Source organism: Ursus arctos, unplaced genomic scaffold (genome assembly GCF_023065955.2).
Source record: "Ursus arctos isolate Adak ecotype North America unplaced genomic scaffold, UrsArc2.0 scaffold_20, whole genome shotgun sequence".
Taxonomy (NCBI): Eukaryota; Metazoa; Chordata; class Mammalia; order Carnivora; family Ursidae; genus Ursus; species Ursus arctos.
Window position 1 is genome coordinate 11,830,336 of NW_026622875.1, and position 72,089 is coordinate 11,902,424.

The following is a 72,089-nucleotide window of genomic DNA, read 5'->3' on the forward strand; positions in this document are numbered from 1 at the left end:
CCTACCCTCATAACCTTAATTTTTACCCTAATTACCTCTCAAGGTCCCCATATCCAAATAGCATTACATTGGGGGTTAGAACTTCAACATGAATTTGCAGGTTACACAATTCAGTCTATAGCAGTAGGACACAGTAAATCATTGTTTACTGTCCCTTATTTTCCACTTGGCATTTTTCTTGCAGTAAAACCAACTTTCATTTCCTTTACCTTTCTAAATAAATTTTATTCTGCATGAGTTTTTATCCTTTCCCTTGTTGATACGGTGTATGGTGTTGATTGATGTGCGAATATTGAATCATCCTTACATCACAGGAATAAATCCCATTTGACTGTGGTGAATGATTCTATTAACGTACTGTTGGATTAGATTTGCTGATATTTTGTTGAGTATTTTTACATCTATTTTTATCAGAGATGTTGGCCTTTAGTGCTCTGATGTAGTGCTCTTTGTAGTGTCTTTATATGGTTTTGATATCAGGGTAACGCTTCATAGAATGAATTTGGAAGCTCTCCTTCCTCTTCTATTTTTTGGAGTAATTTGAGAAGACTAGGTTTTAACTCTTTAAATGTTTGGTAGAATTCTGAATTCTACCATTTGTTTGTTAGGAGTTTTTTGATTACTGATTCAATTTCACTGCTAATTGCTCTGTTCAAAATTTCTATTTCTTCTGATTCAGTTTTGGGAGGTTATATGTTTCTAGGCATTTGTCCATTTCTTCTAGGTTGTCCAATTTGTAGGCATATAATTTTTCTTAATATTCTTTTATAATCCTTCGTATTTCTTTGCATTTCTGATTTTACTTGAGTTCTCTCTCTTTCTCTCTCTCTGGTGCGGTTCATCAATTTTGTTGTTCTTTTCAAAGAACCAGCTCTTGTTTTCATTGATCTGTTCTATTGTGGGGTTGTTTTGGTCCCTATTTCATTTATTAAGCTCTAATCTTTACATCATTTTATTTTGTGAATCCTTTGACTGATTTTTTATAGAAATATTTAGTTTTACTTCTTTTGTGTTTCCTCCTTTTCTTACTTCTCCTTATGGTCTTTCCTTTCCACTTAAAGAGTTCCCTGTAACATTTCTTGGTTTAGTGGTGATGAATACCTTTCAGTCTTGTTTGTCTGGGAAGCTCTTTATCTTTCCTTCTATCTGAATGATAGCCTTGCTAGATAGAGTATTCTTGGTTGCAGGTCTTTTCTTTTAGAAGTTTGAATATATCATGCCACTCTCCTCTGGCCTGCAAGTTTTCTTTTCTTTTCTTTTCTTTTTTTAAAGATTTTTATTTATTTATTTGTCAGAGAGAGAGTGAGCAAGCACAAGCAGGGGAGCAGCAAGCAGAGCAGGCAGGGGGAGAAGCAGGCTCCCTGCTGAGCAAGGTACCTGATATAGGACTTGATCCCAGGACCTTGGGATCATGACCTGAGCTGGAGGCAGATGCTTAAACTACTGAGCTACCCCGGTGTCCCAGGCCTGCAAGGTTTCTGCTGAAAAATTAGCTGATAGCCTTACAGGGTTTCCCTTGTATATAACTGTTTCCTTTTGCTGTTTTTAAAATTCTTTTTGCCATTTTAATTACTATGTGTCTTGGTGTGGAACTCCTCACACTGATTTTGTTGGGGGGTTCCTTTTGCCTCCTGGATCCGGATTTCTCTTTCCTTCCCCATATTTGGGGTTTTAGCTATTCTTTCTTTAAATAAATTTTCTACCCCTTTTTCTCTTCTCCAGAGATCCCTATAATATAAATGTTATTATGCTTGACAGTGTCACTGAGTTCCCTAAATCTCTTTTCATTTTTTATTATATTTTTCTTTCTCATGGTCATCTTAATTGCTTTCCATTACTTTGTCCTCCAGGTCACTGATTTGTACATCTGCTTTCTCTAGGCTACTGTTCATTCATTCAGATATGTTTTTAATTTCAGTTACGGAATTTTTCCATCTCTCATTGGTTCTTTTTTATGTTTCCTATCTGTTTGTTAAGGGTCTCACTGAGGTCTTCCACTCTTTTCTCAAGTCCGGTGAGTATCTTTATGATCATTACTTTAAATTCTCTATTAGACATATTACTTACCTCTATTTTGTTTAGATCTCTTGCTGTGATTTTGTCCTGTTCTTTCATTTGGGACATATTCCTCTGTCTCCTCATTATGTCTAACTCCCTGTTCTCTTTCTATGTGTTAGGAAAATCAACTACATCATCTGTCCTTGAAAGTAGTGGCTTTATGAAAAAGAGGTACTGTCATGCCCTGTAGTGCAATGTCCCCTCTTGAACAGAACTTTATACTTCAGAGGTATCTTCTCTGTGTGTTGTGTGCACCCTACAGCTGTGGCTGAGCTGCATTTGCCTTCAGTCTACTCAACTGCCATGGCTCTCTTTTCCTGTTGTGGACAGGGTTTGGTCCCTGTGTTGTCTGGGGCCACCTTGGGCTTGAGTTAGGTCAGACTAGGCATTTGCCAGAGCTGTGCTCACACTGAATTGAAGGGCACTCTCCCTGTGTTGTCCCCTGAGAAGCTTTAGTTGGTGGCTGGGGCCTGCAGTCAGACATGATGTCTGCCAACCCACTGCTAGGGTTATCTTCCCCTGTGTGTGTAGTTATCTTCCCCTCTCCCTGGGGCAGGCATCATTTTAGTGTGGTGCTGGTTCCTATCAGGGCTACTTGCACACTGCCACACTGTGGTGACACTTTGGATGGACTCCTGCCAAGGGCATGTTGGATGGGGAGGTTCTGCAGGAGGCCTTGGGGGTGGGGTGCAAGGTGTTCATGGGTTTGCAGTGGTCTACTGTGGGAGGGTACCCATAGAGCTTTGAAGAACTCCTGTCAAGGGTGACTTGGAGGGGGTAGTCTGCAGAAGAGTGGGGGTGAGGCTTGTTGTTAGCAAGCTGAGTGTCAAGAGCGTTCATGCCATGCTGGTTCCCATAAGTGTTCGCATATCTCAGCTTGGGGGCATGTGAGGGAAATGGCACCTTCCAGCTCTTTTGTTCTTGGTGAAGTCTCCTAAAGATCCCTACCCCTCAAGCACATGTTCTGTAATTTGTAAATAAATCTGCTTCCCAGGTACCCCAGGTGTTTTTCAACCTGCTGCTCGTATGCTGCGTCTCAGCCAGGCTCTTCATTGTGCTGTCTCTTTAAAAGTAGGTACTTAGTTTCCTATTAACCTCCAGCTCTTCCAGAGCTAACTGCACTTCAGTCTTGGCCACAGCTGCTTCTTGCTAGACACGTCTCCAAAAGCAAGAGAAACAAAAGCAGAAATGAACTATTGGGACTTCATCAAGAGAAAAAGCTTCTGCACGGCAAAGGAAATTGTCAACAAAACTAAAAGGCAACCTACAGAATGAGATAAGATATTTGCAAATGGCATATCAGATAAAGGGCTAGTATCCAAGATCTATAAAGAACTTATCAAACCCAATACTCAAAAAACAAATAATCCAGTCAAGAAATGGGCAAAAAAGACATGAACGACATTTCTCCAAAGAAGATATACAAATGGCCAACAGACACATGAAAAAATGCTCCCCATCACTTGGCATCAGAGAAATACAAATCAAAACCACAATGAGATACTACCTCATACCAGTCAGACTGGAAATAATAAAATTATATAAATATATATATATGTATTTATATAATATGTAAAAATAATAAAATTAACAAGTCAGGAAATAACAAATATTGGCAAGGATGCAGAGAAAGGGGAACCCTCTTACACTGTTGGTAGAAATGCAAGCTGGTACAGCCACTCTGAAAACAGTATGGAGGTTCCTCAAGACATTCAAAATAGAGCTACCCTATGACCCAGCAATTGCACCACTAGGTATTTACCCCAAAGATCCAAATGTATTGGTCCAAAGGGGCACCTGCACCCCAACGTTTATAGCAGCAATGTCCACAATAGCCAAACTGGAAAGAGCCCAGATTCCATCGACAGATGAATGGATAAAGAAGATGTGGTATAAAAATACAATGGAATATTAATCAGCCATCAAAAGGATGAATACTTACCATTTACATGAATATGGGTGAAACTGGAGGATATTATGCTAAGTGAAATAAGTCAATCAGAGAAAGACAATTATCATATGATCTCACTCATGTGGAATATAAGAAATAGCACAGAGGATCATAGGGAAAGGGAGGGAAAACGGAATGGGAAGTCATCAGGGAGGGAGAAAAACCATGAGAGACTCTTACCTCTAGGAAACAAACTGAGGTTGCTGGAAGGGCGGTGGGTGGGGGAATGGGGTAATTGGGTGATAGGCATTAAGGAGGGCGTGTGATGTCATGAGCACTGGGTATTACACACAACTGATGAATTAATGAACTCTACATCTGAAACTAATGATGTACTATATTTTGGCTAATTGAATGAAAAAAAGAAAAGGAAAAGCAAAGCCCCACATTTGTAAGAACTCATAAAGCTAACCCTTTGGTTTTCAAAGCCAAGTGTTATGGGAACTTGTCTTCCCATTGTGGGTCCCCATGCCTAGTGTGGGATTTGCTCCTCTCCCACCTCTGTGCCTCTAGTGTCACTCGTTCCTGTGTGCCAGGAACGGCCAGCAATCCCTGTACCGAGGGATGAAAGATTACTCCAAACTCTGCTATGAAAGAGAGGAGAAGGCAAGGGGCTCAACGCTCAGAGAGGAAGACCCTTTGCTCTTCTTTGCTCCCACTTTTATTGGTCCTTAAGGATAATCACAAATCCTTATCACTGTTTCCCAAGCAGGTGATGTGTGACAAGGGGTCTTACTGAAACTGGGAGGATCTGTTTACCGGAAAGATACTATATGCTAATCTGCATGTTCTACAAGTTCAGCTAAACATAGCCCAAGGGACAATGCATACATCTCTTAAATCAAAGGGTGGCTATTTGGTCTAAGACAGCTTTGGTGAAGGCAACTCCCCAAGGCATTCCAACTGCAGAGTGGTCATGCAGGCCTCGGCATTCCAAAAGCCTACTCTCCAAACCTTCCCTGGCCTCAGTGGCCTCTGTGTTATATTTTAGCAAGCCAGGTATTATGGCTGATTTCATGCTCTACATTAACCCCAACAACTGTGGACAGTCTCACAGGTCAGTTTGGTCTGGGCCCGGTCTCCATTCTCCCTACAGTTTTCAGTGTGGCCTCTCCTCTATATTACCTGCAGAGAGTCAATTCTGCCAGGCTTTGGGTTGTTTTCTGGGTTATTTACACTGATGTGTTATCTATGTGTACCCATAGGATGAAATGATCATCCTGTACTGTCTTACTATCTTCCTCTGAAGTCTCCACGCTGTATCTTTTTTTTTTTTTTGGAGTGTTTAATTTTGTCATTATTTTCAATACATTGAACTTTCATAATAGTACAAAGAATCCCTGTGTATCCTTCACTCAGATTCCCCAAATGTTAACATTCCACTCTATGTCTTCTGATTGAAGCAGTCAGTCCATTTACATTCAAAATAATTATTGATAGGTATATACTTATTATCACTTTTTTTTTTTACTTGTTTTATGGTTTTTGTAGTTCTTCTCTGTTCCTTTCTACTCTTATTCTTCCCTTGTTTGGTGGCTTTTAGTGATAAGCTTGGATCAAAATACTAAGTGCAGTAGCTATGTAATAGTTACATTTAAATGAAAAAGCTGGACAGCCAAGTGCTCATAAAGTAATTGAGCTGGAAATCATTTACAAGCAAAGCAGATTGAAAATTAAACACAACTCCTTCATTTTTCCCTGCCATGAGTATTTGGTAGATTAAAAGTGTATTTTCCTAGTGAGAAGTGTCTATATTATTTTCCTCAGTCTTTTCACTAATGAAATTATATATGTGTTTATAACTATATGTTATATAGATACAATTTTACAGTTGCTTCTGTATTTACATCTTTCTCCATAAACCCCAGTGAAAATGAAACAACTTCATCTATTTTACTACTGGTTGCTCAGCATCCAGGAAAATACATAGTTGGTACTTATATTGACTGAAGAAAGAAACCGTATTCATTCTATATAATAAAACATTTAATAACTAATACAGCATGTATGGAAAGTAATCACTATAAAATTGTAATTCTAAGTCCTGAACTTTTAAAAGTTACAGATAGACGTGTTAAGTATTTACATGATAAACAGGATAAATCAAGTGACACTCATTTTTATTTTTAGAAATATGATTGTTAAAAATACTGAACTATGGTATTATGATTGCAAAATTTAGACAAGAAGTTTAGAATTTTAAATTATCAATGTGGTTGGAACCCCTTTAAAACACACACATGGGGCACCTGTGTGGCTTAGTCATTAAGCGTCTGCCTTCAGCTCAGGTCATGATCCCAGGGTCGCGGGTTTGTGCCCCACATCGGGCTCCTTGCTCAGCGGGAAGCCTGCTTCTTCTCCTACTCCTCCTGCTTGTGTTCCCTCTCTTGCTGTCTCTTTTTCTCTGTCAAATAAATAAATAGATAATCTTAAAAATAAACATGCACACATAGGTACTCATGAATGCACATGCATGCAGAGGCTGTGTATATAACCACAGAAAATTGAACATAACTAAAACAGTATTTTGATATAAAGCATCATTGACTAAACAAAATGACACCCTTAACAGCAAGAATCCAAGGTTATACATTTGAGTTGTGAAGAACTGAATCAAACTAGTCCTCTAGTTTTTTAACATGGTTTGTTTGAATAATTAGATTACGTATTGTTGAGTTATGGTAGTTGCTAGTGTCCTTTTGCTAATGCCTCTACATTGAAAGCAATTTGAAAATTAAATATTTAAATGAATCATTTGAAATAAAAGCTTAGCAACTGTTCAGTAATTGGATGAAATTGGTTGTTGGAATTCAACTGATTTTTTTTTTTAAACAACCAATTTCTTATCTGAATTAAGTTTTCAAGATAGTTTGGAAATTTTCGTGGGAAGTTAATGGACACAAGTAAACCAAAAACTACTGACTCCATTTACTGTGTGTGTGTGTATGTATGTATGTATGTGTGTATGTATATATATATATATATATATATATATATATTTTTTTTTTTTTTTTTTTTTCAGGAAGTTTGGCTCCTAGGACATCTGAATTTTTGTCCTGGATGAGAAAGATCTGAGGCAGTAGACTTGGCCTTGCCTCCTGTAGGCCTGCTTTCAGCTATTTTTAGGCACTGGAATCAAGAGTAAGATGACAAACAAGGTGGATGTCCAGCAGAATATGGGGCAACCTGCCTCACTGAAGCATAGGTCACAAGGGCCTAGGCACAAGGCAGAGCCCAGGGATGAGCGTGTGGGAAGACTGACAAGAGTAAGAGGTCTCAGTGTGGAGGAGAGGAGAGTGCCCCTGGTGTCATAGCTACAGGCCCTTACTAGACAACTGGGTCTTGACTGTGAATGATTGTGAGTTGGGAAGAGCTTTAAACAGGTTCAGCTATTCTTAAGAAGTTGTTTTCAAGTGAAACAGTAGCAATCATCTAAGATGTAATTAAATGCTACTTTCTGGAATGGAGCAAGAGGACTGTTCCTATCTGGAATGATTAATGAAACCCGAGGCCATTTTTGAATAACAAGGGGAAAATTCTTAAAGGCATCCAGAAAGAAAATGCAAGTCACTTGTGAAAGAAAAGAAACTAGCCTGGCTTTAGTTTTCTTTTTTAAAAGTTAATGCCAGCAGGGAATGGAGCAACATCCACATTGTCATGGAGGAAAAGGTTGAATTTAGCAGTGCTCTTGTACATGCAGAGTGCTAGAAGAGATTTTCAAATATGCAAAGATTCCCAAAATGTTTCACTTGCACTGTTGAAAAAAACAAAATTACTGTGTAGACAATTGAAAGATGACTAAAATTCAAAACTTTAAGAATGGGAAAGCTAGGGTATAAAATATTGGTGATAAGCATCATTATCTGTCAAATGTAAAAGTTGGTCAACATATACAGTAGGCCACATAGGAAAGGAGAATTTATATAGGTTACATTCCATTTCTATAGTGCAAAACAAAACAAATAAACATGCAGAAAGAGCCTCCCTGCAATGTGTCAAATGCCTGATAAGAAATTATATCCTGCTATCCAAAATCCTTTTCCTGATCTAGTCTAAAAAACAATCTTATCATAGTGAAAATTGAGCCAAAACTTCAACAGTGGTAGAATGGGTATCCAATTACACATGCATTTGAATTAATTGTAGAAAAAGTGTAAGGCAGAGTATGGTGTGAGATATGTAAGCATCCGGTCACAAAGAATACTGACAGCGTAGTATTTCTGGGCGTGCAAAACTGCTGAGCCAGCCTATATTGATCAGCTTCCCTGGGCAGGTCCATTCCTCTTTCACATTCTTAAAATCTCTACTATAGGAAGGAATATGCAACAATCATTCCTATCATTCTTAACAGTTAATTTAAACATTGCTTGTAAAATTCTCCCTAACAATGAATTTAAATTGGTCCCAGTATTCATTAGTCTTCACCCAATTCTGTCCACCTAGAAGGAAATCCAAAGAGATTGTTACTGAATTCTCAGATCACAAAATCTTCACAGAGGGGAGAGTTGCAGAAATCAGGGAGTGAATAGTGTTGGCACCCAGTTGGTGTCCAATAAGTATTTATTGAAAATTACTTGAGTATATCTGAAGAGAATTTTGTATCAGTAAAGTTTGAGTAGTTCCAGAACTAGTGTGATAAGTTATTGTTCAGCAAATATTCCCTCACAGCCCAATGCTGCTGCCTCTTTGGAAGGAATAACTTCCCTGTCTTATTGATGATGGATTTGGCTATGTGACTTGTTTTGGCCAACAGAATGTTGGCAAAATGAAACTAGCAGATGTTTGAAATGTGTTTGTGAGATTGGATGTAGTCTTGGCTTTTGCTATGAAAATAACATGCTTAGGTAGCCAGCCCTAGAGGAAAAGAGACCCATAGTGTGGATCTGGACCTCATCTAGAGTTTGGTACTAAGTCTGGCCAACCCAGTCCAGACCAACCCAACTCCATCATCTTGCAGGTGTGTGAACCCAAAATAAATACTCATTACTCTAAGGCCACTAAGTTTTGGGATGGTTTCTTATGCAGCACATAGTGGTAGTAGCTAACAGATACAGTGTTGCCTATAAACTTGGAGACAATGCAATAAATTTTAAAAAATGTTGTGAAAAATATTAACATTGTCAGAGTTGAATGTAAGAAATGTAAGAATGAAATGTAGCTCAAGAAAAAAAAAAAACAATTCAAGAGTAATAGCCAAGTGTATTCAGAGGGTAAACTCTTGGGAGGAGAAAAGTAGAAGAAATTAAACAAGAAATTATTCAAAATCTAGACCCATCAGCAGTTGAGGGGCTAAAAACTTGTAAACAGAACCCTCCAAAAGTGGGAAAGAATTAGGAGGTAATACAGCTAAGATCCATTTTTGACTAGGCTGCTTTATTTGTATGGGATCTCTGTTTTATCTTCTGTGAAAGGAGGGGACAGCAGTAGATACCCTCTTGCAGCATTAAAGCTCGATAAGTCTTTGAGATAATTTTAAATCTATTTAGGAAAATAAGCTTAGAAAAGTACGTAGAGATAGATGCATCAGAAAATCAAATTAAATAAATAGCTAAGGTTCTAGCTTAACGTGAAAATCGATTTGAACAGATTAAGAGTTTTTTGAGGTAGATATATTTGGTGAAATTTCCATCCATTTCCTTTTAAGTCACTTCCCTGCTAAATGTCAATGCAATATTTTAAGATATCCTTTATATATTTCTAGTTTCCCATGTCAAATAAAAATGTATTTTTCAACAATCCTTAAGTGAAAATATACCCTTTAAAACATTTTCCATTAAAATAATCATAAAAGCAGATTAGAAATAGAATTGATCACTCTGTGACGAATTTTTGTTAATTCGTGCTATTAGTTGTGTAATAGCCATACACAATATGGGTAATAGGGATTCTAACAGATTCTGGAAGGTCACCTAGTTAATAATATTGAAACCATCCAATCTGTTGAATAGTACTATAAATATAAGCTTGAGAAATACATGACATGACATAAATCCTATGTATTATAGCAAATATGACAAAAATACATTGCATTTTAATGGCTATTTTCAAGAGGCCACCAGATGGATTGTAGGGTTTTCTTTATGTGCAGTCATCTTCTGTGAAGAATATGAAAAGTGCAAAGTTTCAGACAGGTCCATGAATCACTATTTGGATTTTACAAAAGCACCCCTGATTTACATCAAAGCTCATTGTGTTCTACTGGGTTTAAACCTTACTTAGAAATGGTAGATAATTTTAAGAATTTGCCCAAACCTCAAGCTAAAATTCTTATTTGGTGTTTAAGTGTATTTTTCATATGCTTCTAATTTAACAGAAAGTATTATGAGGAAAATGGGACTCATCCAGTCATGCTCTATCCATAACTGCCGTTATGTTCAGAGCCTTTCAATATGTCTCTTTTGCTGACTTTAAGTATAAGAAACATGACTTTCATATTTTATTTTTATGAGCATAACTTTCACTTCTTAAAAATTTTAGTTAATCTCATTTCCCCTTTATATTTAAAGAGATTTTATCAGGTAGAAACTACTGGGTGGTGGTTGTATTTCACAATTTATTTGCTATTCTGAGATGGAAAATCAGGAATAACTTTTAATCATAAATTAGAACAAAACCTTTAACAGAGTTTCTTGATTCAGAATCACTTAGTATTTTAAAGAGTAAAGTGGTGGCTTCAATATGGGCAATAAAAGAGATCTATGCAGTCAAATAATAGAAATTATGGTTGAAAAAATGAGATTTATAAAGAAAAAAACTCATGACTAGGCAAAGAACTCCATCAAAAATCTTACACTTACTTGCTGTGTACACTAAACAGTTGTTAGCTATTCTATAGAAAAACTAAGTAAAAAGCATATGAAATATGCTCTATTCTCAATTCTTAGCAACATGAAGTTGTAACTATAATGTGTATGCATTGCAGTCTATAGAAATTTAAAATGATATACCATGTGTTAGCAATGCTCAGGATGTTATTTTTAATTTTGTTTTTTGAAAGATTTATTTTATAGAGGCAGGTAGAGGGGCAGAGGGAGAGAGAGAATCCCAAGCAGACCCTCCCACCTGCAGCTTGGAGCCCGATGCAAGCCTTGATCCCATAACCCTGGAATCATGACCTGAACCGAAATCAAGAGTCAGAGGCTTAACCGAGCCACCCAGGCACCCCAGAACATTATTTTTTAAAAAGGCTAAATTTTTGTTTAATTTATTGTCAGCCCTCTAGAAGATATTCTACTTCATAGAGAAACATTCCAAAGCAAGCATGAGAGCGAAGTAATAAGACAGCCGCTATCCTCAAATGCATATTGATTACTTGGTGTTTAAGGAATAGATGCAGGATGGAGAAAATATGCACACAAGTAACTATAACACAAGACTGAGTAAAATGCATCAGAGCATAAAAAAATTCTACCTATGTTAAAAAGGAGAGAGGAGCGCCTGGGGTGGCTCAGTCAGTTGAGTGTCAGACTCTTGATTTGGGGTTAGGTCATGATATCAGGGTCATGAGATTGATCTCTGGGTTGGGCTCCATGCTCAGGGGCAAGTCTGCTAGAGATTCTCCCCCTCTCCCTGCCCCCCCAAAATAAATAAATATTTTTTTTAAAAAGGGGAGAGAGAGATAAATAAGTGTTTATTGATAGTTTCCTATGTAGCAGATGTACAAGGCTCTTAGCAGACCATAAAGATAAGGAAACATAATTTCTGCATGTTGGGGCTCGAAATCCGCAAAGAAAGATAAGATAAGAAACCTTTCCAGAGCAGCCTCTGAGTTCAAGAATGGCAGAACTGTATCTTATTTGTCTTGGCCTCAAGTGATGAGGGGATGCTCACTAGATGCTGTATTCATAATTCTAAGGAGTCAGTCTGTGGTTTACCCACAGATACTTATAATGAAACTAAGCTAAGTACTCCACTCTTTTCTTCTTACTTAATCCTCATAACAACTTTCCAAGGTTGCAACTATCAAATAAAGAAACCGAGGGTTGGAGAAGCTAGGTAAATTGCCCAAAGTGACACAGGCAGTGTATCGTACCGTGCATCCAGAATCCAGACTTTTAATCACTTTTTATTCATATTCTCTTACTACATGATAAAAGCTGTGAAAAGATGTAGCTCAGTTGTTGTAAGGGTTAAAGAAGGAATTATTCCAATCAGGGAAATCAGTAGAGAAATTAAAGTACAGAGAGTTGACGTAGACATGTAGGATGGACAGAATTCAGAGGGATGGGAGCAGGATCTAGACCTTTACTCTCCAGTAACCATTAGCACCATTAGTAACCATTAGTGGAAATTTAAGTTTAAATTCACTAACATCAAATAAAATTAAGAATTTAGTTCCTCAGTGGCACTAGCTGCATGCCACAGTTTCGCTAACCACTGGCTGCCATGTTGGTCAGCACAGAGTCACAGAACATTTCCATTCTCACAGAACATTCTGTTGTAGAGTACTGTCTGAACGGAAGAGATTATGATCATTGTCAGTGGGAAAACAGCAAAGATGGCTAGGAAGTGAAGCTCAGGTCTGTTTAGAGAAGATGGGGGCGTTGAGCTTGGTGGGAATAGAAGGTCCACATCAGTGTGCAGGACAAGATAAGTAAGTGCCAGATATATTTTGGATGGTCTTGAATGCCAGAGGAGAATTTACATGAATTTGGTATGCAGTGAGAAACATTGAGGATTTCTCATCAAGGAAGTGATATTATCAGATCAGTTCTTTAGAATAATTATTTGGGAGGTGGTTCATAAAACTGACTGAAATAGAGTTGTGTTTGCGAAACTGGTTATGAGGCTATTGAGCTTGGAATGGAAAAGCTGTAAAGGATGTGAGAAATTTGAAGTACAACCTAATGACTTGACACTATGAGGAGAACGGGGAAGAGAAGTCTGAGCAATTGGGAGAAGGGTGGTGGCAAGGTCAGAAATATAGAAGTCAGCAAGAGGATGGAGTTTGCTTAGAAGGAAAGCAAGTTCAGTTTTGAACATCTTGAATTTAAGGTTCCTATGAGACATTTATCTGGAAATGCCCAGGAAGCACTAGGAAAATTTTCTAAATCTTTTGCTTATTTTCACAGGAAAGTCAATGACTGGCCTGTGAAGATAAGTGAGATTGAGATCAAGATCAAGGAAGTCATCATAGGCAGGGGAAATAATTTCCAAAATGGCAGGAATGGAATCCAAAATGATATTTAAGTCAAGAATTACAGAGGCAGGTGTAAAAGTTGAAGTAAAAAGCTAAGAGTTGGGGCCAAGACTGAAGCAGTCTAATTCATTTTTCACAGCTTTGGAATATTGTATAATTTTTAAAATAGCCTTTGTAGTTGGTTTAACATCATTTCCCCAATAGGCTAACTACTAGAAAAGTCCCTAGCAGTATCCATTTCAGATTGTTTGCTAACATTTTAAATGTTTATTGCAATAGGGCAATACCTTTGGTAGTATGACGTTATTAGAAATTCATGTAGATTCTCTTAAGTTCTATGGACTTTCATACATGATACAAACTATTGGTATATTTTATTGAAGCCGAAAGACTGTAGGTAAGGGTTATAAACTAATATCACAGAGAATCATGAGGTCTCTCTTTACCTCTATATTAATAGATTCCAAGATCCCTGGAGTGATTCTCACAGGAATTTTTCTGTTCACCTTTTAGATTCTTTCAGTGTAATCGGTAGTGGAGGGAGAGAACTAGCAATGTAATTTAAAGAAGAAAACGGAACCCAGATGATAAGATAAAGTTTTATGTATTTGTCCAACTTTGTGACTAGATACAGGAAGAGGTAAAGATCTTTCTATCTTTCAGGAGGTATTTCAGTCTTTGTCACAAATGAAGACAAGGTACTTTTGACAACCCGAATTTCAAGGAACAAAATAACGTTAGATAAAAAGACTGGTACTAACTCAGAATTTTGAGATTTTACCCGGCAGATTCCCAAACCTAAGGCAGTTTTTCTCCCAGAACTCAACCTGTAATATTGAACTTATAAATGTTAATTTGTTCAGTGATTTTGTTTTAAAAGGTTAAATGCTTGTATTTTATATACTTCCCAAGACTGTAATTACTAAAAAACCCTCGGAACTCCTCCAGCTATTGAATTTTTAATGAGTCCATTCATGATCCTCCTGTGAGATACCTTGAATTCAAAGGGAAGGAAGCAGGTGCAAAAAACACAAGAGAGACCAGTTGAACAGTCTATAGCAAAATCAGAACTGAAATTCATGCCTCCCAAATCTCAGTGGCTGTTTACATTACTCAGAAAAAGCAAAGTTGACTTGACAGCAAATGGAAGAGAATTAACACAAAGAAGATACCTTGATGAGAAGTTAGTCATTAGCTATAGCAATTAACTGCAACTGCCAATATTCACGAAGGGTGAGATCTTTTACACAAGCAGCTATTACTCAATAAAAGATGATTCTCTCTAGTGATTATGGTAGTGTGACAGGCAAGCCATAGATCAGTTGTGAGTAATTGTCTGAGCAGTTGTATTTCAAAACATGTACCTTGTACCACAAGACAAATGTTGACAGCATCCACCCGACCCCAAATACCCAAAGGAAAAGTGAACACTTTTACTCTCATCCCAGTATGCTGTCTACACAGTGTCAAACACACAGGTGCCTGAAAGGATTATTTTTCATTTAAGTGATGGAGAAACTAGAATTCTTCTGTCTTTAATATTCTGATCTGAAGATGATTTATTTTTACTCCTTAATTCTAGCAACACAGTTAAGTGGAGACTGGAAACTACAACTTAGAGAATTGCTGTAAGTGATCTGTATTTTTTCCATTGGCATGTATGTAATTGAAAGGTTCTTTTCTTGACTATAAACTCAACATTACATTAATCACAGATAATAGTGAATATATCTTAAATAAGCAAAGGTAAATAATTACAATAACAAGGAGGATTTAGTTCAGGGTTGAGAGTTCATGTGTAATAATACTTATGTTGCACATTATAGGGCATATATTCCAAGCATTTTCTAGAAAAATTTCAGAAACAAATTTTGGACTTTTATTACATATTTTACCAGCTTTAAATAAGTACATGAATTATGCATCAACTGATACATCTTGAAATGCTTATGCTTCTGATTACCTTTCAAAGGTAATCAGATAAATCACCTTAAGCTCCTTTGATTTATAATTTCAGCTATGTTTACAAATTAAAATTCATTAGGAATGGGCTAATTTATATATTGTAAAATCAGATTTAACTATTTACATGCCAGCCATTATAATGTCTTGATTTTATGAAAGGCTCTTTTAAGCAATGGTTAAGAGAGCATTATCTGAAAGAAAACTGTCTGGGTTTGAATTTCTGCTCCTCTAATTACTAACAGTAAAATCTCGGTCAAGTTAATTATGCCTCTGTTTTTTCAACTATACAATGAGCATAATAAAAGTACTTAATTCACAGGGATATTGTAGCAAATTCGTTAATATATGTAAAGCCCTTAGCCCTTAGTGTTTATCAGATAATAAGAGCTGTAAGTCTGACTCTATATTATCATAGGCCTATCTTACACATAACTGGAGGCCAATGCATGGGCAACAAATACAGGAGAAAAAATTGCAAAAAGTTAAACTTTGGTAGTAATAAAGTAAAAATCCTACACGATAAATAGACTTTTAAAACATTAAGATTTCAAGAAAGCTTGCCTCTGTCAAAAAGGGACACTGTATCTAATCATTCAAATAACATATTAACATCTCCTTCCCTTACCTACTTATTCACTAAAAAGTTTTTCTTCATGTTTTTAAGATTTCCACACTTAAAATTTATGAAGGTTAAGTGAAGGTGACTTACTCAGGAGCTTCTATGATATGATAAAGCCAGTCAGATGAAGAATATAAAGGAATGCTATAGATAGAGCAGTGGATGATATCTAAACTTTAAATTAGTCGTGATAATGGGGAAAATGTACCCTGGGCAATTCATGTTCACAGAAAACTCTTAAAAGCTTGTTTTAAGTCTCTTCTGTTTCTGAGTTTTTAATTGATTTTTGGGTAGAACTGCAAACTAAAAGATGTAGCTACTTCTCTGTTTTGTACTTTGCTGCTTTATCCTTTATTAGTGAGTGTAGAAATGGCCCAAATCGGGAAGTAAAGCTGCCTCAGACCAGACAGTCCCTCCCACATTGTCATTGTAAGAATTCTTCTTTAAGCCTGAGCTCAAATGTTGAACCCTTTGATAAACCTTCCTCATTTGACTCTCCAATTAGAAGTAATCCCTTCTTCCTCTGTACTCACACTAGGCATTTTTTAAAATAGAAATATCTATAGTTCATTAAAAGGAAACCCAGATCTCTCAAGGTGAGGAAAGGAAGAAAAACTTTGCCTGAAAGGTGTGAATATGGACTTGAAGTTCTGAGGTCTGATCTAAAGTCATTTACTTTATCAGAAAAATCTCGTATGGATTACAGCCAACAGTATGGGGACCTCAAAAGGTATTCTCTTCCATTAATGTTTTTGTCTGAAGATGAATTGTCCTCTTCTTCCCTTAACTCTATCAACATGGTCAAATGAAGACTGGAACTTTAAAACAAGGCATTTAGAAAAAGTCAAGAGAAACAGGAAGGATACAAAGTGCATTGCATGTGATCAGAGAATATGGCTTCCTCCAGCACAAAGGTTTGAGTTAATAAAGCTCATCTTCCAAATAGCATTTATTTTGATTTTTTTATGCTGACTATATTCTTCACCAAATACAGTATAAACTCCTTAATCTCTAAACCGCCCATGTTGACTAGCACTGTGTCATGTACGTAATACATAATTCAATTTATGGGCATAACTCATGAATACATGACATGAGAACTTTGATTTCAAAGTTTAGCTTTAGAAGTTTGTGACAGGTAGCAAACTACAAATATGCCACTATTATATGTGAACTTTTGTGACTTAGTTTGACCTTAAATGTCATATAATAAATTATTATTTTTGCTTATGTCTATTTTTCTTCCTCTAAAAAAAATAGATAAAAGTCCAGCATCCAAAATACACAAAAAATCATTAATGGGGGCTATCTTAATTTTAGCCTTTCTCTATCCTTCAGAAACAGAGCTGTGATTTTCCCATTCTAAATTCTAAATTTCAGAATGACATTAGGATTATGGAAGAAGTATTTGTCCTTCGAAACTTATTTCAAAATATCTGAAAGCTTAAAGGGTGTTTTTTTTTTAAAGTGCAGAGCCCTGAACTTCTGGGACAAAAGAGGAAGGGGAGTTGTGGCAAGGACTGCAACTAAACCTAAACCTGGAAGAGAAACTGGTCAGACGCGGATGGATGTGCTTGTTTTAGCCCTGCTCAGACTTGCTACTCATTGCATCATCCTTCCCCTTCTGTCCACCAGACATACCCATTTCCGTCTCGCAGCAATCAGTGAATCGCGTCAAATCCTAAGTAGGACCTTGTGATCTTTACCTTTTTAAGGTCTACCTACTGCTTTTGCCTCCGATCACCTTTTTCTTGCTCTCTGCCTGTTCGCTATCAGCATTGTTTACCAGCACCTGGTGAAGGAAATAGGCTCAGAAGGACATTTTGAATGAAAAAGTGTTTTGGAAATAATTGGACTAGAATTTGTAAAATTATTGATTTGAAATTAACAGGATTCGTGATTTTTTTTACCAGTCTCGTACTTTATGGTTCCATAGAGGTTGCTTTTAAAAAATAGACTTTAAGGAGGGCACGTATTGCATGGTGCACTGGGTGTTATATGCAACTAATGAATCATCGAACCTTGCATCAGAAACCAGGGATGTACTGTATGGTGACTAACATAATGTAATAAAAAAACATTAAAATAAATAAATAAATAAATAAAATTTAAAAAAATAAAAAATAGACTTTGTTGATAATAAACAATTTACTAATAAGCACAGAAGTAGACATGACAGTGCAATAATGTGAAAATACAATGCCGAAAGAGTAACAGAATCAAATTGATAGGGGAAGATAGGAAACTAGGAAAGCAGATAGAGACCTAGGTACAATGGTACCTGCTTTCCAGATTTGTCATGTAAAATTCATTTTGCACAACGGAAATGGTTTTATGTGGCATAATGTGCTGATAATTTACGGTGTTGCTTAGTTATGGACATTGGTTACTAATACGCAGTGATAATGTCTGCTTCAGTGTTTTCCTTTAGTCTGTATCTTTTGTTTCACTTTTTATTTATAAATTTTTTTCTTTATAATTGAGAAATTTTAAACATTCAATGAAGAAAAAACAACCTTACCATCCAGAATCATTTTTGGCACTTTTGAAATTCTGGTGTTTTTTATTTTACTTGCACATGATGTCCATAAAAATTTGGGTTCTTCCAAAAGATGCTAAAACAATTTGAATGCAAATCTTTTATTTGAGGTGAGTCCAGGATATCAACAGGGCAGTGGGACAATGAGGGAAGCGAAAGCAGTCAGAAAAGAGCACACTGTTTAGTCTGCTTCTATGGTGGGTAACTGGAGTTGATGTCTTAGAGAAATCCTGGGAAATGGTACAAAGTATAGGTCTCAGTGATCCCACCTGAAGTCCAAGGGGGCTGGATTTAGGGCTGCTGGGGGTGGAGGTCAATCTCTCAGCACTTCTGGGTCACACTCAATGTGAACAGGCACACAGTGGGCATCCCCCGTTGAGGGAGATGACACTTAGGCACAGAAATGTGGATAATGGCAGTAAGGAGACAGCTGGGGCACACGGGAGGGTTGAAGGGAAATGTGTGGGCAATGAAACTGTCCACTTCAATATATCACCTAATTTCATAGACAAATCAATCCCATTCTTTTTGTGATAAGGTGAAACATGTTTATCTTAAATGTTAGAAAAGTGAAAATGACATAAATATTTTAAAATCACTCCAAATTTGGCCATTTAGCAGTACTCCTCTTTACATTTTGGTGGACACTGTTCCCATTGTGTGTACAGATGGAGAGAGATTCAGTGAATTCATTTTAGGAAAAATTCCTTATCTTTGGATACACGTGCATTTCTTTGTTCAGATTGCTTATTTTAATTTACTTATTTCTGTGATTATATTTATAGTTTTCTCTTGTTTTCCTAAATCTACAACCTCCCCCTTTTTTTCTCAATTTTTATTGTTCATCCTCTTATCTTTGAGCTCTTGAATTATTATTCTCTAAGGTGAGATCATTGTGATGAATTTTCCTGTGCCTTGAGGTTTTTTTCTTCTTCTTTTTTTTTTTAAATTTACATTTAGGGTCTTTATCTTTCCTTTGACAGTTACATTCCTTTCTTGCTTTCTTCCTCTTCTCTGCACATTTTGTTTTGTTTTGCTTCAACACATTTGCATATTCGCCGTGGCATTTCATATTGCTCGTAATTAAGCAGTTCTATTTTGCCTTTTTTTCTGCTGTAATGTGAGTATACTCATAATTCTTCCTAGTATAGCTGAACCAAGTTTCTTTTGTCCTTCTAGCTACTGTTTGAGAGAGGTTTGGTTTTCTCTCCATTTTTAGTAGATGGATAGCATGGCAAGGGTTGGGTAGGAACCCAGCCAAAGTGGTATGCACACTTTAAATACCAGAGCTCTCGTCTCTCTTATGAGATTTTGTTAAATATCCTATAGAAGAATTCAAACCATCTAGGTTGATGAGTCACATTCTTACAGAGGCTATACTTGGGTTTTATACCATTTCCTCCAATCCCTGTGTTTGCTTCAGTTTTCCAGGATAATAGTAATTCAGCTTCTTGGCTTCAGAATAGAAGGAAAAAGTTAATTAGTCTGCCACTTTACTGTCTCTTAAATCCAAATGCTTAGCTACTAATATTGTACAAGCTACATCTTCAGATGAATACCCAACAATTGACTGGGATAATTTACTTATAATGAGATTACAGATATATGGGTTACATGCCCTCCATGATAGTGCCAATAATTGGGTGAGCCAGTTTGTTTTTTAACCTTCATGACAGAACTTGTTTTTAGATTTTATTTATTTATTTGAGAGAGAGAGCAGGGGGAGGAACAGAGGGAGAGCGACTAGCAGGTTCCAAGCCCAGCACAGAGCCCATCCTGGGGCTTGATATCATGACCATGAGATCATGACCTGAGCCTTCATCAAGAGTTGGACGCTAAATCAACTGAGTCCCACCTAGGCACCCCTCAGATCAGGTCTTGATCTCAGGGTCTTGAGTTCAAGCCCTGCACTGGGCCCTATGCTGGGCATGGAGCTTAAAAAAAAAAAAAAAAGAATTGACCTTTAGTCAGTCAGTATCCAGACCTATTCTTAAGGAATACTAGCACATTATATAACTATGATTTTTTAAAAAAATCTTTGTAATACACAGAATTTCTGTATTGGAGCAAATGTTAAAATATCTGAGCTTTATTAAAGTTTTCAGTTAATTTATTTGATGATTCTAAATAGACATATTGTGATTTAAAATATGCAACTTAGAAAAAGGACAATTAAAGGTAACCTCCAAGAGCACTATCAAATTAGATAAGTATATAAGCATCCATATCAGTCAGCACCCACGGCAGATGGAAAACAATCATTGAATAATGTTTAATAAAAATGACAGAGCAAGGGATGGTGAAGTCACCTTACTTAGGAACTACGAACAGTGGGATGGTGTTACCACCCCTAAATCAGAAGAGGCAAGGAGAAGGAAGGTTTACAGACCAGGTGTTGTGCATGTGAGGAACCTACCCCTTACATGGAAGACCACAGACACAACTAAAATTTTGGCTGGGGAGGGAGGAAATTGGGGGGGGGGGAGTAGAAGGGGAGGGAGTGAGGGAGTTAGTGAGGAAGGGGGAGGAATACACTCCGATCCTTCTCTCCTACCAACCTCCAATTTCCTATCAGGGCCGCCACTGGCCAAACTCACAGGGAGCAGAGGGCAGGAGACCAGGTGTGAGGAGAGTAGAGGTCAATCCCCTGGGGTATAATAAGACAGGGAAGAGTGGAGAATGGTTCTAGAAGGGCAAATGGAGACCAACCAGCACATCTTACTCTAATATTCCATTTTCAAAAATCACTTAAGAGAATAGGAATGAACTCCTTAGCTATAGAAGTAGGAACATAATTTTCTGCAATTACATAAATTTATAAAGCCAATTATATGTAATTTGCAAAGCAAAATTGTTTCACTCAGGTTTTGTGTATGTAGGCACTCACATGCAGAGTTGGTCCTGCTGTTCCTATAGCTAATGCTTATTGAGTGCTATATGCAAGGGACTTTTCCAAGGGCTTTACATGGATTTACTCATTGCCTCCTTAGTTGTGGGTACTATCATCCCATTTTGCAGGTGAGGAAACTGAAGCTCAGAAAGGTTGCCCTCAGGTTAATAGCAAGAAGTGGGATTCTAACTAAGCTGGGATTCTAATTTGGGCATCTGGTACAGAGCATTTCACCCTAACAACCATCCCCACATTAAGTCTATACTGTTAGCACACAGACCTTGTCATTTGCTTAATCTTAAAGTCTCATGAGTTTTTTGTGGTTTTTTTTTTTTGTCATTTTTATTATACTTGAGTAATAATTACTTAGTTGGCATACTAACTTAGTCTGAAGAAATGACCCACTTCCCAAACTCTGCACATCTGAGAATCAGAATCCAAGATGTTCTGTGTTGGAAGGGAACTTCGCCAGCCCTCTCTTCAGTTGTGACTGGACCAGTCATATCCTCTCTCTAATCTTATTAGCATCTTGCTAATTCACTTACTAGATCAGATGTAGCTCCTGTTTTCTAAGCTTTAAAACCATCCTTCTGAAATACTGCACAGCTCCTTAACTATGGCACTATGAAGGTATTTTGCCTCAGATATGATTCTAATAGCCATTTGTGTCAATTCTTTCAAAGGGAAGTAAATGTAATTAAGTTTCTTATGAAACAGAATAAAGAATATGGAAATTCTGTAAGAGAAGTAATGATCTCAGTAGCTTTTGAGAGTGAAACTAGGAATTAAATACAATTACATAGAATTTATCGTTGTAAGTTGAAGTCAATTTGGGAAATGTCTTACTTAACTTGGGGTGCCATAGTAAAATGCCATAGACTAAGTGTCTTTACAGAAATTTATTTTCTCATGGTTCTGGAGGCTGGAAGTCTGACGTCAGGGGGCGTGGTTGAATTCTGAAGAGAATTCTTTCCCTGTCTTGCAGATGGCCACCTTATCACTGTGTGTTAACATGGCCTTTCCTTTGTGTGTGCCTGTGAAGAGAGAGAGGGAGGGATCTCTTCCTCTTCTTATCAGGTCTACAGTTCTATTGAATTAGAATCCCATCCTTATGAATTCGTTCAATCTTAATTTCTTCCTAAAAGGCTTAGCTCCAAATATAGTCACATTGGGTATTCATCTTCAACATATGAATTTTGTGGGGGATACATTCAGTCTATAAAGTGCTTATTTTTCCTCATTAGATTAGTAAAATGAAATTCTGAACTTTATCAAAAACACTTATCACAGCAAATTTACATTTAAAATAGGAATAATAACCTGAGAAAGTTTATTTTAAAATATAAACCATCGATTACTGATACTTTCTAGATACGTGCCATAACATAGAATTCTATTTCATTCATAGCTTACTTCAAGATAAACTGATATGTAGTTTCTAAATCAGATTGGACTTGAAACTGCAAAAATAATCAATGTTTCTCTTAGTTGTTGCCTTCTCCCCCAGTCGATGTAAATACAGATGACTATGGTAATTAGACTGGGTGGGAGGAGGTGAGGATTAGCCTGGGTCCCTTCCTGTGGGACTTCAGTTGGTTTAGGGCAGTGAATCAGGTAGGCTGTTAATTGGGGAAAATGGTGTAATTAAGTGCATTTGTGTCAAAAAGACTTAAGGTTCAGATGGATACAATCAACCCATTAGTCCTACCACCCCTCAAATGAGTTATTTCAAATCTCCACCTATAAGAGGTTTGGTGTCGACCTTGCATTACTTCTTTCTACTTTGAGTTTCTTTAGCTATAGCTTTTAACTAGATTTCTTAGAAATACGAATATTTGGGAGTACCGGGGTACAGTGGTTTTAGAAGCATAATTGCTTTGGGTCCTGGGCAATTCTAGGGTCAGCCATACCTCAGAAGGCTGGTTAGTAAAGAGATTTATAAGCCTTGATAGTTGGGATACACTTTCACAAGACAACTTATGCCTTTCGCTTAGCAACTTGTATGACTATGTAACCTCTTAGACTTCAGTTTACTTATTATATTAGTCTAATAATACCTAATACATAGTGCTGTGAGCATTACATTATAAATATGTAGATGTCTACATATGTATCTATGTACAGGGAAAGATCCGTTCACTTATGACCACTTAATGCTGTTAGTTCTTATTACTTCTGATTTGGGGTTAAAATTTCTATTTCAAACTCTTTGGGTAGATACTTTTATCACAGGTCCAATTTAGTTAAATTTCTATGTAGTTTTAAAGAAAAAGCAATAATAAGTATAAAGTTATAGAAGAAATTATAAAATTATAAAATTGGATTAGTCAGGTAAATTAGCCAAGGTTGCAAAAGATATGTCTTATCTGGCTCTGATTTCTTTAATGAGTAAAAATGACTTCTTTTGAATCATAAGACCGCATCCATTGTTCTGTTATTTGGGAGGAAAATCAATGCTTTGGACTTCAATACTGAAAATAAACTTACAATACTAAAATAAATCATCCTATTTTCTATTAAAATAGACTTAATCACTAAGACATTTCCCTCCTTTTTTATATGGAAAAAGAATATGTTACATGCCCATCTGAATACTAACAAAACCCCAGTGAGTCTATTGTCATCATTTTTCAGGTCATCAGGTAAAATGCTTTACAATGCCAGATGGATTATCTAATATAATATGATATTTACAGCAACAGTGTATATGATTAATACTAAAGGATTGTTGATCGTAAAAGCAAATTTAAATTACAATTCTTAAAATAATGTCAAACTTACAGTTGAACAATACAGGAAACTTTTTTTTCCTGAGCCATTTAGGACAAGCTGCCAACCTGATTTCCATCATCCCAGAGCACGGTGATGTGTATTTCTTACAAACAAGGATGTTTTCCTACACAACTAAAATGCAGCCATTGGATTCAAGGAATTACCACAAATGTATCACTAACACTCAATCATCAGACCCCATTTAGGCTTTCCCAACTGTCCCAATAATGATTTTGTAGTAAAGGCTCCAGCTTAGAATCACAAGATACATACAGTTGTCAGGTCTTTTTAGTCTCTTTCCCCTGGAACAATCTTCTCAGTCTTTCTTTGACTATCAAGATCTTGACGCTTGAAATTTAAAGGCCAGCTCTTTTGTAGAATGTCCTTAATTTGGGTTTGTCTGATGTTTCCTCATGATTAAATTTAGGTTGCGCATCTTTGGCAGGAATCTCACAGAAGCAGTGCTGTGTTCTTGTACTCTATCAGATGGCATACAATTTTGGTTAGTTCCATTATTAAAGGAGCTCACTTTGATCACTATAATAAGATAGAAACTGCAAAACCTCACATAGAGTTAATTCTCCTTGTAGTAATCAGTGTGTGGTGAGCTGCTACTTTGAAACTGTCTTACTACCCCATTCCTCACCAAACTTTCCATTTATTCTTTTATTTGTACCTGAATGGACTCATGGTTTCCTTTATTATTCAGTGGGTTGTAGTTGGTCCCTACCATTATTGTTTATTTTGATATCTATATTGATCCCGATTGGGCCACGCAGGGAGAGCCTCTCCTATTTATACCCTCCTCACCCTCCCTAGTCTTTTACACCCCACTCCCTGCTGCCTTCCTACAGAGCGAGTGTTCTCAGCTTGCTGAGGCTCTGGTACGCTGATCTGGGGCACTGGCACACATGCCCACCTTACTCCTCTCTACCTAATAGCTTTAGGACTAAGTTGTTGGGGGAGGATAGAAAAGAAAAAAGAGCCCAAATTATAATTTTACAATAAATTGTGTGGCTTTAAATTTCTGCAACTTAAAAAAAAACCCACTATTTTCTCAATTTTATTTAAAAAAAAACATCAAGTTACTCTTAGACAATTCATACCTCTATTTGAACATACTGGTCAGGAATTGTTTTAAAATTTCTTTTAACTAAATCATCTTAGTGCTTGTCTATGGGTACCTCCTGAGTCGGCAGGAAAGAACACTGAGGGAGGATCTAGTCATTCGAAGGAAAGAAGACGATGATGGATTTCTGAAAGGCTTCTTTCAGAAGCCTTGCAAGTATGCAATTTAAAGTGTCTGTTCACTAAAGAAAATAATAGAGCATGGAATAAATGAAAGATCTTTTTTGATTATGGGGTAAAAACATTCCCTTTTAAGGCTATAGAACTGCCATGGTGCAACCAATTTAAGACCTGTACATTTTCTGCTGTTCAAATGTAAACTTCAACCCCGATCTGACCTCAGTTGGGTGTACAGTGTTGAAGAAACCTGTCTGCACACTTTGAGAAAATGTCCAGACGGCCAACCAAGTGAACTCAACTTTCTAAGGCTCCCACCACCCTGAATGACCTGTAGTGCTCTCTGGCATTCAAAACCTATGCTGCCTTGTGATATCTCTTCTGCCGCATCGTATCAGTTCTCCTGCTTGTCAACATTTTATGTTCTTGCTTTGTTTCATCAAGTAGGCTGTAAACAATTTGATTACACAGATGATACGTTTAATAACTATTCTTTTTTCCTGCCTACCATCCAAAGAAACAGTAGGTATGTAATTACAGAATGAATGACTCAATCAGTGGTCTAATTAATCAGTTAGCTCACGTACCTGGTATTAAACATTTTTCCACCTTAAAAGCCCTTGAGCTTGGGTTTTTCAAGAAAGAATGAAAGAAAAAAAAAAGCTCTTTTAATGATATTTTCACTTGTTATAGATTCTGTACCTTAAAAATAATTATCTCACACATTTTTCCAATTTTATGTAAGACAGCCATCATGACATTCTTAGGAAATTCATCCCTCTCTCTGCACGTATGAGTAGAAATTGATAGGGCAAATGAGAGATTTCCCCATATTTGTAAAAAAGTCAAGAAACAATTGTAAAATCTAATATTTCTACCCTGCCTCAAAGGAAATGCTTCAACATCATCAGATATTTGGTACCATTAATGGAAAAAAATTAGTGTCTTAAGGTAAATACACAGCTTCACCCACCATAAAATTTGTCTGTTTTTCCAACTTGCCTTAACTAAACCAGTTATCTTTAATTAGAAGTTCAACAGATCTTGAGTATTATTATTATGTGGGTGACAAACAGAACATCTGTCCAGAACATGAGTTAAAGTACACCATTCAGCATCAGCAAATGCTATCTCGAGTCCATTTTGAGACAATGAGTATTTTATGTAAAAAGATTGAAAGTATAACAAAATCGTACAGTTTTCTTTCTAAATGTACTGTTTTTCAATCAGTGACTTCTAATAGTAATTGTACCAGATGATGAGTTGAGGATTTAATATTATAAAACAGAAATCACACCCCCATCATCTCCCTGCTTAGACCCTCTAATCCTCTTTGTTGTCTAGCATGACATGCTCCCCCCACCATTCTTCCTAGCTCATCTCTTATTACCCACTCCTCTATGTTTCTTTACAGGTTCCAGCCCCTGAGAGAGCCAAGATAGTTTCTGCCTTTGTGCTCTCTCTCTGCTTGGACTGTTGGTAGTCCAAAGTGTGGTTTGATGGGTATAAAGAGGATGCAGTCAGTCACTTGTTATGTGGGGGCGGGCTTGGTATCAGCTCCTACCATCTCAAATTAAGATGCATTGTAAGCAAATAGAGTGTTTTCTATGGAAATGTCTAAAAAAAGTCCCTTTAGATTTTTTCCAACCAGATTGCCGCCCCTGTATAGGAAGTCTGAGTCCTCCCTAAAAGGTCTTTCCCTATTTCTCATCATGCAAGGCTCCGGTCACACCCAACCCTTCAGAGGTACAATGTCTTATTCTTCTTCCCCACTCAAGTCACTCTTTCCCTACTATATTCCTTACCATGTTTTGTTTTCTTCATAGCACTTGTAATGATTTGAGATGAATTTATCTTCATTGCCTTCTACTCATCATTTATACTTCTGCAGTCAATTATAAACACAATGAGAGTGGGAATTGTGTCTGTTCTGTCCCTACTATGCCCCAGCTCTTCCAATGATGCCTGATACACAGTAAACACTCGAAATCTATCTGGTTAAAGCATAAGAGATGATTTCTTTGCTTGACAAGATTGGATACCTGGCCCAATTCTGAACCAGATGACTCTAACAATTGTATTTAGCAATCCTCTGACAATTTCAGTTGCCCTCTAACCAGTATTTCTTCAGAATATTTAAATCTTGCTCTATTCATAACAAGATACTTTTAAATAATAGCAAACGAGTGAGCTGGAAAATACAAAATCATATTTATTAGAACTGTACTTAATTCCAGTTAACCAAAAGGGGAATTTCCCCATCCCTTTTCCCAGCCTGAGATGGCCCCTCCACCCATCCCATTCATTACTCAAGCTAGAAATTTGGATGTTATATGAGGTCTACACTGTTCCCTCTTCCTCATTCCCCCCACATTCAATGAATCCTATTGATCATGACTTCTAAATATCTTTCTGGGCATTCATAATGGTGCCCACTCAAGTTCTGATCTCCTCATGTCTCAGCATACACTCAATATACTTTGTTAAATTGGGGATATTCCCTATTTCTAAAACAATTTTTCTTTTTAAAAAATTTTTGAAATAAAAACCTGTTTAATTGAAGTATGGTTGACATAGATTAGTTTCAGGTGAACACATATTTTTTTTCTTTAAAATATAGTTTAATATCCTCATCTTTTTGCAATGTTTTTCAAAAAAGAATCATGCTGAAAATCAGGGAAAATTACAGATGTCACTGGTAAAAATGTACAGACCATTAAGCAAATAGATGTCAAGTATAATTATTCATTTTTAAGAAAATATATTTCCCCAAAAGGTCAAAGAGTTACCTGAGATACATTAATGTTCAGAGAATTTGATAGATTTTTCTAAATGACATCAAATATAATAGTCAACAAAACTAAAATATAATGTAAGCTCTTCATATTTGCTATAGATTTGGAAACCATAAAGTTGTTTTAGTTTCATATTACAATCTGTACTAAAGAAAATAGTCTGCTGTTGTTGGGTGGTAATGTAGTGTTTTAAGAATAAGGAAAAAAGTTGAAAGCAAAAATTACTTGAAGGTACTTCTCATGACAAAGGCAGACTATATTTTAAGTAATATTGGAAGACATAATTGTAACAATATGGAGCTAAATGCATTGTGGGAATTTCACATTGATCAGGTGGTATAATTAGCTGTTTTGTAGAACTATTACTTGCATATGATTATACTCAACTCCAGTTTTGCGCCCGAATATTTGTTTTTATCAAAGAAAGTAATTTTGAATGTCTAGATATTTGTAGTATTAAATATTATTATTTTATTTACTTGCTCTGCTAGTAGATTGAAAGGAATGTTTGGATTTTTTTTTAATTTATTTATTTGAGAGAGAGAGAGCATGAGCAGGGGGACATGGGACTCCATCTCAGGACCCTGAGATCATGACCTGAGCTGAAGGCAGACACCCGACTGAGCCACCCAGGAGCCCATTTGGATGTTTTTGATGTGAAGTAAATATATAGAAAACAATGGACTAGTTGAAACAATTTATAAATTTACATGCAAATGAATTAAAAAACCCAGTATTGTTTCATTTGAGTTTTTGGTTTTGTTTTGTTTATTTGTTTTTGAAATGTACAAGGAGGGTATACTTCTTTAATTGCTAAATACCTAATAAAGTGATAATTTTCTTATTATGAAAAAAACTCAATATAAGAGCACAAAAAGATTATTACTTTTGGGAGTTGATTTTATTTTTTTGGATTTTAAAATTGTGGTATGGTTTGTTTTGCTTTTTGATTGAACTACGGACCTACAGCACTATATTAGTTTCAGATGTGCAACATAATTATTCAACATCTATATACATTATGAAATGATCACCAGGATAAGTCTAGTTACCATCTATCACCATACATAGTTATTAGAATATTATTGGCTATATTTCCTATGCTGTACTTAACATTTCCATGACTTATTTTCTAAGTGACAGTTTTACATTTAGTCCCTTTGGCCTATTTCGCCTGCCTCCTACCCTTTGCAGCCACCAGTTTGTCCTCTGTATTTGAGTCTGTTTCTGTTTTGTTTGTTCATTGGTTGTTTTTTAGACCTCACATTTACGTGAAATCATACGGTATTTGTTTTTCTTGGTCTCGGCAATTGGTTTTTAAAACTGGATTGATGTGAAAAGAAACACTAGAATCTACAAGTTAAGATTTGTTGTGCCATATAATGGAATTTGACAAGGCTGAAAAGATTTCAGGTCCTAATGAGCACTGTATGAATGCTAACAGGAATACCATGGGGAATGACTGCGCTCGCCAGAATTGCATTTGGAAGCAGCAGGAGTAATACATCCTGGCAACCAGGGTCTGCTTGTTCTTTCAGAGTTGGGATTTGAGCAACAACAACAATATAAACAGAGACACATACTCAACGACCTCACACTTTAAGATCACTGCATTTTGCTACTTGATCTTTCAGAGCAACTGGTTCTTTTGATTTGTTCCTGAGAACACAATATTCCTTCACATTTCCTTCTTGACCCTCTGCCCTCTGCTTCCTTCCCCTCCACCCTAATCCTCTCCTTACTGCTAAACCTACCACCCTTGCCTGCCTCCATGCTCATTCTTTTTCCCCATTTGCCCCTGCTGATCACTACTTCCTTCTGGATTTCTTAGACATCTATGTTCTCTTTTCTTCTTTGCTTCCCTAGTTAGTGTGTCTTGGCCTCCTCCGCTGAGTCCTTTAAGTCGGACTCCAAGCCGCTCAAGCTGCAGCCTCATCCCCTGCAGCTGCTTCTGTTGAGCTCCTCAGATAGCCTCTGTCCAGCTTCTTTCCCAGATCCCCAGCCCTACACTCCAGCATTCTCCATTCATTGAGCACTTACTTAATAAGCACCAGGCAGTTGTACAAAGAGTTTCACACAAATGACCTCATTTATACCCCACAGTAACACAAGGAGATTGGCATTACCAACCCTATTTTTTGGAAAATTTTTGAGAAAAATGAGGCTCAGAAACATTAAGTACCTTGCCCAATTTCCATGCTTAATAATTGTGCTAGGATTTGATTCCATTTGAGTCTCACTCTGAAACACTACAGAATATTGGGCCCCAATTTGTTAAGCATTCATATCACAGCCCTGGCCATATGCTGTGATTTTTCTCATCTTCACCTCATTCATAAGATGAGTTTCCATCTTGTATGGCCCATCTGGTGACTAGATTCCTCTATGTCTGAGCTACATGGTAACTTACTCCTCTAGTTCTCAGCCTGGCCAAGGGAGATTAGGGAAAGTTGGGAAAGAGAAAGGTATGCAAATTCTAGTCTTTTTTTGGTACCTACCAGGCATTTGATGAGCAGAGTCCTGTCTTAGAATGACATCCCTGAAAGTATTTCTCTTTTGCTATAGCCTCCAACTTAAACAACAACAACAACAAAAAACTACAGTATCTACTCGAATTTCTCAATTTTATTCATTCTATCTCTTTCTTTAAATAGAGATTTATTGAATAATATACATATGACAAAATGTACTTTTTTAAAAAAAGATTTTATTTATTTGAGAGAGAGCAAGAGAGAGCATGAGTGGGGGGAGAGGGAGAGGGAGAGGGAGAGGGAGAGGGAGAGGCAGACTTCCCTGCTGAGCAGGGAGCCCAATGTGGGGCTCAATTCCAGGACCCTGGGATCATGACTTGAGCCGAAGGCAGAAGCTTAACTGACTGAGCCACCCAGACACCCCCAAAATGTACTTTTTAAAATAGATTTTATTTATTTATTTTAGAAAGTGCGTGCAAGTGCATGAGCGGGGGGGAGGGGCAGAGGGTACGGGAGAGGGACAAGCAGACTCATCACGGAGTCCCACACAGGACTTGATCTCACAACCCTGAGATCATGACCTGAATCGAAATGAAGAGTCAGCCGCTTAACCCACTGAGCCACCCAGGTGCCCCCCAAAAATGTATTCCTTTTTAAGTGTACGGTTTGGTGAGTACTGACAAACATAGATACGTGCAACACACCCTGCAGTCCTGACATCAAACACATCCCCCTAAGAATCCCCTTCTGCAACTTTGCAGTCATTTCCTCATCTGTACACAGTTCTGGCTCTGGGCAATGACCAATCTGTTCTTTATTACTCTAGGTTAGTTATGCCTGTTCCAGAATTTCATATACATAATCTAGAATGTACTCTTATGTCTGGCTTCTTTTTCTCAGTGTAGTGTTTCTGAGATTAATCCATGTTGTATGTATTAGTAAATTGTTCTTTTTTTGCTGCTAAATAGCATTCCATTGGAAGGACCTATATGTTTGTTTTGTCATTCATCTGCTGATGGATGTTTATTTCTAGGTATGCCTAGTCTCATTCTCTTTTTTAATTTAAATTTTTTATTTTGAGATACAGATTCACATGCAGTTGTTGAGAAATAATACAAAGAGATCCCATATACCTTTTACCCAGTTTCTCCTAATGGTAAATTGTGAAAAACTATAGTAGGGTTTCCCAACTAGTCAAGATGCATAACATTTCCATTACCACAAAATCCGTCGTATTAATACCATTGTATAGTTACAGCTACTTCCCTCCCTCTCCTGCTTCTTCCTTAATCCTTGGCAACCACTGATCTATTCTCTATTTCTCAAGAATTATACAAATGAACTAATACAGCATATATCCTTTTGAGATTTATTTTATACTGAGCCTAATTCTCTGGAAGTTCATCCAGGTTATTGTTCCTTTTTATTGCTGTATAGTATTCCATGAAATAGTTGTACCACATTTTGTTTAACCAATTACTCATTGAATAATATCTGGGTTTGAAGTTTGATGAAATCCAATTTATTCATTTTTCCTTTATGGATTATCATTTTTGGTGTCATCTAGAACACATTTCCTCGTCCTAGATCTTGAAGGTTTTCATCTGTGATTTTTCTAAAGTTTCACAGTTGCATATTTTACATTTAAGCTCATGCTCCAGTTTGAGTTAACTTTTCTCTAAGTTATGAGGTTTAGGGAAATTTCTTTCTTTTCTTTATTTCTTGGCCATGGATGTCCAATTGCTTTAGCACTATTTGTTGGAAATACTCTTTCCTCCATTTAATTGTCTTTGTACCTTTGTCCAAAATCCATTGGTTGTTTTTCTATGGCTCTATTTCAGAATTCTCTAATCAGTTCCATTAATCTGTATGTTTATCCCTCTGCCAACAGCACCCAGTCTTGATTACTATAGCTGTATAAGTCTTGAAATCGCATGGTATAGATTCCTCCTACTTTATTCTTCTTTCTCATAATTGCCTTAGCTCTTCTACCTTTGTCTTTTAAAATACAATTTAGAACAATCTTGTCCATACCTATAAAAATTCTTGCTGGAATTCTGATAGAAATATCATTAAACCTATATATCAGTTTAGGAAATATTGACATCTTTACTATATTGAGACTTCTAATCCATTAACTTGGTATATCTCTTCATTTATTTAGCTCTTTGATTTTTCATCAACATTGTGTAGTTTCAGGCATAAAAGTCCCATTGATGTTTTTGATAGATTTTACTTCACTTAATTTTTTGAGCAATTGTAAATGGTATTGGCTTTTAATTTCAGCATCCACTTGCTCATTTTTAGTATAGAGAAATACAGTTGATACTTGTATCAATGTTTATCTTCCATTATGTGACCTTGCTAAACTCATTTAATAGTTCCAGAACTCTTTATTTTGGAGATTCCTTGGACTTTTCTATGTGGGCAGTTATAATGTCTACAAATAGGGAGACAGTTTTTTTACTTCCTTTCCAAACTGTACTTCTAGTGCTATGTTCAATATGAGTGGTAAGAGCAGAAATCTTTGCCTTATTCCCACTCTTGGGGGAAAAGCATTCAGTCTTTCACCACTAAGTATAATGTTAGCTGCAGTTTTTGTTTGTTTGTCTTTTGTTTTTTAATAGATGCTCTTTATCAAGTTGAGTAAATTCCCCTCTGTTTCTATTTCTCTGAGAATTTCTATCAGGAATATATGTTGTATTTTGTCAAATGCTTTTTCTTCACCAATGATTTGATTGTGTGATTTTTCTTCAATCTTAATATAATAGTCACTATTTAATATGTTTAAATATAAAATCTGACTTGTATCCCAGGTCACACTTAGTCATGATAATTCTTCTATTTTTATACTTTTTTTTTTTACTTTTGTATTCTATTTTCTAATATTTTGTTAAGAATTTTTGTGACTATATTCATCAAGGATATTGGTCCATAATTTATTTTTGTACTCTAGTTTTGGTATCATGGTAACACTCATTTCATCTAATAAACTGGTAAATATTTCCTCTTCTGTTTTCTGGGAGAAACAGTGTAGAATTTGTGTGAATTTTTCTTTAAATATTTAGTTGAATTTTCTGGTGAAAACTACTAGGCCTAGAGATTGGGGGGGGTTTAATTTACAAATTCACTGTCACTGGGCTATTTAAACGATCCATTTTGTATGGGGTACATTGTGATAAATTTGTATTTTTAGAGGAAGTTTACCAAAGATGTCAAGTTGTATGTGGTATTCCCATATTATTTTTTTAATGTCTGCACTGTCTTTAGTTATGTCTCATTTCATTCATCATATTGATAATTGTTATTTTTTTGGCCAGTTTTGCTCGAGATTTGTCACTTATATTGATCTTTTTAAAAAACCTCTTATTTCATTGATTTTGTGTTTTACATGTCATTAATTTCTGTTCTTTGTTGTTTCCTTCCTTCTGATTGCTTTGGGTTTTATTTTCTTTTTGGCTCTTCTTCTAGAGTCCTGAGATGGGAGCTCAGAATTTTCTTTTTTTCCATTTTCTAATTAAGAATTTAATGTTACAAAGTCCCCTCTCAGCACTGCTTTCACACTGAGTTTGCCTTGTTCCCCATCTTAGGGGAGAAAACATTCAGTCTTTCAGCATTCAGTATAACGTTAGCTATAGTTTTTTAATAGATGTTTTTTACTTGTGTTCCACAAATTTGTTATGTTGCATTTTTATTTTAATTCAGTTCAATCTATTTCTTTTAAATTCCCCTTGAGATTTCCTCTCTGATCCATAGATTACATATGTTCATTTAAAACTGTCATTCATTTCCAAGTGCTTAGGTATTTTCCTATTTTCCTTTCTCTAATTGATTTCTAGTTTGACTCCACTGAGGTCAGAGAACACATACTATATAATATCAATGTAAATTTTTTGAGGTTTGTTGTATGACCCGGATGTGCACACTTGAAAAAAGTATGTGTTTTGCTATTATTGCGCTATTATTGGCTTTATGAACGTCAATTGGAGTCTGTTGGTTGGTCATGTTGTTGAGTTCTGTGTCTTTGCTGATATTCCATTTAATAGTTTTATTAATTTTTGGAAGGATGTTGAGTCTCCAATTATATTTTTGGATTTATCTCTTTTCAGTTCTATCAGTTTTTGCCTCAATATTTCTCAGTGTTGTTTTTGGTGCATAACTTGGTGGATTTATCCTTTTGTCATCGTACAACATCCCTTGCTGTCAACTTTCTTTGCTCTTTCTTCTAATCTGTTATTAATATGGCTACTCCTATGTTTCTTTAATTAGTGTTTTTATGTCTTTCTTCATTCTTTTACTTTCAGTTCGCCTATATAAGAAACCTACTTCAAATATAACAGTAGAAAGATTAGAGTTAGGTTGTGTTTTTTAATCCAGTCTGTCAGTCTGTGTGTTTTGCTTAGTGTATTTAGACCCATTTACATTTAATGTAATTATTGATATTTTAGGATTTAGTTCTATCATTTGTTTTCATTTCTGTTTTCTTTTTCCTTTCTGTGGGTTACTTGAATATTCTTTAGAATTTGTTTTGTCTACATTTTTTTTTAGTATATCACTTTGTATACCTACTTTTAGTTGTAGCTGTAGCTATTAACTTATATGAACATAACTTTCCCCATTTACTGCTGTCATTTTGCCAGTTTCAAGTGTAGAAACTTTACCTCCCTTTATGTCTCATTACCTTCCCCCATTTAAAAAGTAATCATCTTAAATATTTTCCCTACATACATTTAGAACCAAATCAAACAGTATTATAATTTTTGCTTCAAGCCCCAAACTTAATTTAGAAAACTCAAAAGGAAAATTTATTCTTCATCCATACTTTTTTGTCCTTACTACTTTTTTAAAAATGTTTTGAGATTTTCCTTTTACATTTTTCTGAAGGCATAAAACCCCTGAATAGAAGTAGCTTTGTAGTGTAACTAAAGAAATGGACTGGGAGGGCTCAACAAGGTGCCCCATGCCTGCCCCAGATCCCAACAGTAAGATGCTCTTATCCCAAGAAAGGCGTGGTGCCTGCTCACCGAACTAGAAGTGAAGGGCTCTTGTGAATGGCCGTGTACACATAAACAGGCCACTTCATGAGTTGCTAGCATTAAGAGGTGACAATGTAGACCAGATGTCCTTTATAGATGTAAGTCACAAGTTCAAGGAAAAGGGCAGGAGAACTGAACAACATGAAATTAAATTTATGCCACATTAGCAGAAGAGAGGCTGAAAATATTAAGTGAATACTTCTTGCAGACAGGTCTTCAAGTTTTACGCACTATTTTCATGTTTTGTACATGTACTTGCTTTCCTTTCCAATCCTCCATTTCCATCAGAATTCATGCCATTATCCCTGATTCTCCAGATGAAACCTCAGTCATCATTGACTTTTCCTTTTCTCCATCATGCTCACACACCACATCTGGTTATTTCTTCCTACAAATTATTTCATGCTTCTGCCTCCTTATGTTACTGCCACCACCACCAATTTTTGTGCCAATTTAAGTGCCTTCTATATTCATGTCATTGCTTTTGGAGGCAACGGATAGAATAATATTTTTTCATGATTAGGTACTAACTTTAAGCAACCATCTGTTACTCTGTTCCTGTGCATATAATTTAATACTATCCCTGTTTGAGAATATACCATATAGTCCTAAATCAGTCCACCCCCAAACTCCACCCCTACTCTGGCCACACCCACCTGAGGACAAAAGAAAGCAGTAACTGTGAGAGATGACACCACCTTGGCAACCCGAATTACAGTCTGTCTTAGGCCATTCTCTATTGCTGTGTAACAAACTACCCCAGAACACATAAATAACCATGATTTTATTTTCCTTATAGATTTTCACACAAATGTCAGCAAAGATGGCTTATCTTTGCTCTATGATATCTGAGGCCTCAGCTGAGAAGACTCAAGCAGCTGGGAGTGACTAGAATGGGTATTTGGATCAAAGTCTTCTCCATGTACTTGTCTGGTATGTGGGCTGGTAGGATTTGAATGGATAGAGGCTCTTTGGCTTGCATGTGTGCACTCTCCCCACCATCTGCCACTCTCCCTCTCTCACACACACCCCTACACCTCTTTTCAAGGCCTTGTGGCCTAAAGGTAGTTAGCTTCTTACCTAGTAACTTTGAGCTCCAAGAGAGAATGTTCCAAACACGGTGGAAACTATGTAGCTTTTTATAACTTAATCTTAGAATTCATAGCATACCACTTCTGCCATATTCTATTGGTCAAAACAGTCACAAACCATTTCAGATCAAGGAGAAGAACCATAGATCCCAATTCTTAGAGAAAATGGCAGTGAATTTGCAGCCATGTTTTAAAACACTCCACAAGCTCTCAATCACTGTTTAAGGCTAATCTATTTCCTGTTTCCCAATTCCATTAATCTGAACAATCTGTCTAAAATGTGGAAAAACATATTGCCAAATTTCCTAATGAAATAGTGGTTATTTCCACTCTGGCATCTTTCTACAGCTTGCTGCCTCCACGATCTAGTATGACCTCCTTGGTACAAGTTTGTCCCAAAACTATTCTCCTCCAGTTCATTTCCCTCTCCTCCCACTTCTACCCTCTGTTGACCATACATCTCACCCCTTTTTTGCTGTGTGTTCTGGAGACACAATTCCTTCTAAAGGAAGCTTCTGCACACTCAATCTTCTCTGTAAAAAGCTGCTAACAACTACCCAGTAAAATATTTCCTTCATTCTTTTTCCCATAGAGGACTCTTTCATATTACTACTCTTACATACCAGAGAAGGGATAGGTATTCTCCTGGTCCCCACTGCTTTTGACATTATCCTTCCACTGCCTTGTCAACTCTTTTTGAGAGTAATAGTAACTAGGTCTTGCTAGCTGTCCTCTTCCTCTTTGCTGTTATCCACCAACCTTCATATTTGTCCCTGTAATTTTTTGTCCTATAATCTTTCTGTCAGTGACCCACCCAATGCCTTAGCCTCACAGTTAAGGCTCTCCTCTACTATGATGGCCTTTACTGCTGTTCCAATTCAAAACCCACAGCCACTCCTCTCCTAGACCACCCCTTCCCCATTGTCCTTTTGAGGTCATCCATCTACTCCAATTTCCCCATGGACTTTGTTTCCTTTGGAATTATCATGCAGTCTCTTTATACATTTTTTTAAAGATTTTATTTATTTGACAGAGAGAGAGAGACAGCCAGCGAGAGAGGGAACACAGCAGGGGGAGTGGGAGAGGAAGAAGCAGGCTCCTAGTGGAGGAGCCTGATGTGGGGCTCAATCCCACGACACCGGGATCACGCCCTGAGCTGAAGGCAGACGCTTAACTGCTGTGCCACCCAGGCGCCCCCCTCTTTATACATTTTCTGTCTCTAATTTGTCTTCTCCTCAAACTACTAACTTATTTTCCTTAATCTCTTCACCAAAACACTTTAGCGATCAGTAATAATTACTATTTTTATGAATTTAAAGTTCTCTCAAACACCAATCATTTCTAATCTCTAACTGTAACAGACTCTTGACGGTTGTTTCTGTAACAAGTGCCAGACTTACCTCTTCACTGAAATGCTCTTCTGAGACCGATTTCTTCAGGAGGCTGTCCTGGATCTTCTCTGGCTCCAGTTCTTCCTGCTCAGTGTTCTCTGTCTATCCCAGTGCTGGCATTACCTATGGTTCACTCTTCCTCCAGCTGTCATTTGTAAACAGACAATTCCCAAGCTTCTATCTCTTGCTACAACTTTGTCCCGAACTCTGGAATGGCATTTGTAATGACTTACTCTAGCCTTCCAACTGGGTATCTTTTGAGTATCTCCAACTTAGCAAGCACTGCAGCCTTAAATACCACCACCACCACAGGGAGACATTACTAAAACACGTTTTGCAAGAAAAATAATAATGATGATGACTGATTTTAAAAGAAAATAAGCAAATGTGAAATTTTCAATCTATGTGCTATTTCAAGGAGGCAGCATTTTTCCACATACAGGATGGATACTGATCATTCCACCCAGTATCTTCAGGGATAGGCAGATTCTTTCAGCTCCTCTATCTTACTGGAAATGCCGTTAAAGAATATTACCTCTCTTTGTTCTTATTCTAAGCTCCGTAGGCAACTTTCTGATCCATAATTAGATTGAAAACAAAGGCAGATGTCTGTTATTGTGACTGGATACAGCCGTTGTATATTCATAAACTGGCATCTCGTTGGTAAATGATTCTCTTGTCACAGTTTGCTTGGTGTGAGTCAGTGTCCCAGAGATGGTGAACTCCAGGTGAACTGTTGAGATCAAGTTTCTCTATCTGCAAAACTGAAGACCAGACTTTGGACTGTGGCAACTGAAAATAGACCGTGAACCTGAGAGGTGAGGCCCAGCCAAGGAGGTCAGCAGACTCTTCTTGTTGATATATTTTTAGCTGCACACATTTTGCTTTACATCTCTTTGTCCACACAGTGCGTATCACAGTGCAAAGCATCAAAAAGTTGAATACTTATTATCTGACCTCAGCTATTCAATGGAGAGTCCAAAAGAAAATAGTGTATGCACTCCATTTCAAAACTAGAATTTCTAGGAGATCCACAAAGCCTTCTGGCATGAGAGAAGACAAAAGAAATAACAATAGAAACAAACAGCAACAAAACACCACAGGGAGCGGTGAAGTCCTTAGCAGCCTCAAAAAGAAAGCCTGCCATTTTTTTGAGTATATATTATGTGGGAAGTGCTTTGCATTTTCTATTTCATTTAATTATCCCAATGTCTCTGGACTGCAATTACGCTCAATTTATAGTTGAGGAACGCACAGTCCAGAGGGGGCAAGCAACTGCCCAGAGTACACAACTGGTAAGTGGTAGAAGTTGGTTCGGACCTAGGGCACTTGACTGCAAAGCTGATGCTCTAAACACAGTGGACATTTGCTGTTTTTCTAGTAACTATTCACAGCAGCAGGGATAGTATGAAGAGCTAAGCTTCAGAATTTACATAAATCTAAGTTTCAATTATAGTCTCTATAACTGCAAATAGCTCTCCTTAGATGTACGCTAAATACCGTTTCTTTGGGAATTCCAAATGTAATCTCAAGAAACATTTAAAAAGAGGATGCATATAACAAGATTAAAAATGAGTACCTCTTTGTTTATTTAAAAGTTGTTTTGAAAAACATTTCTCATTCCCTATTGCTGTAATCCCGCCCCACCTTGTACTGAGTAGTGTAGTTTATCGTTTTTTGGCCAGGTCCTCAGAGAAATCAAATGATTCCAAAGAAATCAAATGGACTTGTGTCCTGGGTCACAGTAGACATGTGAGTAATGTGTTATGTGCATGAGTATAAGCGTGTGCCTGTGTATCTCTGAAATGAAAATCATAAAGCCTTACTGAGTTAAGGAGTCTGATCTATTTTGTTTGCTCATCATGACCCACTAATGGGTCAAGATCTACAGTTTGAAGAGTCCCGCAATGTGGAAGGAATGTTTTAGTAGGAGAGAGAACCCTGAGTTCTTTGCTAGCTCCATTTTTGAATGGAAAACTTTGCGCACACCAGCAAACCGAGGTGAGAGGATTAAATCAGATCATTCCAGGGCCTCGGTTTCAATCTATCAAGGATTTCCCACCTTGATGCTGGTTATTTTTCTTCATCAGGTAATCAGGAAAAGCAGTGCATTTCTCCCCCATGGGCAGGACTGAGTGCCCCCGCATGTCTCCTATCACCCTACCTCCTTATCTGGGTCTGTTTTTAAGGGGCTGCAGTACTGTCAGCTGCTCAGCCCAGGGGCCCGGCTCCATCCACAGATCGGTCCCAGCAACAATGCTGGTTGGAGACGTCAGTCCCCAGGGTCCACCCCAAAGCAGTATAACCTTGCAGGGTTCAAGCAAGTAAGCACAGTATTAACATGGATTTCTAGTGACATCTGTTGTGTCTTTAATGCCCCATTCCATCAGACTTCTAAGCCATAACAGATCTACTTTGAATTCAGGGCAAGCTTTTTACATATGGAACTGGACTCTGACCATATCTGGGGGCAAAATTCTAAACATTCTGAAAAGAGTATAAACTTTCCAGTTCATTAAAATAAGAGAATTTAAAAGCAGTATATTTACTTGCAGAGAAAGTTCTCTGATTCTAATCCCAAAGTGATTTTGAAAATCAAAACATTCTCCAAGTTTTACAGTAAATTCTTAAATCAGAACAATGACTATCTGTATTATTTCTGTGTATGCACTAAATAAGCATACACACATATACACCCACAAAACTCTACCATGCTGTTATTAAATAGAGGAAGATTCCTATGAAGTTTGGATAGTTCAGCTAATTAAGGAGTTTAAAACTGAGTGAAAGCATCATAAGGGCTGCAAGTGATTTAGACTTTTCTACCCACAGGTTTCTGTGACAGGGCACCTGTCTCAGCAGACAACCAGAAAACCCAACACAGGACCATTATGCACCTACCTTCTCCACTAAAGAAAAGAAAGGTAATGCTTCTAAGTACGCTTCCATTCCATTATATGCTTTTTCACTACACGGGATCAGATATTTACTTTTTAATAAACTTGAAAGAAGCAGGCAATGTAGGCTAATGGATAAACAGAAACCACAAAAGATTATTATTAGTATGATTACCTCTATGGATAAAAATTAGAGGAGAAAAGATTACAGCTAACATTTAATGGTATGAAAATACATAATGATTCTGTATTTTTCTCCTCAATGATAATCTTAAAGAATTCTGGTGCAAGATAATTTATAACACGTCCCTTTTTACAGTCTAGGACACACCTTAAGAAATACATACTATGACAGCCAGAACAGTAGGTGTCAAAACTTGGAGAAACTTACTTATGAGTCTTAACACTATAACAACATAGAAACCATTAGATCACATTTCATAATTTTATTGAGACTTTTTCAGTTTTAATTGTCTATGGTAGGTACAATTCTGATGATCAAGATCTTATCAAAGCTCTCCTGTTATAAATAGCAGATAGTAAGTTGGCCACATGCCTTAGACACACATAATATTGTACACTCCTGCATGCAAACTTAGAGGAAATATACATTCCTTTTATTAAAAACACCATTACGTACAATAAGTCTGGAATTTGTTAAGCTACCATTGATTTAGATAAACCTGAGAAGGCTCAAAATGTCAAGTAACACTGTTTGCATACTGCTCATTCAATGAAACTGTTAATCACAAAGAAATCTAGTTCAACTATATTAAAAATCACAGATAATATAAAAATAAACGTTTTTGCAAAAACACTAAACATACTAGAATTCAAAGTCACAAATTTTTATATGTAACATATATTCCCCTTCATATTAATTTGTAATGATGTGTATGATACAATGTACAACACAAAAAAATTGTAACAGAGTTCAGCAGCCAAATCATTTACAGTTATCACTCTAACACTTAAAGTTACCAACTCAACAACAAAAACATTAAAATAGCAGTGTTGAACTTGCTGGTAGCATGTTACTTAGAAATTCCCTCTCGAAGAACTCAAGATTATACTCTCACCTTAAGAAACACAACACAAAAATGTAGGCAGAACCGAGGACAAGTAAGGGATTGCACCAGCTGCCTCTTTCTCTCTCTCCACTCCCCCTAGTTTTTCCTTAAATTCTAATCTATCTATAATGCCCATTCCTCCACACTTCTAAAATGTAAGAGATCTACTTTGAATTTAGGACTTTTCACATTGGAATTGGAAATATCAACCATTTTGGGGGGCACGATTCTAAAGGTCTTGAAAAGACAATATAAATTTTTCTATGTCATATAAAATATAGACAATACAGACATAGTCTGGCAAAGATATTTTGTATTTACTATTGAGCTTATAGTTTGACACCACAGTGTGTCTGTATGGAGAACCCTAAGTAAAAAGGTAAACATGCAGAAGCACTTCTAGAAAAAATTAACCACTTGTGTCACAAAACATTCATATTTTAGATCAAAAAAAATCTTAAACATTTCAAGATACTGGTATTTGAGAAGTATAATATACAATAACTCATTTTATCGATGCATCACATTACATAAAATACACTATTGTGACATATTATACATTGTAATAAATATAATTTACATCCGCATATTTGCTCTTTCAAGAAAGCTTTTTAATCTGTACAACTGCAGAATTGTGAGCTTCATCAATAAATATATTATGTTAGTTATAAATTGACCAGCTAAGTTAAAGCTTCAGGACATCCCTGTCTTTATCTTCCCTAGTCCAATACCAGCTGCTCTAAGCACAGACGTCTCTTGTATCCAAAAGCAGTTTACTGTACTGTCCGAGTAGATTGAGAAAACTTATAGGTCATAGGTCCACATCATAATTGGTGAACTTTGTGAGACTTTCTAGCCAAGGACTAGAATGGAAGAGTCCTGGAAAGTACAGTGGCAGATTTCGTGCACCTCTGGCTGGCTGTAGTTTTAATGTTGTACCACATCCCCTGAGGTCCCAACAGATGGAGGCCATCTAACCTTTTTAATCCATGGAGAGTGGTGTTGAAAGGGTCAAGAGTTCCACAGTTGGCCAAGTGGCAATGTCATGTTTTTAACACTGACTCCTCTCTGCTGTATCTTTTCTTGGTTTGTGTTTTTAGCATTTCAGTGCAATGCACAGTGATGTTTAAAAAGTCAAAGACACCAATTGGTGAGCCAAAAATACCTTGAACTTGGCATGAAAATAGTTTTGTAGTGTGAAACTTAGGTTAACTGATAAGTTCTATAATTTTAGCAGTTCTTTCATCAACATGCCAACAGATTTCTGCCTTTACTATTAAAATACCTGCTTACATCGTCACATGTCATCTGATTTCCAGCCAATAGATCACTGCTTCATCTTGACCCTCTATATGTTTTTACCATTAGCACAGACTCTTCCCAGAGACCTCTTTGTGCCTAGAAGGGGTTAGGCAAGATCCTGCTTGTTACTATTTGGCATGTATTCACACGTTGTCATCGTCCACTACAGGATGTATGAAGAAACACACTGGGGAAAAAAACATGCCAAGAAGTAAAAGGGCATTTCTAGGCACTGTCCACCTCACTGGATCCACAGTCCAAAAGAAAGTTCTCTGGGAGCTGAGACACAATGTATGTAACAAGTATTGTAAACCAGGCTGACATCCTGAGACCTAAAAGGAAGAAAATTAAGTGAATGGTGAGGAAATATTACAGAAAGGAATACCATTAGCTTATGACTTCAAGGATGGCACAGGCTTTGAATTTCCATTTTGGTTCATATAGCGATGTTAATCTTGTGTCACTGAGCACGATGTTTGACAGGGATCATACGGTAATGACCTATTTTATACTTTTTCTTTTAGGATTCCGCACCATGAACGCTATAGAGGACCCTAACCAAGTAAGGACCTTAACGAATCTCTTTCCTCAAAACGAGGTGGTGCAGGTAAGACATCTAACTGGTTTCTTTTTGATTGGGCTCCTGTCATTCTGTGCAATAACCCGAATATATAGAAAAAAATCACTGTTTTAGTAAGGCTTACCACTGCTTTTCTTCATTGATCTTAGTGGCCAAAGACTGGATAAACCGAAGCAAGTCTAAGAAGAAACTGAAGGTCTCACAAATCCACAGGCCACCAGGTACCACAGGAACTGATCAAGTCCTGGCGCTGTGTCCCATATGTTCTTGGCTTCAGACAGACGCCAAATTACTTTACTTACAAAGTGCTTTCCAACCAGTCACTCCACCATCACTTGCAAACTTTAATGCTGGCTTTTTTGAGGCTAGCTTTGACAAAAATTCTTTGATCCTGGATTTATCAGGAGTTAAGAATTGTGTTCCCTTATTCTACACCCTATCAAACTTGACCATTTCAATGGCTAGAAATGCAACATTCAATATTCATTGAAAACTTTTTAAATTACTTTAGTATTTTGCTCAGTTTTCATTACTGCCTGGCAGAGGGGGAAAAAAAACAACTGACCAGCAGTCTTCTCTGAAACTATTAGCAGATTTGTAACCGCCACAACTGTTCAGTGCTGTGGCCCCTTACATACCCCATACATTTACTTCTCTCTATTTCCCGTTCCCATATATTTGCAGCTTTTTCTCTTTAAGTGTGAGTATAGAAGATGCATTATAGGATTGCAGCTTTTCATTCTATCAACACAGCCTGTACAAAGTCTGCTGCCTTTTTTTTCGTATTGCAGTTAATGTTTTTCAACATTTGAAGAGGCAATAGAAAGCCTTTACACCATTTTAATTTAAAGTCCTTATTCTAAAATTGTCTTCTCTAAAACAAAACAAAACCAACCAAACAACAACAAAACAAACATCTTTTCCCTAATCCTAGTTGCCTTATACATTTGGAAAACATGTTTGCAGCCTATGCCTTGTGAGGGACTGTCACACATTCTCCCTCTGATATTATCATCCTCTTGGCCACCATTCTTCAACCCTGGTCTGTAATATATCTGACTTTTTACATTGTTTTTACAGCTCTCAGGGAGCATTTGTACTGCGCCACACATTCTGCTAAGGCAGTGCACAGCCGTGGTGCAAGTAAATGTCCTTTATCACCGGAAGTCTAAGAGTTCAGTGTTTACAGGGAAAGTACATGAACTTTGATTGTTCCAATTCCATTTGCCTGTTAAGATAATATATGCAGACTTCTACCACCAAACATCTAGCACCTAACAGCAGTTTTCTAGAAGTAACTGGTAAATAATCACTTTTTAGGTTTTTAAATTTGTTGACTTAACTTTTCTATTCAATTCTCCAAAGAAACTCAGCCAGCTACCACCTATGCTTCTAGGACCAAAAGAGACACCCAGCTGAGATCGCTTCATCTTATATTGAATTAAAGGATTTAAGTATTTTTGCTATTCTGTGTTAACTTAGAGAATGTGGAGTCTGTTTGTTCCTACCATGGATCAAAGTTTCAAGTGATCAGTTCTCTTGGAGAAATTATTAATATCAAATAGCTCTAGTACTCAAGTGCACTTTAAACAGAAAAGCTTGTAAATTTTAAAGGCCGATAAAAAAGTAAATGTTTAACTAGGATAGTATAATTTCATTTTACATACTTCTAGTTAGAAAGGCCCTGAAAGTGAACCCAAAAAGCTAAGTGTGGGGTTGGGTGTTTCCACTTTTTTTTTTTTTTTTTTAACTCACTACTTTCTTGGACTCAAGTTTTTTCTAAGCTTACTAGAAACTTAAGGGGGAAAAAAAGCACTTGGCTCTATTAAGCATCCTACCATGTTACAAAAGTGGGTGTTCAGTGATTCTTGCTTCTTCACAAGCTTGTATCTCCATTCTGCTTGAACTCAGATAAAATATTGAGGGTCATGTCTTCGCTCTTGGATTGCAAATTTGCCTCACTTCTTCTGGAAGCTTTCCTGGTGGCTCGGGAGAGTCTCCTCCTGAAAGTATCTCCTGCCAAGAAATAAAGAATGGGGTCCACACAACTGTTAAGACTTGCTAGACCTCTTGTCACCTGATAAGTGGCATAAACCCTGTCATTGAAAGCACACATTTCTGGGGTCTGAAAATCCAGCCGGGCCCTCAAATTCATCGTTTTCATCACATGGAAAGGGATGTAAGAGACAGCAAAGACAGTCAGTACAATAATCACCAGGTAAATGGACTTCCTCCTCAGAGGCGAGTTGTCCAGGTCGTTGTAGATCAGAGCCCTCACAATTAATCCGTAACAGCCCAGAATCAGTACCAAGGGGACACAGAACATGGCCACAGTTGTGCACATGCTGTAGATGAAATAACTTCGCAGGTACTCGTCGGAGGTGGTGTCGTAGCAGGTGATGGTTTTGTTTTTCCGGACCTGGGTGCCCGAGTAGAAGAGGATGGGGGAGATGGCCACCACCACGATCAGCCACACCAGCACGCTGATATAGACGGCGTTCTTCTTCTTCAGCCTGCCCAGAGACTTGAGCGGGTACACCACGCCGCTGTACCGGTGCGCGCTGATGCAGGTGAGGAACAAGATGCTGCCGTAGAGGTTCACGTGGAAGATGAACCTCTGCAGCTTGCACATGGCATCCCCAAAGATCCAGTCCGTCTTATTGAAGTAGTAGAAGATGAGCGCGGGCAGAGTCAGCACGTACAAGAAGTCGGCCAGGGCCAAGTTGAACATGTACACGGAGATGCCGCTCCACGGCTTCATGTGGAAGACGAACATCCAGATCGCCACGCTGTTGCCGAGGAAGCCGATAATGAACACCAAGATGTAGACAGCCGGCAGGTAGTAGAATTGGAAGCCCGTCTTGGTCAGCGAGCATGCGAACGAAGCTGCTGCGACAGCAGCGGTGGAGGCTGCGGTGCTGTTCCCCCAGGGCAAACCCTGGCCGGCCAGGAAGGTAGCGTCCGTCCCATTGGGGACAGCCGGCCACAGCACCTCGGTCATTCTCTCCTTCCCCGACTTACGCGGCGGCTCCTAGGGGCAAGTCGCGGCGAGAGGGCAGCGGCGAAGGGCGCACCGAGCATCGGAAAAGCGAGGGATCGGAAGGGAGCCGGCGCCCGGGATCCCCACGGGAGGGGGCACACACGGGCTCACCCACACCGGCTCCGGCCCCGCGTTCGCCCCGGGCCATGAAATCCGCCCGCGGCCGCGGCTGGCTGCCGGGCCAGCAACTTCCCGGTCCGGCTGGTCAGTGCCGAGGTTACACAACGGGGCGCACAGGGCACCGCCACAGACAACTTTCCGATTGTGCCTTCCCGAGGGTTCGGGAGAGCAGAGACTGTGCTGGGGGCTCAGCGAGGAGGTCGAGCCAAACTCGCAGTACTGCGTTCCGGCGTGGGGAAGGCACTCCCCAGCGTTCTTTCCCCAAAGATCAACTTCGTTTGGGCATCTTCTTTCTCCCTACCTTACAAGCAGGCAGCTCATTTCAGGGGGCCCGCGCCGTTTCCTTCTCAGTCCCTGCGCTCGCTCAGCCTCTGGGGGCCATCGGAGCGCGCCTCGCCGCAGACCCGCGCGCCTCTGGATCGCGCTGTGCTCACCCTCAGCGCAGCTCAGGGCCCCTCCTCAAGGCCCTGCTCGGGTGAGTGCTGGGGGCAGGCGGCTCCCCGCGAGGATGGGCGGGGTTTGGGCTCCCGGGTGAGTCCGCGCTCCCGGGAGGCTAGGGGCGTGCCTCGGCGGAGCCAGCCCGCCGTCCGCCAGAGCTTTTCGGAGCGTCCGCCTCGAGCCAGACGAGTCTTGTATGGAGCAGTTCTTCACGGTGACCGAGAGCGCTCAGCCTCTGCCCCTCCGCTGCTCCAAGAGCAGAGAGGGTGAGGGGGCGCTCGGTCCGCCTGGCTGCTGGGGAGCGATTGGCCCGTGAGTGCTCCTTCGCTCTTCCGCCAGCTATCCGGCAAAGTGAAGTTGCTGACACACAGGAAACCCTTCTGACTGCTCACAGCCTTTGCCTACAACCCTAGAGCCCTCAGGTCCAAGACAGAAGTCTCTAGGGCCCTTAAGAACCACGCCAGGTGGCTGCAGGTTCCAAGCAGCCAGAGTCCCCAGCTGGGAACGCCCTGCTATTGCAGTGCTCCTAGCTTCACGGAGACCGGATTCCAAGCACTTGCTGGAACCTGCTACTTCCAGAGAGCAAGAGCTTTTGAAGGAGGGAGGGTGGGAAGAATGTCTTCCTGCCCTTCTAGTCTGCTTTTTACGTTTTATTTCACTATTTTTTCTTAATCAAATTTTAGTCAACTGAGGTTATTGGTAACTTACTTATTTTCTAAAAGGGCCTTGTAAGCATATTAGTATTTCACATGGCTTAGGACAATTTATCTTGATACCTATGGGAAACACAAGGTCCCCAAATCCTCCTGTCCAGTACATTTCAAGATCAGAGGCTGCATTATATGGTTTTAGAAATAAATAGTAAATACAGCTTTATATAGATAGATATAAGGGTGATTGCAACTCCAAAGTGATTAAGCTATGATTTGGGGGTTTTATTACCAATTCTATTTCTTTAGGTTAAAGGGATTAGTCACAGTTAGCTCTAGTAAGTTCCTTAGCCATGTAGGTTGGGAATTCCTTAAACACCACACTTAATGAAAAAACTCATTCTCATGGCTTGAATGTATCAGAATTTTAAACAGTGCACTTCAAAATTATAATTGGAAAATAAATGAATTATTAACTTTTCAGGCACATGTTTAAATGGACTCACACAGGAGTAGAACCTAGACTTCTTGACAATTTACTAATTAACAACATATTTTATGTGAAATGTTAAAGGCTTTTCTCTTAGAGGAAAAAGAAAATCCAAAAAGAAAAGATCTGTAAAATATATACCATAAAGATTTCTTTCTGGTCCCAGATGTTACACGATAGTGTTCTCTTAAAAGATACCCAAAGAAAACCACTAGCTCCTGACTTTGATACCACAGGGAAAATTCCCCACAAGACTCCGAGAGTCCTTTAGAGGAACACATACAGAAAGGACCCTACTCAAATGCATTACACCATGAGCACACTGGTATTTTGAGTTGTGGTCAACTGAACAGCATGAAAACAAATGATAAAACTAGAGTAAATAAAAGGGCAGGAATGTTGTTTTGAAAACAGTCTCAATTGAAAGGAATGTTTTTCTCATCCATAAAATGAGGGAGGTGGATTTTATTATTTTATTTTTTTACTCCAAGCTCCAAAGTATATGATTCTATAATTCTGAGGCTTAACATGAAACATTTTCATCTGGTTGGATTAGGATGGTCATAACTGGGAGGATATTCCATTAAGAGAGGAGCAACGAAAACCATTAAGAATTCCTTGGTACTCAATAGGTCCTAAGGCACTCCTTTGCATTTTTCATTTGCAACATAAGCAATATGTAACCTCACTTAAAGTCTGTTCCAAATGCGTTAACTCAGTGTGTTTTAAAAGTTAGTCCAAATACCATTAAGTACTTTCAGAACACTTGACACTGGACTAGGAATTTGGAGTAGATAGCGGTCCTAAGTGCACCACAGTGACGTATATATTGTAAATACTGCTTTTACATTCAGCTTATCGAACTTCATATTTACAATATGTTTGTTTATATTTTAAATCAAAACTTGTGTCTTTTGGGAATAATTTGCATGTATTCAAATTATTGTTTGTTGACTATTTGTAATGCACTGAACTAGGTTTAATGAAGGAAAAAACAAAATACTAACACCCAAGAACATGTTCATATTCATTAATTTTTAATACCAATTATAAATGCCTTAAAGATATGAAAAGAATATGCAGAATAGGCTCCATATGTTTAAGTGACTTGCCTCAAAATTTTATATAAATTTGCTTTGTATTTAATTATAAATCAAGGGATTCATAATTTAGTCGGAAATGCAAAGAAAGTACAATAAGCCTTTCTTTATATCTGTATCTATCTAGTCAGCACTATGCACACTTTATAAGATCTTGAGCTTTAATCCTTAAAAATTTTCTGATAATTGTATCCCTATTTTTTAAAGGGTGAAACAAAGTCAGAGAGGTTAAGTAACTCATCCATTGTCACACAGTAGAAACTGAGGTTTAAATTTCAGCCATCTTTCCCCACAGCCCATATATTTTACCACTATTCTGTGATGAAATACGCACAAGTACAGGACAGTGATAGGAAAATTAACTTTTCGTGGCCATTGCAGTTTGAGCATAGAAAGGGTGAGTCCCAGAAGCCTTCTACTAAGAGAAAATTTGGAGCCGGGTCTTGAAGGTACTAATAATAGTCAAAGAGTACTTCAGAAGCTTCCCAAGTGTTCTATTTCACTAGGCTTTTAAAAAATAGCCAACAATATAAAGATGATCTGAGGACACGTTTATGGAGAAGTCAGATCAGTTGAGCCTCAGACTCAAATAAAAAGGCTGCCTTTCCTGTGTTTACAACTATTCTCATAGACATTGTTAGGGAATCTCTTTCTTAAAGTCATAGAAAATGTAACAATCTTTGAGGATGGAAATATCATTGAAAAGGTTTGAATTGAAGGCTACAAGAAACTTATAAGCACAAAATATAAAATCCCCCAACTTCAAAGTTGAGACCAAGAAACATAAGATTTGATTAAACAATACTACAAATGCTAAACCTAACTTGGGGGGCAGGACAATGTTCAGATTTTGCAGGTAGGAGACAATGAGAGCCTGATGTAGGAGAGAGAGGAATTTCTTAGAGGATTCCCTTAAGTATAATAATTAAGATGTGATCATTTCTAAGATAACACCTTAGGAAAGACCCTTCTATTCCCCAAGAAGACAGGACAAAGAAATAGAAGGACAAAAATCTAAGGAATTCACAGCTAATGTCTTCCAGTGAGGGAGGAGAGGGAGAGAGGGCGATGGTGGAGTGGGAAAAGGGCACACTAAGAGTGAAAGGATTGTCCCGTGCTGGGGAGGGCCCAGCTGCACCTATAAATTATGTGCTTGTCATGGAGTCAATCAATAGGCTTCCTGAAATACATTTCATTAAAAATCACAGTAGGGATATAGGACACAGAACAGAGGACAGCCCGGTTGCTCCAAGGTTGGAATGAGAAGAGGAGAAAACAAGAGACCAGGGACATCAGAGGAAAGAGAAGGGGGAGAGAGGCAGAAGGGGGGTATAGAGGAGGGGAAACACGAGGTATTAGGGGAAAAGAACAGAAAGCAAGGCACTTGCATTGAACTGGGTGGAGACTTCTGAAAAATCTCACGGAGCATTGCTTTTCAATTACTTAGGCTTAAATCTGGGTAAGTGTGGGGGGAGGGGTCTGGTCTTGTGGTCAGAGTAATGTCCCTGTTGAGTGTCTGCCCCTTGGTGGATGACATTGAGCCAGGTTTTCCACCTGTGCCCTACCCCTTGCAAGAACCTGTAAGATCACAAGCCACCTAAGTCTTCCATCCTTCAGAAAATTTCTTACTCCTTGAAGTTAAGAGTATTCTAGGTAACTACTTTCCTGTATTTACTTCTTTAATGTTTACTTCCCTTATCTCCATCCATATGAAGCTCTAGTCCCTAGTCCCAGGCACTATGTAATGTTTTTAAAAGGATTTTCATTAAATCCAGAATAAAAGACGCCAGTCTGGGCTTATAGCCTCAGTCTTTCTCTAATCGTCTTTCTCTGGCAAATATTCCCTTTGTTCTTTTTGTCTCTGATCTCTTTGTTTTCACTAGGCTTGTCCATAAAGTCTGTGGGTGCACAAATATCTTTTAAAGCCAGTTACTCCTATCTAACATGTTACACCACAATAATGGACCCATGGAGGGTTTCCATGGTAGCACAAAGGTCAAGAATATCACATTATTTGAGAGTTAATTGTCATTATTTTAACCACCCTAAATTTTTGACTTCTGGTGCATCCATACTTTGAGTAGATAAGCTAAATTCCAAATAGGTAAATGAAACTCATGTGTAGAAAGCAAGAAATACCCATTTTTTCCCTCATGTGAAATCACATCTTCCATCAGCTCACTCTTGGAATGTTGATCTCAGTTATGTCCTGGGTGTTACACGATTTCCCGAGATTAAAGTTAATAGCATTGTTAGTCATATTCCAGATTTTGGAATTTGGAATTTTGAAAAGTCTAAGTTTTCACCAGTCGCAGTCAAAAGCGTGAACCAACGTTAAGTAGATGTGCACTGTGCCCATTTTTATAATCTTTTAGATTCTTGTGGAAAGGCTGACAGGCAGAGCTAAGCCCAGAGAATTTTCTTGTAACAAGCCAAACTCTGGACACTCTTCTGAAAAGATATCTGGGTGGCCAAAAAACCATCCAATGAGTCAACATAGTGAGGTACAAAGACCCATCCCTTGTCTATAAACAATAAAATGAAATAAAATAAAAACCAATAGAGAAGCAGTTATTTGTAGCTGACAACGAACCAAAATAGACTATCGAATGCTTCAGGTGGAGAAATAATCAGTAGTTTCTTGATAAATCCTTGTTTTCAATGACATGGTTTAGCAGAACCTCAGAATCTTACATTAGTTCTGATTTTCATCTTTCTACTTTAGTTCTAGACACCTGATACTACACTTACTATTTATTATAGAGACTGCATCATAGTTATAATAACCAGATGAGTAAAATACTATCTTAGCTCACGGGCAACATTGACTGTTGAGTCTCTGAGCACAGTTTCTCAAACTTGAGTGTGCATACAGATCACTTGGGGGATCTTGCTAAAATACAGTTTAGAGATGGGGTGGAGCCCAGGACTGCCTTTCTGACCAGTTTCCTTTGATGTCTAAGCTCTTGATCCAACTGCTGTGGGACTAGCAGACTATATTTTATATGAACCTGCCTGACATTTCTTTGCTATGCTGATTTCCCACTGTAGCTGCTCCTATCTAGTGACTAAAACACGTTAAGGGGTTAGCAATCTTGAACTGTGGCATACACGTACCATGCGCTGTTGGGAATGCTTTTTATGTAGTAGCTCATAGCACATGGTTTTGGAGAATAAGAACTAAGTTCAAAGGTCAGTTAAGGCCACTTAACAGCTGAGCAACCAGACACATGCCTAAACCTATCTTATGTCAACGCACTTATCAAATAACTCGCGATCTCCGCTATCTAGGAGAATATGATCATGTACGTAAAGTGTTGAGGACTGTGCCTAGGACATAGTGAACGCACAATAAATGGTAACTATTATTATGGCTATTATCATTAGTTATAATATTCTTATTAATTTTACCTTAATGGGTATATCTTAATAAGAGTATTTGAATGTAAGAAACCAAATCCACTAAAACCTGCTTTAGCAAATACAGTGACTCCCTGGCCAGGGTATAGGAGTATGAGCGTCACATGGAAGTGGGCACAGGAATGTAAAAATCAGGGATTTTGCCTGTTCTCTACTTATACAAAGCCATGGGGTCTTCGTTCTTTGCCTTTCTCTATTCAACAACTTGCTTTTCTTTTTTTTTTTTTTTAAGATTTTATTTATTTATTAGACAGAGATAGAGACAGCCAGCGAGAGAGGGAACACAAGCAGGGGGAGTGGGAGAGGAAGAAGCAGCCTCATACCAGAGGAGCCTGATGTGGGGCTCGATCCCATAACGCCGGGATCACGCCCTGAGCCGAAGGCAGACGCTTAACCGCTGTGCCACCCAGGCGCCCCAACAACTTGCTTTTCTTATCCTTCCCTCCTCCTTTACTTCCCTTTCTTCTTCCTCTTTTTCCTTTCTCTGCTAAGTTTCCTCTTTTTTTTTACATAGACATAAGTCAAAATGTCCACTCAAAGCCTAGATTATTTCCAATGATAAATTCCTGGGGGAAGAATCTGGACTATCATAGTCCAGTTCACTTTGGCCTGAAGAAGGGATAGGTCAAGGAACCAGAGCCCCTCTCTAGGGCTAAGTGACAGACCCCTGGAAAAGAGAAGGATGGGCCACTTCTCTTAAGGAAGGAATATGGGGGCAAAGAGGATATGATCAACTAATGAAATTATCATCTCCGGTGTAGAAGGCAATAGGACCATGCATGTGATTGGTGGGTAGCGAGGGAGAGGAAGAAAAGAAGGGTTTCAGGAAGTGCAGTTGTGACCAGCGAACTCCAGTTTTAAGGCTGGAGGATTGTGCCTATGGCCTTGAAGAGCCTGATGGAGAAAACTATGCTCCAAGACTGGTGAAAGATGGTCCTGGGTGCCTCCTGTTTTGCCAGAGATGAAGAGAGCTAACTACCAATGAGAGCACCCAAGTGGAGATCTACAGAGCAAATGGAGGAATGGAGTAGAATGAAGTGAGGTGGCACAAGGCAGAAAAACATGGCTGTCCCATTTATTTTTGTGTTTGCCAAACATGTGAAAAGTACAAGAGAAAGGAAGAAAGTCTTTGTGTTCCTGCTAGGAAAATGGAAGTCTTCTTTCAATCAAAGATAAATTATAAGGTTCTGCTTCCATCATGGAAATCAGTCCCAAGGCATGGTAATTACTACTGGGACCCTAATTATTAATTCAGTTGGGAGGAGCCCAAGGGACATATTTGCAGTAATTTGAGTCCCCAGAAATAAGTTTGACATGAGCAACAGAGAAATTGAATTTAGTCTAGAGAATGAGTGCCTCGGGAGAAAGTGGGAGGCAAGGCTGGAAAAACTTTGTGCTGACTGCATTAGCCAGTCATGGCTAAGAGCTCTGTTCATTCTCCATAGGCATGAAATTTTGGCTGTGGGATAGGTTATGATTTACTTTAGCAAGATACCATGAAAGATTAGCATCTCCAATGAAAGTGGCAGACGAGGAAGGGTTTGGATTGGAAAATGTATGTGTGAAAGATGGCTGTGGAAAGGGAAAGTGAAGCTTAACTAGTGACCAAGTACTTTTCATTGAGAGATTATCTCTAAGCAAAGATTATTACCAGCATGGGGACACTGAGGGATGTGCCAAACACAGACTTAGAAAACATAGAAAGTCATGAAATTAATGTTCAGTCACTAAGGAAAAGTGGCTTAGGGATATAGAATAAGTTTAATGCCCTTATTTAAAAAAAAAAAAAAAGAATGAACAGAAGAAAAATTGTATATAGTCATGCTGGGGAAGGAAATCATTTTTATAGGATTCACCCAAGAGCATACTATATGTTATAATGTTATATGCTATTTTATAATCGACAAAAGGAGAGATGAAAGAACTAAGCTGGGAACATCTGCTCCGAATAAACGCATGAACAAGATGTGGGGCTCTAAGAGAGGGGAAGGGCATGGGATGGGCATAGGCAGATGGAGGAAGTAACACAGTTGCCACTCTGGCCACAGAAAAGGCAAAGTGAAACAGAGTAGGTGTGATAAACAAGAGAGAGGTCTATAAATCAGCTGGTATATGAGGAGAAGAGACAAACTCTCCTTACCTCACAAAATACCATTTTGCTTAGACGTTCTTAGAGGTAACATGGGGCGCCTGGGTGGCTCAGTTAAGCATCGGACTCCTGATTTCTGCTCAGGTCATGATCTCAGGGTCATGAGATTGAGCCCTGCATTGGGCTTCATGCTGGGGCATGGAGCCTGCTTAAGAGTCTCTGTCTCCCTCTCCCTTTGTCCCTCCGTGCTCTAAAATAAATAAATCTTAAAAAAAAAAAAAAAAAGTTCTTAGAGGTAACATCTGAGGAAGAGAAGTGAACCCATTTATTTTTTTTCCTCATGGAGGGAAAAACTGAAGAAAATGAATATAACATCCCAAAGATGGTAATGTACAATGTTCAATGTATTAATATTGTAAAAACATTATAAGAGAAAATTAGATTATGAGGAATATGGTATACGGTGATATAAGGAGATACCAGGAAATGAGCTGAAAACCTTTGGGCAATGAGGAGAGATAGGAGGAGGAGGAGAAGAGAGGAGAAGGAAGAGGTTTTGCAGAGGAGAAAGGAGTTAATGGTAAAAGTTTGCCAAAGAAACTTTTAAGGATTGATAAACGTCCTACAAGTTTGGATAAATTAGAACCTAAAGTTACAATTTGTAATGAAAATAACCCAAAGCCTCAGAAGATGGATTATGGAGCACTCGAAAATGAAGAGCATGTATGTATGTGTGTGCATATGTACTATAAAAAGTTTTATGAGTTCTTTATATATTTTGGATACTAGCCCTTTATCAGATATGTCAAAATCCAATTAAAAAATGGGCAGAAGCCATGAACATTTTTCCAAAGAAGACATACAGATGGCTAACAGACACATGAAAAAAATGTTCAACATCACTCATCATCAGGGACATACAAGTCAAAACTACAAGGAGATAACACCTCATACCTGTCTGAATGGCTAAAGTTAACACAGGAAACAAGAGATGTTGGTGAGGATGTGGAGAAGAACCCTCTTTCACTGTTGGTAGGAATGCAAACTGGTGCAGCCCCTCTAGAAAACAGTATGGAGGGTCCTCAAAAAGTTGAAATAGAACTACTCTGTGGTCCAGCAATTGCACTACTACGTATTTACCCAACGGATACCAAAATACTGATTTGAAGAGATACATGCACACCGATGTTTATAGCAGCATTACCTACAATAGCCAAACTATGGAAAGAGCCCAAATGTCCATCAATGGATGAATGCATAAAGAAGATGTGGTATATAATAGACTACTACTCAGCCATCAGAAAGAATGAAATCTTGCCATTTGTAACGTCGTGGGCTGAGCTAGAATGTATTATGCTAAGTGAAATAAATCAGAGAAAGACAAATACCATATGATTTTACTCATATGTGGAATATAAGAAACAAAACAAATGAACACGGGGCGGGGGGAGGCAAACCAAGAAACAGACTCTTAAGAGAACTGATGGTTATTGGAGGGGAGGTGGGTGGTGAGATGGGTTAAATGGGTGATAGGTATTAAGGAGGACACTTGTGATAAGCACTGGGTATTGTATGTAAGTGTGGAATCACTAAATTGTACACCTGCAACTAATATTATACTGCATTTTAATTAGCTGGAATTTAGATAAAAACTTGGGGAAGGGGAAGAAAGCAGGACTAAAAAAGGAAGTTGTAGAAGGATTATTGATTACCATGGAAATAATTGGAAATGTGATTGGGAAAGATGTGGCTTCCTGCCATAGTGACAGCACTAAAGAATGAGAGAATTTAATTATTATCAGACTTGACATTCCAGAATTACATGATGTGATGGCATTTTTAGAGAGGAAACTTCCTGGTTCAATGGCTTCATCTGAATTCCTTCTGTAGATTGCCTAAACTGACTTTGTCTCATATTGTTGGCTTATAGGAGACTATCAGAATGACGAGAATGATGAAATAAAGAAACTCAAATAATTTATAAAATGTGTTTCATTTCTAATAAAAATGACTCAACTAATTCCCGAAGAACAGCATTATCGTGGGAAGAAAGTAGATACTGCAAATAAGTCACCCACACGCGCACGTACACAAAGGTTGCAAGATTTCATACTCTGTGGTAACCAGTGTTAACATCTACTTATACAGAGATTTTCGCCTTCCATTTGTTTGAATATATAGATCTATATGCACTTTTTAAAAAAGATTTTATTTATTCATTTGGAGAGTGTGAACGGGGGGGAGGGGCAGAAAGCGAATCTCAAGCAGACTCTGGGCTGAGCGCTCGGAGTGGGGCTCAATCTCATGACCCCGAGATCATCACTGGAGTCAAAAATCAAGAGCTGGATGCTTAAGTGACTGAGCCACAGAGGCGCTCCTATATGTACATTTAAAATTGGGGCGCTATATGGTTGTATCCTGCCTTCCTGCCAGTATATATACACATGTATCTTACCATTTTCTTGATGGTAGCAGGATACCATTAGTACCATTGAAAGGGCAAAGGAAAAAACTAGGGCCACTGGCATTACTAAGCAGGAAAGATTGACACGATAGCATGTAAAATATAGAGATGCACTCTAAGGGGACATGAGGAGCCCAATTTCCTTAAAAGGTATCAAGGTGCAGCAATTAAGTTTAGATAAAGACTTTGAATCAGGTAAACCATAATTTTCTTTCCAAGAACAGAAAAGATAAAACTCTTGTCTTTTAGGTTATTGAAAAAACTTTACTTCCCAACATTCCCTGCTTCGAAGTTTTCAGACAGAAAAACGCCAAGATGGCAGATGTCACAGATATATGGTATTTAGCATAGTTCTGAATGAAATATTAAAAAAAAATTTAAAAATTTTTAGGTACAATAATGAAATGAATATTTATTCTAAATTTATTAAAAGGACAAAGATGAAATGATAAAGACAACACAAGGAAGAATTTTTAAAAAACATTAATAACTTATACAAGAAATCGTAATAACCATTAAACCAAAAAGAAAAATTATTTATATGGAAAATATAAGGAGGATCCAGGATAAATGGGAAATTGGAAACTGGAAAGTGAACATAATGAGAATTTATAAATTGTTGTTTTTAAAAATACAGTGAGCTAAGCCAAGGGACTCCCAGTGTAGTGGTTATTCAGAGCCATCACCAAAATGATTATAAAAATAGCAGATATTTAGTGAGCACTTACAGTGGCAAGTCCACAGCATTTTACATTTTTGCTAATTTGATCTTTGGAAATAATACAAAGGTAGTTTTCTGCCAACTTGTCAGGCCTTTATAGAAATGGAGAAGAGATAAAAGAGTAGAAGAGATAGGGGAGATAAAGTCATTGAGACAAAGGCAAAACCCTACATTTAAAAAGGAATATAAGGCAAGTTAAATCAGGAAAGTGTCCAAGTACATCAATACCCACAAGATAGGAGCTGCCGAGTTTGATGATGAGGGTATAAAAAAAAATCATCAAAAAGCTACAGGAAATAAAACTAGAGCAAAGCAGAGCTACCATGCAGAACCTTTTTGTAAAAATCCCCAAACCCCTAATTAAAACCAATATAGGAAAACATGGCAGTTCTCCAAAAGAAGCATGTAAGGATCAAGTCCCTCCTAATAAGGGAATGCATTATAGGAAAAGATTTGGGAACCAGATGGTTGAGATTACTAACTGGAGAAGTCACAGCCATAGAGCTGGGAGAAGCATAGGAGATGGAGGTTTAAATAAAAATTCATCGGGTATTATTAGAAGGAAAAGAAAGGATCCGAAAGTCCTAATTATGGGAATAAAGTCCTTCTGGTAGAGCAGAAATGCAGAAGCTATAAACGAGTGAAGGAGACAGGAAGACGTGCCAAGTGGGAAAAACCACATTATAGAAAAGACGGGTAAGCCACATCATAGAAAAGAGGAGAGAGAAAGTTGAAGGGAAAAGAAAATGTAAAAAACTGATTTTCAAAGCCATGCAATTTGTTAGTCGGGGAAGGGTAATAAATGCATTTATGTAAGTAATACTTGTAAATGTCATCTATCATAGTGAATATATAAAGATAAAATATTACCCATAGACAATAAGCATCAAAACACATACTGCTTCATATGCTAGGTTCTGGAATATGAGTAAACGGGATCCAATAGGCTCAAGATATTGAAGATATGAGGGTAATTCCAATAGCTTCCCCATCATGATAATTAAGAAGGCTAAAAGGAGACTCACAAATTGGTTCTCTCAAAGCACCTAAAACTGAATGACTACCTTCGATTCCAGTTAGCATAAACAATTCAGCACTCTCAATGTGCTGTTTGTTCTTTCTCAAGAACAGAATCTCAATATTATGTATTTCTGTGCTTCACAGCCATTAAAAACACTGAAGTTTCATAGTTAATGTAAACCCTGTGAAAATGATTGAAGTATCCTTTTTATCCTCAATGCAGAGAGTGTGACAATAATTCTCTAATAATTCTCCATTATCCCAGTAACCCTTAAATTTTGCTTCTCCAATCTCAGCAATTTGAACTTCCAATATAACTCTTACCTTTCTTTCCTGTAAAATTTTTAGGGACAACTAGCAAGGCATTTTTGATATAAATTTGGATGACTTTGCAGCAATGATAAAAATGACTATTAGTTAGAACTCAGAACCCTTGGTACACAAGTATCACCTACCTTATAAGAAGTAAAATCAGGGGCGCCTGGGTGGCACAGCGGTTAAGCGTCTGCCTTCAGCTCAGGGCGTGATCCCGGCGTTATGGGATCGAGCCCCACATCAGGCTCCTCTGCAGTGAGCCTGCTTCTTCCTCTCCCACTCCCCCTGCTTGTGTTCCCTCTCTCGCTGGCTGTCTCTCTGTCGAATAAATAAAAATAAAATCTTTAAAAAAAAAAAAAAAGTAAAATCAATCCTGGATTCTGACCTCAGCTCTCCCACTGTCTGTTAAGGGCACTTAGCCGCCCTGTGCACAGTTTCTTTGTCTGTAAATTGGGAGTATTAATTTCTACGTCCACCCATCTCTTGGGATATTGAGAATTAGATAACAGACTTGTACTTTGAGCTGTTTGGAAAAACCAATGCTTGTAAATTTAAAGGTTGTTTTAAAACCTTGCTCTATGACACAAAACCATTTACATATTTGAGATGCTATACTCAGATGCTATAGAAAGACTATGTAATTGAGGGGTGCCTGGGTGGCTCAGTTGTTAAGCGTCGGTCCTGGGATCAAGCCCCGCATCAGGCTCCCTGCTCACCGGAAGCCTGATTCTCCCTCTCCCACTCCCCTTGCTTGTGTTCCCTCGCTCACTGTCTCTCTCTGTAAAAAAAAAAAAAAAAAAAAAAAAAAAAAAAAAAAAAGACTATGTAATTGACTACCATAAAAGTGTTCCCTAAAAATTTGATTTTACTATTCTGGACTATTCTTTTACAAGCTACTTTTTTTTGAAATACAACAAGGAAGTAGATAATATGAATCTGTATGCATCAAAAATATTCTTCATTCTTTTTCCCCAAATTGGACTTTCATCATATTTTCTGTGTTCAAAGGACTTAGATTTATTCCCCATTTCATTAGGTTAAGATTTTTAAAGACTATAACAGCCTAAGTCTTCCCTTCCAAACCCTACCCTTCTGTCAAGCAATATTATTCTATTCCCTGTGCATTCTGTGATAATTCTGGCCTCTCAAGCTTCTTTGATGACATTTACTGTAAAATCAATCAAGGGACTCACAAAATAAAGGGATGTACAGTATTACAACCATATACCTAAAATGTGGGGAGAAGAGGACAAAGACTGGGTTTGATCTTAAGCACCATCAATTTATATATATATGTAAATATATATGTAATATATATGTAAATACATATGTTATATGTAATATATATAGTATACATATACTAAGAAATGTTATATGCACACCTAATGGAAACCACAAATCAAAAGCCAGTAATATATATGTAAAAAGTAAAGGGAAAGGAATCCTAGTATATCACTAAAGAAAGCCAACTTATGGTGAGAGAAGAGGACAAGAAGAAACAGAAATTCTACAAAAACAACCTCAAATAACGGAAAGGCAGTAAATACATACCTATCAATAATTACTTTGAAAGTAAACGGACTAAACATTCCAATCAAAAGACATAGGATGACTGAATGGATAAAACAAGATCCATCTAAATGTTGCCTAAAAAAGATTCATTTCAGACCTAAAGACACATGTGGATTGAAATTGAGGGAATGGAGAAATATTTATCATGCAAATGGACGTACAAAGAAAACGGGGGCCAGCATTACTTATAGCAGACAAAATAGACTTTAAAACAAAGAGTGTAACAAAAGACAAAGAAGAGTACCATATAATTAAGATGACAATCCAACAAGAAGACAACAATTTTAAATATATATGCCGCCAACATGGGAGAATCCAAATACATAAAACAGTTAATAATAAAAATAAAGGAAATAATCAATAGTAATACAATTGTAGGAGACTTTAACACCCCACTTATGTTAATGGACAGATAATCTAAATATAAAATCACCAAGGAAACAATGGCTTTGAAGGACACACTGGACTAAATGAATTTAATAGATATACTGACAACATTCCATCCTAAAGCAGAATACACATGCTTTTCAAGTGCACATGGAACATTCCCCAGATTAGATCGCATATTAGGCCACGAAACAAGACTCAACAAATTCAGTAAGACTGAAGTCATACCATCCATCATTTCTGACCACAATGCAATGAAACCAGAAATCAACCACAAGAAAAAAATCTGGGAAGAGCACAAATACATGGAAGTTAAATAACATGCTACTAAGCAATGAATCGGTCAACCAAGAAAACAAAGAGGAAATAAAAAAAAAAATACATAAAGGCAAATGAAAACACAACGGTCCAAAATCCGTGGGATGCAGCCTAAGCAGTTCTAAGAGGGAAGTTTATAGCAATACAGGTCTACTTCAAGAAGAAAAATTTCAAATAACTTAATCTTAAACCTAAAGGAGCTAAAGAAACAAAACTCAGTACCAGCAGAAGGAAGGAAATAAGATTAGAGCAGAAAGAAGTGATAGAGAAAACAAAACAAAGACACAATAGAAGAGATCAATGAAACCAGAAGCTGGTTCTTTGAAAAGAAAGATAAAACTGACATACCATTATTCAGACTCATAAAAAAAAAAAATCAATGTACAGAAATCCACTGCATTTCTATACATTAATAATGAAGCAGCAGAAAGAGAAATTAAGAAAACAGTCCCATTTATAATTGCACCAAAAACAATAAAATACCTCAGAATAAACTTAACCAAAGAGGTAAGACCTAAACTCTGAAAAATATAAAACAATGTTGAAAGAAACTGAAGATGACACAAACAAGTAGAAAGATATTCCATGCTCATGGATTGGGAGAATATTGTTAAAATATCTATACTACCCAAAGGAATCTACAGATTTAATGCAATCTCTATCAAAATACCAACAGCATTTTTCACAGAACTAGAATAAATCCTAAATTTTTCTGGAACCCCTAAAACCCTGAATAGCCAAAGCAATCTTGAAAAAGAAAAACAAAGCTGGAAGTATCACTCTTCTATATTTCAAGTTATACTACAAAGCTGTAGTAATCAAAATAGTATGATATTGGCACAAAAATGGACACATAGATCAATGGAAGAGAATAGAAAGTCCAGAAACAATCCCATAATTATATGGGCAATTAATCTTTGCCAAGAGAGAAAAAATATGCAATGGGGGAAGTCTCTTCAACAAATGGTGTTGGGAAAACTGGACAGCTACATGCAAAAGAATGAAACTGGACCAATTTCTTATACCATACACAAAAATAAACTCAAAATAGATTACGGACCTAAATGTGAGACCCGAAACCATAAAAATCCTCGAAGAGAGCACATGTAGTGATTTCTCTGATATTGGCCATAACATCTTTCTAGATAGGTCTCTTCAGGCAAGGGAAACAAAAGCTAAAATAAACTATTGGGACTATATCAAAATAAACAGCTTCTGCACAGCAAAGGAAACAACCAACAAAACTAAAAGACAACGTACTGAATAGGAGAAGATATTTGCAAATGACATATCCAATACAGGGTTAGTATTTAAAATATATAAAGACTTGTACAACACCAAAAACCCAATAATCCATTTAAAAAATGGAAAGATATGAACAGACATTTCTCCAAAGAAGACATACAGATGGCTAAAAGACACATGAAAAGATGCTCAATATCACTTATCAGGGAGACATAAATCAAAACCACAAAGAGAGAGCACTTCACACCTGTCAGAATGGCTAAAACCAAAAACACAAGAAACAAGTATTGGCGAGGATGTGGAGAAAAAGAGCCCTCGTGTACTGCTGGTGGGAATGCAAACTGGTACAGCTACTGTGGAAAACAGTATGGAGTTTCTCAAAAAAATTAAAAATAGAACTATCCTATAATCCAGTAATACCACTACTGGGTATTTACCCAAAGAAGACAAAAACACTAATTCAAAGGGATATATGCAACCCTATGTTCATTGCAGCATTATTTACAATAGTCAAATTATGGAAGCAGGCTAAGTATCCATTGATAGATGAATGGATAACAAAGAAGTGGTATATATAGACAATAGAAAATTATTCAGCCAAAAAAGAATGGAATCTTGCTATTTGCAATAGCATGGATGAAACTAGAGTATAATGCTAAGTGAAATAAGTCAGAGAAAGACAAATACCATATGATTTCACTCACATGTGGTATTTAAGGAAAAAAGAAACGAGCAAAGGAGAAAGAGAAACCAAGAAACAGTCTCTGCACTATAGGGAACAAACTGATGGTTACCAGAGGGGAGGGGGATAGGGGGGATGGGTGAAATAGGTGAAGGGAATTAGGACATTTATCTTGATGAGCACTGGGTAATATATGAAACTGCTGAATCACTATATTGTACACCTGAAAGTAATTCAACACTGTGTTAACTACACTGGAATTAAAAATAATAAGAGTGACAATGTATTCAGAAGAGTATGACAAAAAATATACAACTGTTCACCTTAAAATTATTTTTGAGGATTTTCTTTAAATATTGTAGATACTTCCTTCCTTTCCAATATGTTGCTAAAATAGTTTTAAGGGGTAAAAAAAATATTAACACAGAAAAGGTGAAAAGGATGAGGCATGAAACATTAAAAGATGAAAGATTTAAATAAGTTTTTGGCAGTGGTGTTGATTTAGCAGAGAAAAGAAAGCTGTATTGAAGTGAGGAACTTCCACAGGAAAGGAGTGAATTTATCACTTAAAAGGTCATGATTTGGAAATACCAGGTACCGAAAAAGAAGGTAAGAACAGGGGATAGGTTGAAAACCTGCACAGGATGGAGAAGGGAAACCTAGGCTGAGAATTCTAGGTGTCCTCCCTTACTCTGCAGAGGGAGAAACTTACTTCTTCCAACTCTTCTCCCCTGCCTGCCAACCACCAGCTCTGAAACTCTGAGCCAGGAGACTAGAGGCTAAGTAGAATGGTGACAGCAGGTCTGAAACCACGATGATTAGTTAAGAAAGGACATATACATGGATGGACTTTCAGTGTCTTTGCAAGCATATCTTCAGGAAGCATATATACCCTCATCCCTTCCCTCACACCCCCAACCCACTCTCTAAGCGTATGATTCACTGATTCTTATTTTGAGTCCAAAAAGCTCTTCTTTCAACTATATTCCTTTCCCAAAATAAAGATTTCTAAATGCAAATATTTCTCAATTTCAAATCTGAATTTATAGTCAAGGGTCTCCAACCACTTGAGGAATGCCTTCAGTCTGAAAGAAATGGATCAAAATAAACATAAAAAAGGACAAAGATAGTGAAGGAACAAAAAATTTTAAAGAAAACCCCCAAACTCTAGCAACTTCAGTAAGGGAAGGTATTTTACCCCAAAAAAGGAACGTAATACCACAAAAAGAATAAAGTATACATAAAATATTTAACTGTAAGATAATAAGTCTACATAAAAAATTCCAATACGAATTTTAAAAAGATTCAAAGAAATATCCTCTGGATGGGTGGGGCAGGCAGAGACACAGTTATGAAAAGGGAGAAAAAAGAGAAAAGAATATTTGGCTCCAAAATGAGGTCCAACATTCAAATAATAAGTGTTTTAAAAGGAGCAGAGAAAATGGAGGGAAGAAAATTGAAGAGAATGAATCCCCAGAATAAAAGAGACTAGTGAGTCAGCTCCTGAAAAAAAGATCAAGGCAAACTCTTATAGAAATTGGGAAAACAAGTACAAAGAGAAGTTCCTAAGAGTTTCCAGAGGTGGACAAAATACATGCAAAGAGATAAAACTAGAACCTCACTGGTGTTGTCAGTAGCAACACTAACTGTTCAAAGAAAGAGAAACAATATCCTAAAGTTCTGAAGGAAAATGGTTTTTAACCTTAAATTCTATGCCCAGCTAAACTATCATTCAAGGGTAGGGGAAAACGCAGTGTCTGTGGAGGAGGTGATCTAACACAAGAGAATGGTAAATAAAGTCTCCGTGTTACAGATGTGTACCAGAACCAGAAAGAAATCAGTCTAATTTCAAGGATGGATGAATGCCAAAAATGATACATATGAAAAATCAATAGCAACAATAAATTATTTGATGAGTAGATATTTGTAAAAATTACTACTCTTTCGTATGCACATTGGAAAAGTTAGGAGAAATAGTTTTCCATAAATACATAGAAATTTACACAGACAAAAATATGTCTTTTAATTCCAATGAGAAAATTTATACAAGATAGGATTGGAAACACAAGGAATAACTGCATACACATAATAAAGAAAATTACTTAAAAATATGGTATAATTAGTTTGTGAGGATAAGGGAAAGAAAATGGGATGGGGTGGTGCTAAGAAAGGGAAATCTTCAATACCTAAAAGAAGACTATATATAAAGCAAACAGTTGGAAAATCAGCACTATAAACATTACTGAATACTGGGATAAATATCTGAAGAGCTTAAGGAGTTGAAATGGTCTCATTTAAAGTAACATGGAAAGCAATATATTATTTCTCTATTTAATTAAAATGTTAAGATCTACCTCTATCAGCTAATGCAAGACAGCAAATCACTCCAGCACAGCTATATTTAATTTTTTAAGGATATAAGATAGTTTTGAGTTGATAGGTTATTCCTAACTACTTTGGGTTCCATCATTCCTGCTAGAGTCATTGTGCTACGGGAAAAATATACTTTTCTATCTTTTCAAGGAAAACAGAATCAGTATAATTTTACCAACCACCCTTGAGTGTGATGGTTGATTAGCCACGAGTCTGTGCTCCCAGATTCCTCCCTTCATAGGTGAGCTCCAGCTCGTCATCAGTCTTGAATCATCTAAGTAGTATAGGTCAATATGTAGTTATATATTGACAGAAGAAAAATAGATGGCTACATTGTTAACTTTTTAAATAAAGACTAGCCTCAACAGATCGAAGACTCAGAACAAGAAACTCATTGTGCTTTTTCAGGGAGAAATACATGTTGCCATTTACTAACACTAGCTGTCACACATTCTGCAAAGCAGGTCCTACATGGCAAAATCTGAACATGAAATGATCTGGGGAAATGAAGAGATGCCCAGGTGTGACTGCCTTTATATTTTCAAGCAAACTTTTAAGAAAAATAAATTTTAGTTTGGACATTTCTACCACTCCATTCTCACTATTCCTACTTAAAACAACCATCTCTTAGGGGCGCCTGGGTGGCACAGCGGTTAAGCGTCTGCCTTCGGCTCAGGGCGTGATCCCGGCGTTCTGGGATCGAGCCCCACATCAGGCTCCTCCGCTGTGAGCCTGCTTCTTCCTCTCCCACTCCCCCTGCTTGTGTTCCCTCTCTCGCTGGCTGTCTCTGTCCTGTCGAATAAATAAATAAAAAATCTTAAAAAAAAAAAAAAAAAACAACCATCTCTTGGGGATAAGTAAAAAAACTCCCTCCCAAGCCTGTGTTCTACTGCAGCTGTAGGTTTAGGCTGTAAATTGACTTTCCCCGACTATTCGCTAATGTGCAACTTATCCAATACTTTCACTTCGAGTAATTTACTTCACCGTAGGAACTTAGTAGACCTCAAGTCTACACCAAGTGATGGATTTATTTTTTTAATGCAGTATCTGTTCTTTATATGGCAAAAAAAAAAAAAAAAGAGGATCTAGGGTATGGAGGTAAGTGGGGGAAAAAACAAAAGATGATCTTTATCTACTCTGGGATTGAATAAGCAGTAGCAAAATGATTTCCTAGGCAGGTATTTAATATCAGAAAAAAAGACAAGGGTAGTTAAAGCAGCATTTTATGCATAAGAAAAAAAAATCACTTGGAGTTGACTGAATAATGTGTCTCCTACCTTAGGTAGGAGAAACCCCCAGCAGAATTTAACAAAAGGGTCCCTAACTAACTAGAGTTGAAATTCTGCCAACTGAATTAGTTTCCTCCCCTAGGATGTATCTTCCTGGCTCTCTCCCTAAGGGTTATTTGGCTGGCTCTAATATTTATTTCTTATAATCTCAAATGCATAAGGCGTGTTTATTGGTGTGGCCTCTAATTATATTTACATAGTGAAGTACACCTTACCACTTGTACAGTTGTACTGCCCTTTGTAATTAAGAAAAAAAAAATTAAAAAAACAAAAACCTCAAACTCAAACCTAAAAGATGTGTCCAAAGGAGCACTTTCACTTGCTAATGGCAGATAATTTAGCGCAGACTGGCTTAAGAACAGAGAGCAAATTCACTCACTTAACTGAGAAGCATAGAGGAAGTGCCTCTCTCTCTCTTTCACAGTTTCCCTCTCTCTCTCTCTTTCACAGTTTCCCTCTCTCACAGTTTCCCTCTCTCTCTCTTTCACAGTTTCCCTCTCTCTCTCTTTCACAGTCGTTCCCCGCCCACCTCACGCTGCCTCTCTCTCTCTCCTCCGCCTTCTCTGCCCTGCTCCTTTGCTCTCCTCTACTTTTCTCTGCTTTTCTGGTGGCTCTCACCACTCCCTCGTCTCTTCCAGGTCTCAGTTTGCCTTCACACTTAGGACAGTGACAGTGTCCCACTGAACAGTAAGTGGCTTCAGCTTTCACTGCTCTCACATCCTTTAGATTCAGTCTAGCAGGAGGGAGCATTCTCTGGTCTCCTCCCAGCATTCCCGGTGAGTGCTTACTTTCACTTCTGATGGGGTCACGGACATCATCACTGAACTGTAGACAGGACAGTGGGACATATCCACCAGCTTAGAACTTACTGACTCCTGAACCCCATCCGTATTAGTTTCCTATGGCTCCTTTAAAAAATTACCACACACCTGGGGGATTAAAATAACAGATCAAACAAATCTTCTCCTACAGATCAAAGCCACAGCCTAACGTGGGGCTTTAGTGCTCACATTTCCTCCTCCTGCAGTCAGCTCTCTCTGCCTCTCTCTTACAAGGACACTTGTGATTACATTTAGAGCCCCCCACCCAGATAATACAGGATAATCTCCCCGTCTCACAGCCCTTATTTTAATCACATGCGCACAATTATTTTTGCCATATAAAACAGCATTCAGAGGTTCCAGGGATTGAGAGCCAGGTAGCTCTGAGGACCATTAGTCAACCTACCACACACCATCTAAGCATAAAAACAGAGACCAGAGGAGATGGGAACCCAACAAATACCAGGAAGATAAATAAGAAATACCCGGTACGTCAGATGTGTTTTACAGGCAGTTTTTGTTTTGCTTGGTCTTTTACGTCACTAAAGCAAGGGTCCTCCTTGTGCTAATTCTAATTTAACATCAACAGCCAAATTATCAAGCATATAGAAAATACAGGTGCATGATGGGAAGCTAGGGATCCAGCTGGGACTTCAACTTTGCATGGCATAAAGCTATTCTAATAACAGGCTGGGCATTAGAAGTCTCTTCAAATATTAGTATCTTTCTGTGGATTGAAGATAAAGCTGTTTTGTTTCACCTCTTAAGAAAATGATTCAGATAAGATGTTCAGTCAAGTACAGTAAAACAGCTGTAAAATAGCTCCGTTGACAATAAGCGTATTTTCTATTCCAAAACATACATGAGAGACTGTCCTAAGGCAGGAGGGTCAGTGAAGTATCCTCCAGACTGAGAAGGCACGTTGAGACCCCAAAATGACGGAAACCACTCCATACTGTTCACAGGTTTATTCACGGCCACTTACAGACAGCGGTGCTCAGGTGGACAAGGAGTCCCCGGCGCTCGGCAGCCATTCTCCGCCACTACTCTCCACACAGTCTGGACCTGAATCCCCACCTTCACTGAGCAAGGGGCAGAGCGGCGAGGAGGCTTCTGTGTACCGTCATCAAAGGGAAGATCAGAACAAGCCTCCCCGCAGGAAGGTCAGGCGCACATACCTTAAACTCAATGGGCCTGACACAGCCCCTTGTGAGGGAAGTCATTTCACGGGCTGGGAGAAGATGGAGAGTCAAAGATGGAGTCAGTGTTGTCAACACTCCTACACTCCACCTTCGACATCTTTATGGCCTATACAATGTTTACGCACCATTCTCCTGTGTTGACCCTATATTGGGAGGGGACTTGCATCTTTATGCCACAGCAGCAATATAAACAGCTACCTGATAGTCTCTGAGACCACCCCTGGCCTTTCGCTATTCCTCATTCTTGAGGGATGAGGGTGATGGACTGCTCTAGCTACTTCCTGCTAAAAAGGGGTATAGATCAGAATTTGAGGAATGAAATGGCCTTGCAACCAATTGCAAATATTGCCTAGTATAAAGTTGAGCCCCAGTCCTTTGTCCAGCCATTGTTTTGGAACTTTCATGTATAGTCTTAAACAGCATTTTATCCCACATTTCGTAATGAGGTAAGTTAGGTCAGTTCCGCGGAACAGTGGCCTCATTTCAGAAGGTGGTCCTACAGGTGGACTTTCAAAGTCAGGCCTATAATATGCAAGCACTCAGGTAGAAAATAGCCAGATATGCAAGGAAACCAGAAGAATACAGGCTCCAGCCTAGTTGTAGTTCCATTCATGGACAATTAATCTAAGCTAGAATCTAGCCCCCATAAGGGTGTGTTACTGAAACCATTTTTCTTCCTAAAATCATCCTGATTTTTAATCAGAGAAGCCAAATTAAGACTACGTTGTTTATAAAACAAGTCCAGTTTTAACAAAATTGACCTAATTATTTACCTACGTGAAGCAGGAATAGGGACTGGCCATTTAGGTTTTTAAAATCTGCTTTGCTGGAACTTCTCATAAGGAATTTCATATTAAGCCTTTCACAGCCTTTCAATGCTAAGAGCCTAATCTATGGATAGGCAGAGTACCTATTGAGTTCCCTGTAATCTATTGTCATTTGCCAGGTCCCATAAATTTCTTTAAATTTCTTTATAGGCCAAACCACACTACTGAATGGACTTTGAGCAGGTCCGTGATTGCCGCCACCCCTCTTCTTATTCTTGAATAAGGGTGGTAATCTTTCTATGCCCCCCAGGTGGCTTATATTGCTTTACTTTTATTGCTACCCGAGAACCAGGAACTGTATAGGTTCCCATTTGGCATGACCCACAACAGGGAGTTTCACTATTTGGATACACAACCCAAATTCACCTGTCATTGTAGTTAGAGCCGGGTCCTATAGGACATCAATGCCTCAAATATACTCAAAAATGGGGGAAATATGCACTAGAAAACAGTGGGGAGAAAGCCTGCTGATCTGTAGGTAGAGACTAGTTTGTCTGACCTTGATAATTTCTCCCCCATAACCATCAACAGCCTTTATTTCTCCCCAAAATTTCGAGGGGTTTCTACAGGTAAGTGCACAGTCAGCTCCAGTGTCTATTAAAGATCGTGCAGTCTGTTCGTGCAAGACCAATAAATGGTTAATTCAACCCGGGGAGGGGGGGGGCAGTCACTCCCTATTGCACGCACTAGAGGGCAATGTTGGCCTAACCCCTAGTCTCTAGGGCTAGGGGGTATCCATCCCAGAAATTCTTCCATTAGCAGAGAGGTACTTGGTGACACACCTGGCTTTTGTGAACTTCCTTCAAGGAAATAAATGGTTTTCCCTCAGGTACAGCCCTCCATAGGTTTGGCAAGACCAAACTGGGTAGTCTGTATTTTCTCTTGGAGGTCCCAAATAATATTAGATCTTGCTACAGTTATTTAGCAGAGACCTTAATGGGCCCCCTTTTTGCTATTTTATCACTGGCAAGATCCTTTGTTTTTCCATTTTTCAACCCATCTATTTCCCTTATGATAGAGTCTTTCGGTTTCACTTAAGTCAACTACCACAGCAGTTACTGTAGCAATGAGTCCATTGACCACAGAGGCAAGGATAGATACTAAAGTCTTGTACAGGCCCCTGGGGCCAACCATAAGATTTGGTCTTTCGTGCTACAGAAAAATAATTCTTCATCTTGACCTCTAAAATCCTGGGTGTAAATGGCATGTTTCATTCTCAATTCACCTATAATTTCTTGTAGTTTTTCCAGAGAAGTCCAGCACAACAGAGGGGAGGGAACACCCCTTTGTTAGGCCAGATTATACCCACAATTTTCACCCATGCCTGCCACACGATGGAGCCCTGATGGAGACCACTTCTCAAACTCATTTAGAATACCATCTCCCCCAGTAACCGCAGTCATAACACCCACACTGCCACCCCTTCTCGGCCCTTTTGCTTAAAGAGGCTGGTTAGCTCCACTCACTCAGTAGCCTAATATTCCCATAGTCATTTTTTCACTACTGGGAATTTCTTCTCCGTCATCCCGGGCTCACAAGTGGCCTGAGTTTTGGTTTGAATCAAAGGGCACACCTGTAACTCATCTTCCCCTCCCACGCTTCAGGGCCCCAACTTTCCCAAGATAGAACACCCCTCACTGGAGGGCGGTAGTGTGCGCCCATGCACCCCTGCCACCCCACGTGCCATCATTTCTA

General features: G+C 38.0%; 1 protein-coding gene and 2 long non-coding RNA genes across 5 annotated transcripts; 1 reads left to right on the plus strand and 2 right to left on the minus strand.

The window, feature by feature from the left end:
* Positions 1–5,976: 5,976 nt before the first annotated feature.
* Positions 5,977–38,683, minus strand: LOC123000928 (uncharacterized). Of its 2 annotated transcripts, XR_008960626.1 has the most exons (4): positions 38,498–38,669; positions 37,972–38,169; positions 24,207–24,412; positions 5,977–6,413 (listed from the first exon to the last, which is right to left on the minus strand). It is a non-coding gene; the product is annotated as an uncharacterized LOC123000928 (long non-coding RNA). The 2 variants fall into 2 exon arrangements; XR_006409334.3 differs by having other exon boundaries at positions 37,972–38,683.
* Positions 36,284–43,838, plus strand: LOC123000929 (uncharacterized). Its single transcript, XR_006409336.3, has 4 exons — positions 36,284–36,413; positions 38,648–38,780; positions 40,795–40,886; positions 43,756–43,838. It is a non-coding gene; the product is annotated as an uncharacterized LOC123000929 (long non-coding RNA).
* Positions 41,291–47,939, minus strand: P2RY1 (purinergic receptor P2Y1). Of its 2 annotated transcripts, none has more exons than XR_003315642.4 (2): positions 43,936–47,939; positions 41,291–43,563 (listed from the first exon to the last, which is right to left on the minus strand). XR_003315642.4 is itself a non-coding variant. In XM_026497318.4 (2 exons), exon 1 carries the CDS (start codon positions 46,810–46,812, stop codon positions 45,688–45,690), a length of 1,125 nt encoding a protein of 374 aa, XP_026353103.1. In that variant the 5' UTR covers positions 46,813–47,891; the 3' UTR covers positions 41,291–43,563; positions 45,650–45,687. The 2 variants fall into 2 exon arrangements, 1 of the variants encoding a protein (XP_026353103.1); XM_026497318.4 differs by having other exon boundaries at positions 45,650–47,891.
* Positions 47,940–72,089: the final 24,150 nt, after the last annotated feature.

What these genes read in the sequence shown, in the direction of transcription:
- P2RY1 (XM_026497318.4), bottom strand. Translation starts at nt 46,812, where the DNA reads ATGACCGAGGTGCTGTGGCCGGCTGTCCCCAATGGGACGGACGCTACC.